The following is a 72,089-nucleotide window of genomic DNA, read 5'->3' as shown; positions in this document are numbered from 1 at the left end:
GAGTCTGTCCACTTCCGCCTTGATAAAGTGTCTGTCTTCCAGACTGTACCATCTACTTTTGGTCGCTATGGGCCTACAGTTCGGAGCAAGATTAGCGAATAAAGAGGGCGGGCTGATTTTTAAGGTTGATAGGCCACAGACTGTGAGTGGCGGCTGGGACCCACCATATGCTAGCGTGACACTTTCGTGGTGGCACTGGAAGTCCAGGCCCAAGATTACATTAACAGAGTTCTGGCATCACGAGGAGTTTAAAATCCTTGTAGTCCGTGCCTTTTACAGTCAGTGTTACCACACAGTAGCCCAAAATGTCCGAAGTGTGGGGCTTAGCAGCCACAGCAATTCTGCTCCGTGTAGGGGTTACCGTTAATGAGTGCCACCGTACCAGGCTAGGGTGGATAAAACTCTCGGTACTCCCACAGTCAATTAAACATTTTGTTAAATTCCCGTTTACCTGTATGTCCATCATGGATTTTGTCAACGGGTGTGGCCTGGATTGATCCACCGTGATCGAAGCCACTGTTGGGCCCTGGGCGGCCGTTGAGTCGGGAAAAGATGGCGGATACCAAGATGGCGGCCCGCACGGCACGCACGAGGCGGTGACGGAGTTGGAAATCGGATTCCCCCTGCAGACTTTGCTAAAATGCCCCTTTTTCTTACATTTGAAGCATGTAGCGTCCTTCGCTGGGCATCGTTGTTTGGGGTGCTTGGCCTGGCCGCAGAAGTAGCATTTCGGGCCTCGAGACATTGCCGCTGTAGTAGGATTCCTGGGTGAACTTCTGTGTGGGGACTCCGGCGGCGTAGAGCTGGTCTGAGACCTGGATGGGGAAGATGGCTGATTCCAAGATGGCGGCCCCCTCGGCGCGCACGAGGCGGTGAGGGCCGCATGGCCGGGAGAATAAGAGTCAGAGTTTTTCTGGGCCACGTCCAGCGATCACGCAGTGGCCACTGCCTTTTTTAAGTCCAGGACCTCCTTCTCCAGCAGTCTCTGCCGGATATAATTCGATTTGAGGCCCGTGATGAAGGAATCGCGGACCAATTCGTCAGAGTACGCGTTGGCCGTCACGGCCTTGCAGTTACAGTCCCGGACCAGGTCCTTTAGGCCCTGTAAGAAATCGTCCATTGATTCCTCTGGTCGCTGCCTGCGTGTAGCCAGCAGATGTCTGGCGTACACTTCGTTTACCGGCCTCTGGTATTGGGCCTTCAGGATAGTGATGGCCTCCGTGTAAGAGGTGGCGTCCCGGATGAACGAATAAATCCGATGACTTACGCGAGTAGTCAGTAGACCCAGTTTATCTACCTCGCTAGCGGATGAGGCCCCCGCGAAGAGTTCGAAGCATTTGAGCCAGTGTCCAAATTGATTTGATGCTTCAGCAGAATGTGGATCCAAGTCCAGACGCTCTGGTTTTAGGAGTCGATCCATCCTAGTATTCTTTAGTGATTAAAATTGATGGGCCTTCAATAACCACAAAACTAAAAGTTATAGACTTAAACAAGTTGGCTTTTAATCACTAAGATCAGAGCTAACATCTCAACACGCCGACTGGTTCACAGGAATGAGTCATACAGATCCTGGGATCTTTATGTAAGAGAAGTCAGGGGCGGAGCCAAGAGCCAAGACCTGGAACCTCCCAGGTTAGTCGGGAAAGAGGAAGTGAAACTATACACAGTGGGGGAGGGTAATATACATGAGTGCAAAACGAATACAGGATCAAGACAAACAGATTTCATTACACAGATCAAATAAAGAAAGGAGGAATATCTTTACACAGGTGAGAATGTGGAACTCGATGTCACATGGAGTGGTTGAAGCAGATAGTATTGATGCATTTAAGGAGAAACTTTATTCATTCACGAGATGTGGGCGTCACTGGCAAGGCCAGCATTTATTGCCCATCCCTAATTGCCCTTGAGAAGGTGGTACTGAGCCGCTGCCTTGAACTGCAGCAGTCAGCAGTTCGGGTGCTGAAGGTACTCCCACAGTGTTGTTAGGTAGGGAGTTCCAGGCTTTTGACCCAGCGACCATGAAGGAACGGCAATATACTTCCAAGTCAGGATGATTTGTGACTTGGAGGGGAACTTGAAGGTGATGGTGTTTCCATGTGCCTGCTGCCCTCAACCTTCTAGGTGGTAGGGGTCGCGGGTTTGGGAGGTGCTGTTGAAGAAGCCTTGGCGAGTTGCTGCAGTGCATCTTGTAGATGATACACACTGCAGCCACGTTGCATCGGTGGTGGAGACAATGAATATTTAAGGTGGTGGATGGGGTGCCAAACAAGCGGGCTGCTTTGTCCTGGATGGTGTCGAGCTTCTTGAGTGTTGTTGGAGCTGCACTCAGCCAGGCAAGTGGAGAGTATTCCATCACACTCCTGACTTGTGCCTTTTAGGTGGTGTAAGGGCTTTGGGGAGTCAGAAGGTGAGTCACTCTCTGCAGAATACCCAGCTTCTGACCTGCTCTTGTAGCCACAGTATTTATGTGGCTGGTTTAGTTAAGTTTCTGGTCAATGGTGACCCCCAGGATGTTGATGGTGGGGAATTTGACACTGGTAATGCCATTGATTGTCATGTGGAAGTGGTTAGGCTCTCTCTTGTTGGAGATAGTCATTACCTGGCACTTGTGTGGTGTGAATGTTACCTGCCACTTACCAGCCCAAGCCTGGATGTTGTCTAGGTCTTGCTGCATGCAGGCACGGACTGCTTAATTATCTGAGGAATTGGAATGGAACTGAACACTGCAATCATCAGCAAACAACCCCACTTCTGACCTTATGATGGAGGGAAGGTCATTGATGAAGCAGCTGAAGATGGTTGGGCCTAGGGGACTGCCCTGAGGAACTCCTGCAGCGTTGTCCTGGGGCTGAGATGATTGGCCTCCAACAGCCACAACCATTTTCTTTTGTGCTAAGTATGACTCCAGCAGGTGGAGAGTATTCCCCCCTGTTCCCCATTGACGTTAATTTTACTAGGGCACCTTGATGCCACACTCTGTTAAATGCTGCCTTGATGTCAAGGCCAGCCACTCTCGCCTCGCCTCTGGAATTCAGCTCTTTTGTCCACATTTGGACTAAGGTTGTAATGAGGTCTGGAGCTGAGTGGTCCTTTCAGAACCTAAACAGAGCATCGATTAGCAGGTTATTGGTGCGTAAGTGCCACTTGGTAGCACTATTGATAATACCTTCTATCACTTTGCTGATGATTGAGAGTAACTGATGGGGCAGTAATTGCCTGGATTGGATTTCTCCTTTTTGTGGACAGGACATACCTGGGCAATTTTCCACTTTGTCAAGTAGATAACAGTGTTGCAGCTGTACTGGAACAGCTTGGCTAGAGGCGCATACATGATGCCTACATGAGGGAGAATGGAATAGCGGGAGCAAGGTGGGAAGAGGTAATTAGAGTGGGAGGAGGCTTGTGTGGAGTATAAACACTGGCATTGACCAGTTGGGCCAATTAGCCTGTTTCATGCTCTAGCTTCTATGGCCCGGATTTTCCGGTGCCGACGGGTGCGTACGCGCCCGTAAGAGCCCTGCAAGTTCTGGGTTCTCATGTGCGAAGCGCATGTGCAAAAACCCGGAACTTGCGATCTGTCAAGAATCTTCTTGACAGATCATAGCCATCCCCGGGAAAAGGACATTTGTGGGCGGACAGTTGGGCTATTTGCCCAACTACTTGCCAGCGAATGTCTGTGAAACTCTTATGCTGGTAAAAGCAGGTGTAAGGCCTGCTTTTACCAGCGCAAGAGTTTAAATGAATATAAAAAAAATTGTTTCAATAATTTAAACATTAAAACACCTGTAAAATAAGTTACGGTTATTCTTAGCCCTGTTAAAACATTTAAAGAAAATTAATTAATTTTAAATATGTAAAAAAATTAATTTATTTGTATGTAAATGTATTTTTTTATGTGATTTCCCCATTCATACTTATGGGGATTCCATACGTATGAAATCCACATAAGCATGAATGGGGATCCCCCTTCTTTCGCTGGTTGGACCAGCCCACGTGATTCCAGGGATGCTTGCGAACTGTCTGCGCCCCTGGGATACGTGGGCCTCTAGGCATGCCTACGCGTAGAGACCCTGGAGCACGAGTCTCCGTGGATCCCGAGGCACTAGGTAGGCACAGATTTTATTTGTGAATCGGAGGCATTTCCCCACGGGAAGCCTCCAACCACAAATTCAGGCCCATAGTAATAGAACAAGGGAAGACAAGTTCAAACTAGTAAATGGTCATTTTAGGGCTGATATGGAGAAATTCTTCTTCACACAAAGGCCCAGATATTCCGATCCCTACAGGTGGGTACGCGCTGTGTACCCACCCGTAGGGACATCGGAAATGCCGGTTTTGGGCATGCACAGCGCATGCGCTGAAAACCGGCATTTCCGATCTGTCAAGAATGGTCTTGACAGATCCTCTGGCTGCCCTGGAGAAGGGCCTCTACGGGCGGATAGTTCCGCTTTTTGGAGACCCTCCACCCATAGAAAACCCTTACAATTCTTATGCCTGGTAAAAGCAGGCGTAAGGCCTGCTCTTACCAGGATAAGAGTTGAAAAAAGTAAAAAATAAATAAAAATTTTTCACTGATTTATCATTTAAAAATACCTTTTTTAAAAAGTAAGTTTGTTTTTAGTCCCGTAAAACACTTTAATTTTTTTTTCAAAAAATTAAATTTTTGTTTAAAATACTTAATTTATTGTAATTGACATAATAAAACTCACTACGCACTTGGTTTGAGCATAAAGCAAGGCTTTAATCAACTTGTTTCAGAACATGGAAGTCTGGTTGTATCCACTAGCTCCTTGTCTTTACAAAATGTCCCTGGCAAGCTGGGGCCAATGCCCGAGTATTTATACTCCTTGGACGGTGCCACCAGCTGGCCGTCCAGTGTTATTTCATAGGTAGTTTCTCGATGATGAGATTTATGACATTCTTCCTGCCTAAAAGATTTGGAAGTCCAACGACTTCCTCTTAACGGATTAAGCGGACCACGAATAGCCGCAGTCTTTTAGATTTTTGTTTTTGGCCAGAAGGCACGTCTCCCCGGACCGTGTCTTGGTCCCTGGGCCGCTTGATCCGTGCCGGTGGATCGACAGGGCCTGTGTTGCTCTGATCAACCCAAGGGAGGCTGGGGAGATCGGGACTCTGGGTGCGGGTCCCCACAGGCGCAGAACTGGCTTCGTCCCGTTGGTTAGCCGGAGATTGACCGGCGTCCTGGCCCGGGGTGGCCATCCCACGGGGAGCGCTCGGCTCCCCGAGCGGATCCGGCGGGGCAGCCGGCAGATCCCTCAATGTCCCAGGTAGGCAGTCATCCTCGGGGAGCGCAGAGTGTCGGCCTCATCCCCACGGGTCCCTCCATCAGTCGTGTCCGCGGAACCGGCCGGACAGGGAGCCAGGTCCCGGAGCGAAACGGTGGACTCCCGGCCATCCGGGTACCGGATGTGGGCGTATGTGGGGTTGACGTCTGTAAGTTCTACCTCGTCGACTAGAGGATCGGTTTTTGATGATCGGTCGAGTCTTCGGAGCAGCACGGGGCCAGGAGCTGCCAACCATGACGGTAGAGACGTCCCATGGGTGGAGCGACGCTGGAAGCTGAAGAATCGCTCGTGAGGTGTGACATTGGTAGGAGTAGAAAGGAGAGACCTGATGGAATGCAACGCGTCAGTTTCCCACTGCTGGTCTGGTAGATTGCGTGACCTCAGTGCAAAACGAACAGCGTTCCAAATGATAGCGTTGTATCTCTCAACCTGTCCATTACCGATGGGATGGTACGGTGTCGTTTTACTTGTGGCGATTCCCCGTTGGGAGAGATAACTTTTGAGTTCGCTTGACATGAAGGAGGGACCCCGATCAGAGTGGATGAAATTGGCCGTACCGCAAAGGGAAAAGACTTGATCAAGGCATTTGATCACTGTGGAAGTAAGCATATTGGGACAGGGGAAAGCAAAGGGAAAGCGTGAATATTCGTCCACCATAGTCAGTAAGTAGGTGTTCCGCATTGAGGAAGGCAATGGCCCTTTAAAGTCAATGCTGAGTCGCTGCATAGGCTGCATAGCGTGTATGAACGAGCCATCCGATGGACGGAAGAATTGTGGTTTTAACTCTGCACAAATTTTACAGGAGGAGCATGTTCTTTTCACATCTTCCGTAGAAAATGGGAGATTTTTAGATCGCACAAAGTGCAACATACGGGTAATGCCAGGATGGCATAAGTCAGTATGAAGATCCGCCAGAGTCGAAGTTGACATAGAAGAGCAGAATGCCCGTGTGAGGGTATCCGGGGCCACATTCTCTTTGCCGGGTCGATAATGTATGGTGTATCCAAAGGCAGCCAATTCCATCCTCCAGAGTTGTATTTTGTTATTCTTGATCTTAGTGCGTTTCTGGTTATCCAGCATAAAGGCCACGAAGCGTTGATCGGTTATAAGTGTGAAATGGAGACGAGCGAGAAAATGACTCCATTTACGTACCGCTTCGATGATGGCCGTAGCCTCCTTCTCGACAGGAGGATAATGGAGCTCGCTACCCTGCAAAGTTCTGGACAGAAATGCAATGGGTCAACCACCTTGATTCAAGGTAGCAGAGGTCGCCACATCCGATGCATCGCACTCGACCACGAAAGGAAGATTTTCATCAATGGAACGAAGCGTGGCTTTTTCCAGTTGTCACTTGAGGAGGTTGAAAGCTAAAATAGCCGTTGCCTCCAATGGAAATGACTTTGCGTGAAGCAGGGGCTGGATCTTGTCGGAGAAGTGGGGTATCCATTTCGCATAATAGGCGAACATGCCGAGTGCCCGACGAAGAGAGCCGAGATTTGTAGGGGGAGGGAGCTCCTGAAGCGGACGAAGTCGCTCCGGATCCGGTTTGATGACACCGTTGCCCACCCAGTAGCCAAGGATGTTGACTGATGGTACTGATTTCACAGATTTGGACTCATTTAAGGTTAAGTTGCGACGACGGAGAACGTCAAAAAATTTCTGGAGATTGGCATCATGCTCCTTCTGGTTATGACCAGCAATGGTGATATTATCTAGATATGGAAAAGTGTCCGTTAAGTTTTCCTGTTTGACTAGACTATCCATTGCCCGTTGAAAGACGGCCACCCCATTGGTGACCCCAAATGGAAGGCGCCAAAACTGGTAAAGCCAACCATTGGCCTCAAAGGCCGTATACTTTTTGTCAGAGTCCTTTGACGGTACTTGATGATATGCGCTCTTTAAATCAAAAGTTGAAAATACCTTGTAGTTGGCAAGGTTATTGACCATGTCATCGATGCGTGGTAGTGGGTAGGCATCCAGGTCGGTATACTGGTTAATAGTTTGCGAGTAATTGATGCAAAGAGGATTTTTAACAATGACTTGAGCCCGCCAGGAAGATGAACATGGCTCAATGATATCGTCAGCTAGAAGGCGAGAGATTTCTGCCTCAATAAAGGCTCGATCATCTCGGCTGAATCGTCGTGATTTAGTGACTATGGGCTTACATCGGGGGGAAAGATTGGCAAACAAGGAGGGCTCGTCGAGCGAAGCCGCCGAAAGCGCACAAAACGGTACTTTGGAAATAGTAAGCTCCGGCTGTGACCCTCCAAACTCGAAAGTGAGTCTTTTGTGTTGTTTCTGGAAATCCTGTCCCAGGTTCTTGAGCACTCCGAGCCGGGTGGAGAAATAAGTGTGGCCATTGAGAATAAGGTCGACAAGACAAAAGCCGGAAGAGTTGGTGGTCAATGTCATCACAGCCATTGCAATTTCCCTGTCCGAGGGATAAATACGCAGTTTTAACTTACTGACAGCCCGCTCACTAATGAAGCTGTCAGAGCTGCATGAGTCGATTAGTGCACTCAAAATGTGTCTATTTATCGAAACCTTCGTGGCTGCATGGGACAAACTTTGGGGAAAAACAGCTGTGATGGGAGGAGGGGCAGTTTTACCCTTGACAGTTGTAACCTTAGTAGTGGTTCTTGGGGGAGGAGCAGTTTTATAGATTGCAGCTGTAACCTTAGTAGTGGCTCTTGGGGGAGGAGCAGTTTTATAGATAGTAGCTGCAAAACTAACAGGAGCTCTCGACCAGTATATTTAGAAAAGCGGCCTTTCTTACTAACAGCGGCTCTTGACTGGCATACCTTAGAAAAGTGACCTTTCTTGCTGCAATGATTGTAGGTCGCGTTACGAGCAGGACAAAATTTCCTGTAATGGAACGCTCCTCCACAGAAGAAACACCTCCTTCCAGATTGCCAAGATGCCGCTAGGGCAGGGTCGTCATCAGTGTAGGTTTCTAGGGTAGGGTTGTCATCAGCCGGGTTGGAGTCGTCATCCATGAGGGCTTCCACCCGAGGCCTATTAAAAGAGTCACTAAAAGAGATAGCAGCAGCCCATGCACATGGTAAAAGATAGGTGTCTTCATTCCTCTTTGCTAAGTCCAGAGAACATGCCTGGTCATAGGCAGCCTGTAACTTGAGGGTTTTATTCTCCAACAGACGCTGACGTATGAAGGGAGACGCAATCCCATTAATAAAGGAATCACGAATTAACTCCTCCTGGTACTGCTCAGCTGTAACAGCTTTAAGATTACAATCCTTGCTGAGCCTGCGAAGTTTCTGAAGGAATTCGTCAAGTGATTCCCCGGGTAGTTGTCGAGTTGTGGCCAGTAGATGCCGAGAAAAAATTTCATTTGGGGACTTGACATATAGCTGCTGTAGTATTTGGATAGCGGCGTCATAGTCTACACAGTCTTCGATATAATCAAACACATGAGGGGATACGTAATTAGCAAGTATTTCTAATTTATCAGGAACACTTTCACCACACACCCTGAGGAAGTTGCTGAAAGTACGATACCAGTGTTTCCATACCTTAGCAGCTGTAAGTGAATTCGGGTCCAGGTCAAGATGGGCGGGGCTGAGTAGTTTCTCCATGATGGATCGATTACTTGTCTGAGTTCCCTTCTACGGTTCGAGTCGTAGCTGGCTGTTCCCAAAATCACCCAAAGCATGGAGTCGCTATCAAGTTGATTAAATTGACGTAATAAAACTCACTACGCACTTGGTTTGAGTATAAAGCAAGGCTTTAATCAACTTGTTTCAGAACATGGAAGTCTAGTTGTATCCACTAGCTCCTTGTCTTTACAAAATGTCCCTGGCAAGCTGGGGCCAACGCCCGAGTATTTATACTCCTTGGACGGCGCCACCAGCTGGCCGTCCAGTGTTATTTCATAGGTAGTTTCTCGATGATGAGATTTATGACGGTAATTTCAAGTCATTTTAAAAATGTGATGTTTTTAAAAATGTATTTAAAGTTTTACTATGTTTTTTCATTGATCTCCATTCATATGTTTGACAGGTCTTCCTGTCAAATGTATGAAGGGAGATTCCCTTCTGTGATTGGCTCCTCATGGCCCACGTGATCCCAGGGACACTGCGAACTACATGCGCCCCTGGGATACGTGGGCCCTGTGCACTTCAAGTTTGGTGAGGCCCAGGAGCGGAAGCGTGTGTGTCCCGGGAGCCCTCAGGTAAGGGCGCAGATTTTTCAGATCGCAGACCTCCGCCCGCGAGAGGCCTGCGATCGGAAAATACGGGCCATAATAGAACAAGGGAAGACAAATTCAAACTAGTAAATGGTCATTTTAGGGCTGATATGGAGAAATTCTTCTTCACACAAAGAGTCATGAACTTGTGGAATAGACAACAAGTCTTGGAATCATTCAGGAAACAGTGAATGGTACAATGGGAGGATGTTAGGATAGGAATAGGAGTAGGCCATTCAGCCCCTCAAGCCTATTCTGCCATTCAATTAGCTCATGGCTGATCTGCATCTGAACTGCATCTGTCGGCCTTGGTTCCCTAATCGTTAATACCCTTGCCCAACAAATACCCTTGCCCAACAAATACCCTTGCCCATCAAAAATCTATCAATCTCAGTTTTGAAATTTTCAATTGACCTAGCCTCAACAGCTGTTGGGAGAAAGGTTTCGAGATTTCCACTACCCTTTGTGTGAAGATAATGCTTTCTGCCTCCACTCCTGAACAGCCTAGCTCTAATTTTAAGGTTATGCCCCCTTGTTCTGGATTCCCCCACCAGAGGAAATAGTTTCTATCTACCCTATCAACTACTTTAATCATCTTAAACACCTCAATTAAATCACCCCATAATTTTCTGTACTCAAGGAAATACAAGCCTTTTTTAAAACCATAATTTAGCCCCGGTATCATTCTAATAAATCTGCGCTGCACCCCCTCCAGGGCCAATATATCCTTCCTGAGGTGTGGTGCCCAGAACTGAACTTAATACTCTAAATGGGGTCTAACCAGAGCTTTATATAACTGTACCATAACTTTCACTTCTTTGTATTCCAGCCCTCTTGAGATAAAGGCCAATATTTCATTAGCCTTTCAAATTATTTTTGTACCTAAGCACTAGCTTTGTGATTTCTGTACATGGACCCCTAAATTTCTCTGCTCCTCCACAGTTCCTAGCTTCTCACCATTTAGAAGATACTCTGATCTATCTTTCGCACCCGTACGACCAGATTTAGGAACAGCTTCTTTCCCAGGGCTGTCACCCTACTGAACTCCACAAATAAACTCTAAAGCCTGCACATCTGCCAATGCACTTTATTATGGTTATATTTATGTTAATATACTACAAGCCAAATGTATGTTGAATGTTTAAATGTCTTAATCCAAATGTACACTCTCGGGAGCCGCAAGCCTACATTTCGTTGTACTGCACTTGTGCACTAACGATGACAATAAAAGTTGATTTGATTTGATTTGATTTGATTAGGGCCAAATTGGATGACCTCACACTCCCCACACTGAACTCCATCTGCCACAGTTTTGCCCACTCACTTAATCTATCAATGTCCCTTTGCAACTTTCTGCTCACATCTCCACTATATACTGTGCCACTTAACTTGGTGTCATCAGCAAACTTGGAAATATGGCTCTCATGTAATCACTTACAAATATGAAAAGCTGAGGCCCCAGCACAGTTCCCTGGGGGCACCACTAGTCACATACTGCCAATTTGAGTACACACCGACTGTCTCTACTCTCTGTCTCCTACCTCCTCAATGCGGATAGGGTTGCCAATCCTCCAGGATTGTCCTGGAGTCTCCAGGAATTAAAGATTAATCTCCTGGACACTGCTGTGAGCAACCCAGGAGAAAATTACAAGGGCCCACAAGAGCTTTAAAAACATTAGTTTTTTTTTTCATTTGCTTTGAACACTTTCCTTTATTAGATAACAAAACTATTGGCGATCAGATGTGGGGGGGGGGGGGAGGTAGTTTAACTGGGCTGGACGGCTGGAGGTTAGAGGTCCTGTGATGAAATCAACAAGAACACATCCAGCCAGAGTTGGTCACCCTACGTCAGGTCTAAACTCATCTATCCAAAGTGATCCTAAGGGCCTTCCTCGGCCGTAACTATTTTAGGATTTGCAAAAAAAGTTTAAAACTTGTGATGCGCCTCAATAACTTCAAGGCTCAAAGTTAACTGGATAAAACAAGGCTTTTATTAGCAAAGAAAGATGCCTGTGTCTCTGCCGGGGGCGCCACCGGGGTTGTTGAAGGAGTAGGTAGTGGGGGTACCGTTGGCTGGTGTTCTTCCGGGGGTGATGAAAGAATAGTGGGTGGAGTGGGTGGGTAATAGTTGTGGTTTTTGTCGTTGTTGCTGTTGTTGTTGTAGTCGTTGTCGTTGTTGCTGTTGTTACCGGCTGGGGCGAGGTCTTTTATGGACACAGTGTCCTCCCATCCGTCGGCGTGCCGGACATACGCATATTGTGGGTTGGCGTGGAGCAGGTGCACTGGCTCCACGAGAGGGTCCGTCTTGTGGCCCCTCACATGCTTCCGCAAAAGTACCGGACCTGGGGTGGAGAGCCATGATGGTATCGATACGCCTGAGGTGGATTTCCGGGGAAACACAAACATTAGCTCATGAGGCGTGGCATTAGTGGCGGTACACAATAGTGACCGTATTGAGTGGAGCACATCTGGGAGGACTTCCTGCCAGCGGGAGATAGGGAGGCCCTTGGTCCTTAGAGTTAGAGTGACTGCCCTCCATACTGTCCCGTTCTCTCGCTCCACCTGACCGTTACCCCGGGGGTTGTAGCTGGTGGTACGGCTCGTGGCAATCCCCTTGGACAGCATGTACTGGCGTAGCTCTTCACTCATGAAGGACGCCCCCCTATCCGTGTGGATATAGCTTGGCATACCGAACAGGCAGAACAGGCTGTTGAGGCATTTAATGACCGTGGCGCTGGTCATGTCTGGGCAGGGGAAGGCGAATGGGAAACGGGAGTATTCGTCCACAATGTTCAGGAAGTAAACATTGCGGTCGACGGATGGGAGGGGGCCTTGAAATCTAAGCTAAGCCGCTCAAAGGGCCGTGTAGCTTTGATTAGGTGGGCTCTATCAGGGCGGTAGAACCGAGGCTTGCACTCAGCGCAAGTGCGGCAGTTCCTGGTCAGAGACCGAACTTCCTCAATCGAGTAGGGTAAGTTGCGGGACTTTATGAAGTGGAACAGCCGTGTGACCCCTGGGTGGCAGAGGTCGTTGTGGAGGGTCTGTAGCCGATCCCCGGTGGCGTTGGCACACATCCCTCGTGAGAGGGCATCGGGGGATTCGTTAAGGGCCCCCGGCCGGTATATGATGTCGTACTCGAAGGTGGAGAGCTCGATCCGCCACCTAAGAATCTTATCATTTTTAATCTTCCCCCTCTGTTTATTATTGAACATAAACGCTACCGACCGCTGGTCGGTAAGTAGGGTGAAGCGTTTGCCGGCTAGGTAGTGCCGCCAATGGCGCACTGCCTCCACGATGGCTTGGGCCTCCTTTTCCACGGAGGAGTGTCTGATCTCGGGCCCCTGGAGGGTCCTCGAGAAGAAAGCTACGGGCCGCCCCGCCTGGTTGAGGGTGGCCGCCAAGGCAAAGTCAGACGCATCACTTTCCACTTGAAAGGGAGTGTTCTCGTCCACTGCCTGTAGCGTGGCCCGCTCAATATCCTTAATGCTTTTGAAGGCAGCATGGGCCTCAGCAGAGAGCGGGAAAGAGGATGCTTTCAAGAGGGGGCGGGCTTTATCGGAGTAGTTAGGGACCCATTGGGCATAATACGAGAATAACCCCAGGCACCTTTTCAGGGCTTTGGGAGTGTTGGGCAGGGGCAGCTCCCGTAGGGGGCACAATCGGTCGGGGTCTGGTCCGATTTCCCCATTCTCCACCACGCTGCCTAGTATGCAGAGGCGCGTGGTGTTGAAAACGCACTTGTCCTTGTTGTAAGTGAGGTTGAGTTTTTGTGCAGTTTTCAGAAGCCTCGCGAGGTTTGAGTAGTGGTCCTGTTGGTTGTGGCCGCAGATGGTGACGTTGTCGAGATAGGGGAAGGTTGCCTGCAAGTGGTGGTCATCGACCATGCGGTCCATCTCCCTCTGAAAGACCGAGACCCCATTCGTCACCCCAAAGGGGACTCTGAGGAACTGGTAGAGGCGTCCGTTTGCCTCGAAGGCGGTGTACGAACGGTCCTCTGGTCTGATAGGGAGCTGGTGGTACGCTGACTTGAGGTCGATAGTGGAGAACACCCGGTATTGGGCAATTTGGTTCACCATCTCGGATATGCGGGGTAGCGGGTAGGCGTCTAGTTGGGTATAGATGTTGACTGTTTGACTATAGTCAATCACCATCCGCTTCTTCTCGCTACCCCTCACCACCACCACTTGGGCGTGCCACGGGCTGTTGCTGCGTTCAATAATGCGCTCCCTCAGGAGCCTGTCTACCTCAGTCGCGATAAACCGCCTGTCCTCACAGTTGTACCTCCTGCTTTTGGTCGCTATTGGCCGGCAGTTAGGGGTAAGGTTCGCGAATAGCGAAGGCGGCTTTACCTTCAGGGTAGCCAGACCGCACACTGAGGGGCGGCTGGGACCCACCGAAATTGAGCGTGATGCTTTGGTGGTGGCACTGAAAATCCAGGCCCAAGATCACGCTCACACATAAATCCTTCATAATTAACAGTTTAAAATTATTATATACAGTGCCTTTAACGGACAATCGTACCGCGCAGTAACCCGCAATAGTCGATATCTGGGTTTTGTCGGCCATAGAGATCGTGCCCCGAGTAGGGACTAAGTTAGAGAGAGTCGTTGTACCAGACCAGGGTGAATGAAGCTCTCCGTGCTCCCGCTGTCAATTAAACATTTAACCTTGCACCCGTTTACCTCGATGTCCACCATTGATTTGGATAGTGGGTGCGGTCTGGACTGGTCCACTGTGATCGACGCCACTGTAGGGCCCTGATCGGGACAAGATGGTGGGCCACACGAGGCCGGGTAAGATGGCGTCCACGATTTCTGCTCGCGAGATGGCGGACCCCACGAGGTCGGACAAGATGGCGTCCAAGATGGCCGTTCCCATGGCACGCACGCGGCAGTGGCGGGTTTGCCTGCGGGGTTCCCTCTGCACACCTTCCCAAAGTGCCCCTTCTTACCGCACTTACAGCAGGTGGTGCCTTTCGCCGGGCACAGGTTCCTGGTGTGCTTCGGCTGCCCGCAGAAGTAGCATTTGGGGCCCCGATGCGTCGCGGCGGTCGTAGGGCTTCTGGGGGGAGAGCAGGGCCCCGATGGTGTTGGGCTACCAGGCGGGGAAGATGTCTTCCAACATGGCAGCGCCCTTGGTGCATACGAGGCGGCGTGGGCCGCGCGGCCTGAAGAGTAGGAGTCAGAGTTCTTCTGAGCCACATCCAGCGATCGCGCTGTGTCCACAGTCTGTGTCAGATCTAGGCCCGTTTTCTCTAGCAGTCTCTGCCGGATGTAATTAGAGCTAAGGCCTGCGATAAAGGCATCCCGAATAAGCTCGTCTGTGTATACCGTGGCTTTCACGTCTTTGCATTTGCAGTCTTTGCCAAGCACTTTTAGGGTGACTAGAAAGTCCTCTAGCGACTCTCCGGGTCGCTGTGTGCAGGTAGCAAGCAGATGCCTGGCGTACACCTCGTTGGTAGGCCGCTGATAGTGGGCCTTTAGAATGTTGCAGGCATCCAGGTAGGTGGCGGCGTCTTGGATGAGTGGAAAAACCCGGTGGCTTACCCGATTCTGCAGGATCCCGAGTTTCACATCTCCGGTGGCTCTAGAGGCTGTGACGGCTTCGGAGTTGGCCATAAAAAATTCCAAGCACTGGAACCAGTGTCCAAACCGTGCCGATGCATCCGAAGCATGCGGGTACAAATCCAAGCGTTCCGGTTTCAAAAGTTGATCCATCGTTGAAAGTTTGCTAATAAAATTGATGCGCCTCAATAACTTCAAGGCTCAAAGTTAACTGGATAAAACAAGGCTTTTATTAGCAAAGAAAGATGCCTGTGTCTTCACCTAGCGTTCTGCTGTAAGTCGGGCCGGGTATGGGCGGAGCCAACACACCCAATGGGGAGAAAGGGGGCGGTGCACTATATACAATACAAGGTAAAAACACAGGAGCAGGCAATACAATATATGTAGTTAAATACAGAGTCTGATGAATGACATATTTCATCACAACTTGAAAAAGAAATCTAGAGGCACAACTCCCGAATCGAATGTTGAACACTCGATGTAAAATGGCAACCCTCTGTGGTGGATGAGAGGAAGGCGATGCCCTGAGCGCTGCTCTGGGCGGAGCTACCCTGGGCGCTGGGCGGAGCGCTCGGCGTTGCTGCCCTGAGCGATGGACAGAGCGCTCGGAGCTGTCCTGAGCGCTGCTCTGGGCGGAGCTACCCTGGGCGCTGGGCGGAGCGCTCGGCTCTGCTCAGGGCGGAGCTCTGGACGCGCGCGCCTTTATGAAAAGTCCCGCGTGACGCCTAAGAGCGCGCACTGGGCTGAGTTTCCAAAGTTGGGACGCACGAGGTTGAAGAGCTCTAGTTCCCAGTTCCTGGGCAAAAGCGAGCGTCTGCTGGTAAAACCTTTTGACTTGTGGTTGGTGTGCGTGCTCTCTTTCCCCCCCCCCCATAATTATTAATTTCCCTCGGGGATATACACAAGGCCTTGTTAGAAGTTGCAATGCAATACTTTATATGCAAATTTGGCGTCTGCCTACTTTTCAGTGAAGCTGCCTTGCACGTTCTGTGTGGCGCGGATTTTAACTGCAAACGGTCACTTGAAAAACTTTCAGTAACGAGCTTGAGCTTGGCGGGTGCGTTCGGGAGACTTTTAAAAAGAACTTTTCCCATTTGGTACAGGCACGTGTCATGTTCACATAGTTCAGTGTTTAAGTTCCTCCCCTCCCTTCCTTTCCCTCTTTGGCAGATCTTTTGCATTGCTTTTCTGTTGTTATTTGAACTGGAAGGTTTCGTGAATGAAAATCAAAGTTTTCCTTTTTTGTTACTCGTTTAGAAAGTATGAACTCTTGAGTGGCAATGCTGCATATTTGCATATGTACAACGAGTTTAGTATGCAATGGATTGCGATTTACTTAAGGATTGCTGAACTAAGACTCGTGGAAATGTAGTGGCTTCCGGATAAATGCCGCTAGGAAACTGCTGGCAACTTGCACCCCATGGTTAATAGTCGGTACTTGTCCTTTACTGAGCAGTTCATTGCGTCACTAAACGGCGCGCTTTTGTTGGACTAGGATAACTGTTATTGTCCTGTATAATTTCGTACCTCTTTCCTAGCAAGCTTTATTTGAAAATTAACTTTAAATATACTTTTTAAGGATATAATTAACGCTGAAAATATTCAGACTATCTCGCCAGTCATGCGCTTTGCTTGGTCTCTTCTTGCAGCCCTCTGCTGGTTTCGAATTAAGGGCTGAGTGGAAATTGCAATTCAGTATTTCTGATCTCCCTTAATCAAGATGAATGTGTTATGTTTCTATTAAAGATACGCAATGCATTCCTGAGATTCTGCATCAATTTTGTGGTGGGATCTGGGAGGTTTACCTGCAATTGGTTCCTAATTCAATTATCCTTAAAGAAAGAACTTGCCGTTCCATAGCTCCTTTCATATCCTCAGGATGTCCCAAAATACTTAAGCTAATTAAGTATTTTTGAAGTGTAGTCAGTGTTGTCATGTAGGCAGCTGGTTTGCACACATCAAGGTCCCACAAACCAGATAATTTGTTTTTGTGATGTTGGTTGAGGGATAAATATTGGTCAAAACACTAGGGATAACTTCCCTGCTCTTCTTTGAAATAGCGCCATGGGGTTTTTTACGTCCACCTGAGAGGTTGGACCTCTCTTTAAAGTCTCATTTGACCTATGGCACCTCTGACTAAAATACTTACACATGTACGTGTGATGTTAGTTTGGTAGACTCACTAGAAAAATGACTTTACTAATGACTGTTAACTAATACATACACGTTCTTGTATACTGTTCAAAATTTAACTTTTTAAACCATCAGTAGGCAAATGTGTGTGGAACTTAATGTTGCCAACTCTGAATGTATTCCTGGAGGTTTGATTGTGTGATGTTTAATCACAGTTTGTAAATGTTAATTGCATTCACCTTACTTGAGTGTCTATGTGCTAGCATTCCTAAGATAATTGTCATCGTGCACAAGAATTTGTTTTGAACTAGATGCACAATTTGGACAGAATGTTATGTAGGCATTTGTTGTACAGTATGTGCCAGGATTGGCATGGCCAAGGATAAAATCTACAGCCAACAATCCCTAAACATCAGCAACTTTACATACAAGTAAATTGCTGTTTCACCTAGGAGTATTTGGGGCCCTGGATGTTGGGAAGGAAGGAGATAAAATGGTGGGTGTTGCATCTCCTGCGCTTGCGTGGGAAGGGGAGGGGGTGTTGGGACCTGGGTGTCGTGGAGGGAATGATCCCTTTACATAGATTAGAGAAAGAAAGAACTTGCATTTATGTAGCGCCTTTCTCGACCTCTAGACATTCCAAAGCACTTTACAACCAATGAAGTACTTTTGAAATGTAGGGGAACACGGCAGCCAGTTTGTGCACAGCAAACTCCAGGTTCAGCAAATTAATCTGTAGGCTGATTGAGAAGAGCTGCACTATTTGTAATGGCAACTCCATGGAGGCAACTTTTCTTTGTACACCAAATTCTTTCCTTTAAATTTTTTATAACTAGCAGAACAGAAAACACACCGTATTGGTGGGCATTTTAAAATGACACTAAATTGGACCCTGGGCCCTTGCACCAACTTCTCTGGTACATTTACTAGACACAGTGACCAATTTGGAGTAGTCTTTTTGGTGCGTACACCAATAGTCTGATCAGATTGCATTTTTTTAAAAAGGCCCTTTCATTCAGAATAATTTCACCTACCAGTTGCAGGCTGCACTTGATCGAAGAGTTGAAATTCTTATTAGGTTATACCTGGAATTTTCTCGTGGCTGGTTATGGTGGCAGGACAGGACCTGCTATGAAGAAATTCAATGTTGCTTATTGGCCAGAAAAAGCAATAATCCTGAGGATTGGGAGCAGTTTAGGATTCAACAAAGGAGGACAAAGGGATTAATTAAGAAAAGGAAAATAGAATATGAGAGTAAGCTTGCAGGGAACATAAAAACTGACTGTAAAAGCTTTTATAGATATGTAAAGAGGAAAAGATTGGTGAAGTCAAGGGTAGGTCCCTTGCAGTCAGAATCGGAATTTATAATGGGGAGCAAAGAAATGGCAGACCAACTAAATACATATTTTGGTTCTGTCTTCACAAAGGAGGACATAAATAACCTCCCAGAAATACTGTGGAACATAGGGTCTGATGAAAGGGTGGAACTGAAAGAAATCAGTATTTGTAGGAAAATTGATGGGACTGAAGGCCGATAAATCCCCAGGGCCTGATAATCTACATCCCAGGGCACTTAAGGAAGTGGCCCTAGAAATAGTAGATGCATTGCTGGTCATCTTCCAGAACTCGATAGACTCTGGAACAGTACCCATGGATTGGAGGGTAGCTAATGTTACCCCACTATTCAAAAAAGGTGGCAGAGAAAAAGCGGGGAATTTGGACTTTCAGAAGGCTTTCGATAAGGTCCCGCATAAGAGGTTAGCATGCAAAATTAAGGCACATGGGATTGGGGGCAAGGTATTGACTTGGGTAGAGAACTGGTTGGCGGACAGAAAGCAAAGAGTTGGAATAAACGGGTCGTTTTCCGAGTGGCAGGCAGTGACTAGTGGGGTACCGCAAGGATCGGTCCTAGGACCCCAGCTGTTCACAATATATATTAATGATCTGGACGAGGGAATTGGATGTAATATCTCCAAATTTGCAGACGACACAAAGCTGGATGGGAGGGTATGCTGTGAGGAGGATGTCATGAAACTCCAGTACGATTTGGACAGGTTGGGTGATTGGGTAGAAACATGGCAAATGCACTATAATGTGGATAAATGTGAGGTTATCCACTTTGGTGGCAAAAATAGGATGGCAGATTATTATTTGAATGGCAATAGATTGGGAGAAGGGGAAGTGCAAAGAGACCTGGGTGTTCTTGTGCACCAGTCGCTGAAGGTAAGCATGCAGGTGCAGCAGGCGGTTAAGAAGGCAAATGGTATGTTGGCCTTCGTAGCAAGAGGGTTCGAGTACAAGAACAAGGATGTCTTGCTGCAGTTGTACAGGGCCTTGGTGAGACCGCACCTTGAGTATTGTGTGCAGTTTTGGTCACCTTACCTGAGGAAGGATGTTCTTGCCATGGAGGGAGTGCAGCGAAGGTTCACTAGACTGATACTTGGGATGGCAGGAATGACGTATGAGGAGAGATTGTGTCAGTTGGGTTTAGAAGATTGAGAGGGGATCTCATCGAAACCTATAAAATTCTGTCAGGTCTGGACAGACTAGATGCAGGAAGGATGTTTCTGATGGCCGGGGAGTCCAGAACCAGGGGTCATAGTCTAAGGATAAGGGGTAAGCCATTTAGGACTGAAATGAGGAGGAATTTCTGCACCCAGAGAGTGGTGAACCTGTGGAATTCTCTGCCACAGAGGGTGGTGGAGGCCAGTTCATTAAATATATTCAAGAAAGAGTTGGATATATTTCTTGAGGCTAAAGGATCAAGGGATATGGGGAGAAGGCAGGGACAGGGTACTGAATTTGGATGATCAGCCATGATCTCATTGAATGGCGGAGCAGGCTCGAAGGGCCGAATGGCCTGCTCCTGCTCCTAGCTTCTATGTTTCTAAATGGTTGGCAGGTAATGGCTAAGAAACTCAACAGAAGTCAGACAGCTGTGACTACGGAGGCTCTGCGTCAGGGAGGCAGGTATGATGGTGGGGGCGGGAAACAGGAAAGATTTTGTGTAAGTAGTAAAAGTACATGGGTGCACAGATGTAAGCCGCGAGTGCTAAGTACCTTTCTCCTGGATTGTTAGCAGCAGTTCCTGGGAGATCAATTTTCAATTCCTGGAGACTCCCGAATGATCTGGGAGGGTTGGCAACTCTAGTGGATCTATGCAGTGGGATGCCTGTAGGCGTCTATGATGATCCATCACGCTCTCAGTTGAGTTCCTGACCTAACAGTTATTGGAAATCACCAATGTGGCGGTTGGACAATGCCATCTTGTCTCATCTGCAATTGTTGGTGGTTGCATTCGGAGCATAATTGGCAATGTCCGAGTACCCAACCTGTTCCTTTAGGCTGTGGATAATTCAGGAGATCTGATTAAGTGGATAAAATAATTTAAACGCACAAAACCTTTACTACAAATACTCAAATATAGCATTCTGGTAAAGTTGGTTGATGTTGAAAGCAATAATCTCACTTTAACATCTCTTTGACAGGACTGAATCATTCACTATTAGGAATCAGAATGGCTGAACACCCATTGTGGGAGCAGATTGGCAGAGGTTTTGTGCAGCACTATTACCAACAGTTTGATGTAGACCGAACACAGCTTGGGACTCTATATGTAAGTTTGTGCAGTTTTGTATTAGGAGTTTATGTTGAGCAGTTGTATTTCTGTTTCTGCTGCGTTTTCTCTCTCACATGGCAGCTGTCTCTCATTCTGCCAGAACATTTCACACCTAATCTAGAGCCGTCTTTTGTCTCCACTAGTCCTATCACCATCTCGTCTGGTTTTGAATACCTCTTAATGTCTCTTCACTTCTTTTGTTCTCTCCCAGCCCTGCCTTTCGATCTATTTCATTTCCTTTCCAGTTTTGAAAAAGGGTTAGACCCAAAACGTTAACACTATTTTCTCTCCACGGATGTTGCCTGGCCTGCTGAGTTTTTCCAGCATTTTCTGTTATTTCGGATTTCCAGCATCTGCAGTATTTTGCTATCGAACAAGCATTGTGGGTTCAGCTTTAGTGGTACTCACAGTACTTGAGCAGTTTGCCATCTGGTGAACAGCATGATAAAGTACTTCTGACAAGGAAACCATGTAATGGGAAAAGGAGACTGCTACTTGCTAATCAAGGCTTGAGATGCATTATGTTACAGAAAGATTTAACTTGTCCACCTCTATAAATTCTAAGGCTAGTTGAGCTCCAAGCAATTGGCTGGGTTTTGTGAAACCTAGAATCGTAGAACTTTTGGTACAGAAGGAGACCATTTGCCCCACTTTCAGTGCTAGCTTACCCACTGCTGGTATCTATACAACCCTTTTCCCAGTACCCTTCAATATTTTTCTTTTTATATAATTTCCCCTTTAAATGTGGTGATTGACTTGGCTTCAATAGTCATTTTAATGCAAAGCATTCATGTCCTTATAAAAAGTAAAAACCTAGATGCTGGAAATCTAAAACAGAAAATGTCACACTCAGGAGTAGGTCTTAGGGATGAGTTGTGCTTGGAGAGGGCATGGGTTATGAGAGGAGGAGCAGTGGAATTCATAGAGGCAATGGCAGACTTGGGAGCAGAGAGGAATCTGCAGTGGGAGTTGTGCAGTATATACATTTAGACTTTTACTGTAAGTTCATAGTTAATAAGGAAGTCTTGTAAGAGTAACATAAAATGCAAGACTTTCAGACTACCTAGGAACTTCACAGTAAATGTACCTCTTGTGTGCTACTCCTTATTTGGCTGTTGCGCCTCCTGCTAGCTCTTCCACTGTTGCATTTGCAGCATTGGATATATGTCAAGTACCTTTGAGTACACCCCTGCTTCAAACTGAGCCTGAGTTCATGTCCTCTAACTTGCAAGCTAGTGGAAGTAATCTTTCACTATTTACAATTCAGTCCACTGATAATTTTGAACCCTTCTATTGAATCCCTCCTACTCTCTGCTTTCTGTTTTTAACCATCTTCTATCGATGCCACTTTAATACACTAAGTACATATAGACAATAAAGGGAATACAAAGACATTGGGAAAGAAGTTTAAAAAAAAAATTAAAATTATGAAAGCAAAAGAACTATGAAATTATATTATTGAGGAATATAAAAATAAAGTATTCTACATCAATAACAAAAATCAGGATGTGGATAGGTCCACTAAGGGATGCACAAAATAAACTCCAGTAAGAACATAAGAATCAGGAGTAGGCCATACAGCCCTTAGAGCCTGCTCCACCATTCAATAAGATCATGGCTGATCTTTGACCTCGCTCCACTTTCCTGCCCGATCCCCATATCCTTTGATTCCCCTAGAGTCCAAAAATCTATATCTCTGCCTTGACCCTTTGGGGTAGAGAATTCCAAAGATTCACAACCCTCTGAGTGAAGAAATTACTCCTCATCTCAGTTTGAAATGGCTGACGCCTTAGCCTCAGACTATGCCCCCTAGTTCTCGGCTCTCCAGCCAGGGAAAACAACCTCTCGGCATCTATCCTGTCAATCCCCCATTGAATCTTACGTTTCAATGAGATCACTTCTTGTTCTTCTAAACTTGAAAGTATAGGCTCAATCTCTCCTCATAGGACAACGCTCAACCCAGGAATCAATCTAGTGAGCCTTCGTTGCACTGCCTCTAAGGAATGTATGTCCTTTCTCATAAGGAGACCAAAGCTGCATAGTGCTCCAGGTGTGGTCTTGCCAAAGCCCTGTACAATAGTAGCAAGACTTCCTTGCAATAAAGGCCAACATACCATTTGCCTTTCTAATTGCTTGCTGTACCTGCATGCTACTTTGTGTTTCCTGTATGAGGACACCTGAATATCTTTGAACACCAACATTTAATAGTTTCTGACCATTTAAAAGCTATTCTGTTTTTCTACCTACCGAAGTGAATAACCTCACATTTCTACCACCTTATTGCCCACTCACTTAACATGTCTATATCACTTTGCAGGCTCTTTGCGTCTTCCTCGCAGCTTACGTTCCCACCTAGCTTTGTATCTGTTACGTCCGTGTATAATCAGACACAGACTGCGGAGAACGGTACAAACGGTGTTTACTCAAAGTGGCTCAGACTGCAACTGAACTGTACAGATTACTACTCAACATTATATACAGGTGTGGTCACTGCCGGTACTACAGTATACATGAGCTGTAAAAAGTAGTTCTCCCCCCCCCCCCCCCCCCCCCCCCCCCTTAAAGGTACATACATTACAATTCCTCCCCTTTTAGATTAACAGTACCATAACACTCATTTAACAATTAAAGATCAAACTAATTACAATTAACACTTTTAACATGCAACATTAGCTGAAAATAGTCTATTTATATATTCAGTCTTTGGGGAGGCTTCCTGGTCCTTTCTGGATAGCGCCTTTCCCGAGTGTCTTGGTGCGGAGGTGATTCTGGCCCCCTGTCGTCGGTTGGTTCATCAGCTTCCGATGCTACTGTTTCTGGGGTAGATGCTACCTGTACGTCGGGTTCATCACCAGATACGTATGGGCGAGGCATGGGATTGACTTGTTCCTGTGACTCTAGGATCTGGTCAGCATGGTGTCTCACGATGCTCTCTCCAACGTCCACTGTGTACATTAGTGGGCCCTGCCGTGTGCATATCGTTCCTGGCTGCCATTTTTCTGTTCGGTAGTCGTGGGCCAAGACTGGTTGCCCTACATTGAAGCTCCTTGTTGGCTTCTCATGGATGTGCTGGAATTGCTTACTCTCAACATCTCTTCGTATGTTTGGTCTGAGCAAATCCAGGCGAGATCTTAACCTTTGGTTAAAGAACATCATGGCTGGGGCCTGGTTGGTGACTGCATGTGTCGCATTCCGGTAGGCGAACAGGAAATTGTCCACCTTGTGCTGCAGCGGAATGTTGTCATTGTACATAGCCTTTATTGCCTTCTTTAAAGGTTTGTACGAACCTCTCAGCCAATCCATTTGTGGCTGGATGATACGGGGCGGATGTGTAATGCCTTACCCCATTCTTTTTTAAGAACCTCCGGAACTCTTCGGACACAAACTGTGGTCCATTGTCGGAGCAAATCTGTTCTGGCAAGCCATTCCTGGCAAAAATGGTCCGTAGGACTGCAATAGTTTTCTTGGTGGTGGTGGTGGTGGTGGAGGACATTTTGATCACCTCAGGCCATTTCGAGTGCGCATCCACGGCTATTAAAAACATTGAGTCCATGAATGAACCAGCAAAATCAATATGCACCCGTTGCCATGGAGATGAGGGCCACTCCCATGGGCGTAGAGGGACCTGTGGTGGTGCATTTTGGACTCTCTGGCATCCTGAGCAGCTCTTGGTCAGGTCCTCAATTTGTTTATCGATTCCTGGCCACCACACAAGCCCTGGCTAGGCTTTTCATTTTTACGCCTCCCAGATGACCCTCATGAAGCTCATTGAGCACTCTATCCCTTAACTTGGGTGGAATTACCACTCGGGATCCACACATCAAGGTCCCCCAGCACACTGACAGCTGTTCTCTCCTTGTCGAGAATGCTGGCAACAGTGAGTCGCCATGTGCTGGCCATCCCTTCACCGTCAAATCATATACCCGAGACAGTGTCGGGTCATTTCGGGTTTCCTTTTCGATACAAGCATTAGTTACCGGTAGGTATTCAACTATAGTCGAATATTTCGACAGGATCCACTGCTGGTGCTTCCTCCGCAGTAGGCAGTGGCAGGTGTGATAGCCCATCAGCATTTCCATGCTGTTTCGTGCCCTTATATTCAATCTCATAGTGGTGCGCCCCTAGAAAAAGTGACCATCTTTGTAGTCGTTGCGCAGTCATCATCGGAACGCCCTTCTTCGGATTAAAAATGGAGACAAGAGGCTGGTGAACAGTCAGCAAGGTGAATTTCTGCCCGTGCAGATTGTGATTGAACTTTTTCACTCCCCACACTAGGCTGAGGGCCTCCCTGTCAATCTGGGCGTAGTTACGCTCGGCTGAGGTTAGTGATCATGACGCAAAGGCTATTGGCCTCTCTGAGCCGTCTGAGAATTTGTGCAACAGCACCGCTCCAATGCCGTAGGGTGACACATCACATGCCAACCGAATTGGTAATGCTGGGTTGTAATGGGCCAATACCTCTTTCGATGTGTGGAGTTTGCACATTCTCCCTGTGTTTGCGTGGGTTTTCTCCGGGTGCTCCGGTTTCCTCCCACAGTCCAAAGATGTGCGGGTTAGGTTGATTGGCTATGATAAATTGACCCTTAGTGTTAGGGGAATTAAATACGTGGGGTTATGGGGCTAGGGTGGGATATGTGTTGGTGTAGGGGTTATGGGGATCGGGTGGGATATGTGTCGGTGCAGGCTCGATGGGCCGAAGTGGCCTCTATCTGCACTGTGGGGATTCTGTGATGTGATTAGTGTTTTACTCTTCTGGAAAGCTTGTCTACATTTGTCATTCTGCTTCCATGGCACCCCAGTTTGCAGTAGGGTGTTCAGTGGGTGTAGTATTGTAGACAAATTTGGCAAGAACTTATGGTAGTAGTTTACCAGCCTGAGGAACGACCTCAGTTGTGACACATTTTCCAGTGCTGGAGCCTTGACTACTGCCTCAATCTTCTCTGGGGACTTATGTAACCCCTCTTTATTGATAACGAGGCCACAATACGAGATCTGTTTTCTAAAGAAAACTCGCATTTGGGGCGGTTAGCTCGGAGCCCATATTCCTGCAATCTAGTGAGCACCTGCTCCAGGTTGGCAAGGTGATCACTGTCATTTTCGCCTGTGACCAGGATGTCGTCCAAATAACACTGGGTCCCTGGGATCCCTTGCAGGACTTGTTCCATTGCCCTCTGCAAATAGCCGGAGCTGATGCTACCCCGAATACCAGCCAGTTGTATTGGTAGAGACCTTTATGGGTGTTGATTGTGAGGTATTTTTTTGATGCTTCTTCTACCTCCATTTGCAGGTACGCCTGGGCCAGATCAATCTTAGTGAAGCGTTTCCCTCCAGATAGCGAGGCGAAAATATCTTCAATCCGTGGAAGTGGATATTGTACGGTGTGAAGCACCGGATTCACTGTTACCTTAAAGTCCCCACAGATGCGAACCTTCCTTGGTTCCCCAGGCGCGCTGCTCAACGACTTTTTCATCACGGACGATGGGTGTAGCCCACTCGCTCCAGCCTACCTTGGACAGTACACCTGAATGTTCCAGACTCTCCAGCTCTGCTTCGACGGCTGGGCGGATCGCATAAGGTACCGGTCTGGCCTTAAAAAAATTTTGGGCTTGCGTTTTCTTCAATTTTAATCGTCGCTGTCATGCCTTTTAATGTTCAGAGTCCTTACTGCAACACTTCTTTCGCGTCAGTTAGGATCTTTGACAGTCGCCCAGGTGTGACGTCGTCATCCTTTTTGTCAGCCACAGTCAGTGCCTGTATGGAATGCCAATCCAGTTGTATTTTCCGGATCCATTCACGTCCCAGTAATGGTGGTCCTCCATCTTGCAATACATACAGGTCTAGTTTTGGTGTTTCCTTACCGTTATATATAACGGTCACCCTTATTTTTCCTTTGGGGTAGACTTTTTGCCCCGTGTACGTCTTCAAAATAATTTTTGTGTCTCAAGGGTATGTGAGAATAACCGCTCGTAGTCCTGTCGGTTTATGACTGTTAGGGCTGATCCTGTGTCCAATTCCATCTTTGCCTGGACTCCTGCTGTCTTGAGAGTGACCCAAATGGTTCGGTGATCCTCTGTTGTGATCACATTATGTAGTTTCAGACAACTCAGTTCCCTGCTTTCGGAGTCGTTATCACTCTTTTGTTCGTCTGAACTATTCTCAGTTATCTTATGTACCTTCTTGTACTTTCCTTTGGTCGGGTTTCTTATTGCTGGTTTTCTTTCCCGACCTGCAGACTCGTGCTATGTGTCCTACTTTTCCACACTGTCTGCACACTGTCTTTTGAACCAGCAATCATTCTGGTCGTGTGTTGTTCTGCCGCAGCGATAGCACTTCTCTGTTCCATATGACATTTCGTTCGTGCCATATTCTTGCGGCCTCTGTTTTATCTCTGCAGCACCCTGTGCTGCTGCTTCATATACCGCAATGCTGAAAGCCTTTTCCAGCGTAAGGTCCTTTTCAGATAAAAGCCGTTTCTGGGTTCCTTCACTTTGAAGCCCACACACAAACTTGTCCATTAAGGTATCTGCCAGTCCCGCTCCAAACTGGCAGTGTTTCGATAGTTTGCGCAGTTCTGTTAAATAATCAGCATTGCTTTCATTCTTATGCTGGTTCCGTTTGTGAAACTTGAATCTTTCTGCTATCAGCAGTGGTGTGGGGTTTAAATGTTCCTTTTAGTATCGTTACTATGTCTTCAAAACTCTTTCCCATTGGCTTCGTTGGGGTTACTAGATTTCACAATAACCCATATGTCTTTGCACCCATTAAATTCAACAATACCGACGCTTTCTTGTCATCTGACACCTCATTTGCCTTGCAGTACACCTCTTCGTTCGACATATGTAGTCCAATCTTTGACTTCATTGTCAAATGCGGTGATACTGCCACTCTTTGGCATTTTGGGTGTGGTTTAAAATGGCGTCTCCCGCGCTTTCCTTCCTCCCCCTGCTGCTGCTGACGGCGCTCCCAGCGGTCCCTGTGGCAAGGGCGGCGCCTTCGGGTTTCTGCGCGTCTCTCTCTCCGACGTTGCTCGGCCCCTGAACACCGGCTGCGCCCTGTGCGCTCTGCTCTCTTCCCCCGTCGACGCCGCTCGGTCGTGCTCTCACCCGCCGCTGTCCGGGAAGGGTCTGCGCACTACCTGTTGCCAGCCCGTTTCTCTGGACCACCTCGACTGGAAAGCCAAGCCTGGCTCTCGACAGCCTCCCCCGCAATTCTCGAGTCTCTGCTGGATGACTGGGCGGTTGCCTGTGGTCGATGCCCGAGTCTCAGGCCTTGACCTCCAATCCACTGATCTCCAGGAACAAATCCCCAGGAGGTGATGCAGAGTTGCAGGTAGGTTCGAACCTGCCTCGTCGCCAATGTTACGTCTGTGTATAATCAGACAGACTGCGGAGAACGGTACAAACGGTGTTTACGCAACGTGGCTCAGACTGCAACTGAACTGTACAGATTACTACTCAACGTTATATACAGGTGTGGTCACTGCCGGTACTACAGTATACATGAGCTGTACAAAGTAGTTCTCCCCCTTAAAGGTACATACATTACAGTATCGTCTGCAAACGTTGATACATTGCACTCGGTCCCTTTCTCTAAGTCATTAATAGAGATTGTAAATAGCTGAGGTCCAAGCACTGATCCTTGCGGCACCTCACGAGTTACAGCCTGCCAACTGGAAAATGACCCGTTTATCCCTACTCTGTTTTCTGTCCTTTAACCAATCTTCTCTGCATGCTAATATATTACCCCCAACCCCATGAGCCCTTATCTTGTGTAGCATCCTTTCTTGTGGCGCCTTATCAAATGCCTTTAGGAAATCCAAATATACGACAGCCACTGGTTCCCCTTTATCTACCCTGCTAGTTACATCCTCAAAAAACTAATAAATTTGTTAAACACTGTTTCCCTTTCATAAAACCATGTTGACTCTGCCGAATCATCTAAGTATCCTGTTACCATTTCCTTTAATAATGGATTATTAAACAACCCGATGACTCCCAGTGATGCAGAGACAGAGTGCCCACAGCGCCTGGTCTGCAGTCAAGACCTCCATAATCGGCACCTGTGAAGCGACGTTCGACCAGGAAACACCAAGACTGGTTCGACGAGAACGACTAGGAGATCCAGGAGCTAATAAGCCGCAAGCGCAAGGCATTCCTGACCTGGAAGCAGCAACAGAACTAGAGAGCAAGAAAGCAGTTCTACAGACGCCAGAAGGCTGAGGTCCAACAAAAAACTCGCGACCTAAAGAACAGATGGTGGGTGGAGAAAGCGCAGGATATCCAGCAGCCGACAACCACGACGTGCGTGGATTCTTTAGCGCAGTCAAGACTATCTATGGCCCAAGAACAGAGAGGTACTCATCAAGGACAGAGGCAGTCAGTGACCGCAGGAAGGAGCACTTCGAAGATCTCCTTAACCGTGACTGTCTTCGACGCAAGTGTCCAACTCGATCCCGCAGCATGCTACCCGTTAGCATCTCCGCACAACCCCAGCCCGGCATGAGGTTGAAAAGGCCATCTGACAACTGAAGAACGACAAGGCCTAAAGCATAGCGGAGAAGCACTACTAGTGTGAATTCATTAACTCATTTCTCTTATCTGGAAGGAGGAGAGCATGCCAGGGGATCTCCGAGATGCCGTAATTGTGACCATCTTCAAGAAAGGTGATGAGTCCGATTGTGGTAATTACAGGAGTTTCCCTGCTGTCTGCTACAAGGAAAGTAATCTCAAGAATCCTCAATCGCTTTCTCCCGTGGCCGAAGAGCTCCTCCCAGAGTCGCAGTGCGGATTCTACCCACTTAAGGGGCACAATGGACATGATCTTCACCGCACGTCAATTACAAGAGACATGCAGGGAACAGCACCAACCTCTGTGTACATGGCCTCCATTGATCTCACTAAGGCCTTTGACACTCAACCGTGAGGGATTATGGAGTGTCCTCAAATTCGGCTGCCCTCAAGTTTGTCTCCATCCTTCGCCTGCTTCATGACGACATGCAAGCCGAGATCCTGACCAACGGTTCCACCACAGACCCGATTCACGTATGAACCGGGCCGAGCAAGGCTGTGTCATCACACCAACGCGCTTCTCGATCTTCCTTGCTGCGATGCTCCATCTCACCTCAGTAAGCTCCCCGCTGGAGTGGAGCTAATTTACAGAACAAACTGGAAACTGTTCAACCTCGGTGGCCTCCAGTCCAGATCCAAGGTCGTCCCATCCTCTGTCGTCAAATTACAGTATGCAGACGACGCTTGCGTCTGCGCTCACTCGGAGGTCGAACTCCAAACCATCGTCAACCCCTTCACCGAAGCGTACGAGAATATGGGCCTTACACTAAACATCCGTAAGACAAAGGTCCTCTACCAACCTGCTCCCGCCACACAGTACTACTCCCCGATTATCAAAATCCACGACAAGACCTTGGACAACGTGGACCACTTTCCATACCTCGGGAGCCTACTGTCAACAAGGGCAGACGTCGACCATGAAGTCCAACACTGCCTTCAGTGTGCCAGTGCAGCCTTCGGTCGCATGAGGAAGAGAGTGTTTGAAGACCAGGACCTCAAACCCGACACTAAGCTCATGGTCTACAGAGCAGCAGTGATACCCGCCCTGCTGTATGCCTCAGAGACATGGACCATGTACAGCAGGCACCTCAAAGCACTGGAGAGGTACCAACGCTGCCTCCGCAAGATCCTACAAATGCATTGGCAGGATAGGCATGCCAACGTCTGTGTTCTTGCTCAGGCCAACATCCAAGCTCTGACCATGCTCAATCAGCTCCGATGGATGGGTCACATTGTCCGCATGCCCGATACGAGACTCCCAAAACAAGCGCTCTATTCGGAGCTCCGGCACGGCAAGAGAGCCCCAGGTGGGCAGAGGAAATGCTTCAAGGACACCCTCAAAGCCTCCTTGGAAAAAGTGCAACATCCCCACCGACACGAGAATCCCTGGCCCAAGACCACACAAAGTGGAGAAGCATCCGGGAAGGCGCCGAACACCGAGTCGCTTCGCCAGGAGCAAGCGGAAGCCAAGCGCAGGCAGCGCACGTCAACCCAAGCACCCCACCCACCCGCCACCCCACCTGTGACAGACTAGGTCCCGCATTGGACCCAGTCACCTGCGAACTCGTTTTTAATGTGGAAGCAAGTCATCCTCGGTTCCGAGGGACTACCTAAGAAGAGTCTGACATCAGTCATCTGGAAAATGCTGGCATCCATTATTCTTCTCGCTTAGGCAATCTCTCGGAACCGAGGATGACTTGCTTCCACATTAAAAACGAGTTCTCAGGTGACTGAGTTCAATGCGGGACCTACAGTCTCGGTCACAGGTGGGGCAGACGGTGGTTGAAGGGGCGAGTGGATGGGGTGCTTGGGTTGACGTGCGCTCCCTGCGCTTGCTCCCGAAGAGACTCGAGGTGTTCGGCACCTTCCCGGATGCTTCTCCACTTTGTGCGGTCTTGGGCCAGGGATTCCCAGGTGTCAGTGGGGATGTTACACTTTTTCCAAGGAGGCTTGGAGGGTGTCCTTGAAGCGTTTCCTCTGCCCACCTGGGGCTCCCTTGCCGTGCTGGAGCTCAGAGTAGAGCGCTTGTTTTGGGAGTCTCGTATCGGGCATGCGGACAATGTGACCCATCCATCGGAGCTGATTGAGCATGGTCAGAGCTTGGATGTTGGCCTGAGCAAGAACACAGACGTTGGCATGCCTATCCTGCCAATGCATTTGTAGGATCTTGCGGAGGCAGCGTTGGTACCTCTCCAGTGCTTTGAGGTGCCTGCTGTACATGGTCCATGTCTCTGAGGCATACAGCAGGGCAGGTATCGCTGCTGCCCTGTAGACCATGAGCTTCGTGCCGGGTTTGAGGTCCTGGTCTTCAAACACACTTCCTCAGGCGACCGAAGGCTGCACTGGCACACTGAAGGTGGTGTTGGACTTCGTCGTCGACGTCTGCCCTTGTTGACAGTAGGCTCCCAAAGTATGGAAAGTGGTCCACGTTGTCCAAGGTCTTGTCGTGGATTTTGATAATCGGGCAGTACTGTGTGACGGGGGCAGGTTGGTAGAGGACCTTTGTCTTACGGATGTTTAGTGCAAGGCCCATGCTCTCGTATGCTTCGGTGAAGGTGTTTACGATGGTTTGGAGTTCGACCTCCGAGTGAGTGCAGACGCCAGCATCGTCTGCATACTGTAATTCGATGACAGAGGCTGGGACGACCTTGGATCTGGGCTGGAGGCGACGGAGGTTGACCAGTTTCCAGTTTGTTCTGTAAATTAGCTCCACTCCAGGGGGGAGCTTACTGAGGGTGAGATGGAGCATTGCAGCAAGGAAGATTGAGAAGAGCGTTGGTGCGATGACGCAGCCTTGCTTGACCCCGGTTCGTATGTGAATTGGGTCTGTGGTGGAACCGTTGGTTAGGATCACGGCTTGCATGTCGTCGTGAAGCAGGCGGAGGATAGTGACAAACTTTTGAGGGCAGCCGAATTTGAGGAGGACACTCCATAATCCCTCACGGTTGACAGTGTCGAAGGCCTTTGAGATCAAAGAAGGCCATGTACAGTGGTTGGTGCTGTTCCCTGCATTTCTCTTGTAATTGACGTGCAGTGAAGATCATGTCCATTGTGCCCCTTAGTGGGCGGAATCCGCATTGCGACTCTGGGAGGAGCTCTTCGGCCACTGGGAGAAGGCGATTGAGGAGGAAACTTGCGATTACTTTCCCTGTGGCAGATAGCAGGGAAACTCCTCTGTAAATTATCGCAATCAGACTTGTCACCTTTCTTGAAGATGGTCACAATTACGGCATCACAATTAGATGTCAGACTAACTGGGCTGTACTCTGTTTTCTCTCTCCATCCCCCTCTCTCTCTCTCTCTCTCTCCATCCCTCCTCTTGAATAGAGGGTTACATTTGTTACCTCCAATCCATTGGGACCGTTCTAGAATCTAGGAAATGTTGGAAGATCACAACCAATGCATCCACTAACTCTGCAGCTGCCTCTTTTAGAACCCTAGGACAACCTCTGGTTGTCCCAAGATGACTCCTGGGCTGGCAGCCCCTTTCTGAGCTGCTCTTCAACTGTATCCGTGGTCATCCTTTGCCCTTTCTTCAATTGCTTAAGATACTCTGCCTCTGTTAGTGAAGGCATTGTAGCCCAAACTAAAGCTACCCCTGCAGAGTCCACTGCCCATTCCCCAGTGTCTTTGTTCTCACTGAGCTCTTTCTACTACCGGAACTCTGCTGAAATTCAACCTCCATCACTGGATTCCTTGTGGACAGGACTTCGTTGACTACACGGATTGACTCAGGCTGTGGCGCTGCTCTGCTGTTCAGTCACTTCAAGTTGTGCTGTGGAATTCTTTTGTCAAATTGGTTTCTGATCTCCTGGACTTCTCTGGACATCGAGACTGCGTTTCTGCACTGGATTACACTAAGACTTACCTGCTTTTGTATTTATCTCTGCTGCAAAAAGATTTTTACCTTTTTTTAAGCTGTGGCTCTGCTGAACTGATCTACTGGTTTTTCAGCTCTGCTGGCTTGTAGTTAGCAGCTGTTGCTCCACTTGCTGTCCAGTGACTCGTTCTACTGGTTTTCAGCTTTGCTGGTCACTGGTTTATGGTTTTATTTCTCCGCTGCTTTGATCTACAGTGACCTCCAACTTGCGTCAATTTAGCCATCATCTTTCTGCATTGCTACCGACTCTCTCATTCCTACAGCAACAACCTCCATCCTCGAACTCTCTACCCTTCAAATAGATTCGAGACTTCACTCACCCGCTTTACACAGCGGTTCGTCGATGCTCCGTACCGGCCCCATCCTGTTTACGTTGGCTTTGTCCTTCCATGGGATCTCTGACTTTGACCCTGGTCTCCCTGCTATTGTCCCCAACCTATTCCCTGCTACCAGGAAATATGTATTCCATTAATTATTACATTTAAACAGTCCTATGTAATCTGAGCTTTACCTTGTCTATTCGCGTGCGCAGTTTGGCTGCTGCTCCAGACCCGAGCCATTCACTTTCCCCTCCTATTTTCTCTCTCTCCCTCCCTGACCGCACTCTCCTGTCGTCCTGCCTCATCTCTCCTCTCTCGGATACTCTGCCCTCCCAAATCCCAACCTCAATCCTTCATTACTCTTCGACTTTCCTACTCTCCTGCCGCCATCCCAGGCTTAACTCCCTCTTGGATAAGCCCACAGCTTCCCTCTCTGCCTCTCTTGGCATCCTCCATAGGGCCCATCAAGGTACTCGTCGCTGCCTCCTTACGAGTAGCAACCCCAACTGTCTCATCCTACTCTCTTGCCGACCTGCACGCCCACTGGGGGCAAATCTTGCCGCCGCCCCCCCCCCCCCCAAGGCGCTGGCAGTGGGGCAGCTATCACCGACCCTCTACGCATCTCCCTCCAGAATGTCCGTTCACTTGCAAACAAGGCCCTTGCCCATCCACGAGCTTATTGTGGATGATTGCATCGACATCATGGCCCTGACAGAAACTTGGTTGAGGGGTGATGACACCTTACCCTTAAATGAAGCCTCCCCGTCTGGCTATACCTTCCACCACTTGCCCCGCTCAAATTGCCATGGTGGCGGTGTGGCTCTCGTCACTAAATTACACCTTGGTCTGTCCCCCTATTCCTCCGGCAGTTTCTCCTCCCTTTGAGCATCTCGCCTTATTCCACCCTCTCGCCTCGTAATTAAAATTCTTGTTCTCTATTGCCCACCCAAGTACCATAATTTTATTAGATATCTTCACTGCTCTCCTCCCGCAGCCTCTGCACCGAACGACTTCTCATCCTCTCTGATTTCAACCTCCATCTCAATTCATCATGTGCTCTCTCTCTCTCCTGAGTTCACTAGCCTCCTATTCTCCCTTTAACCTCTCCCTCCATGTAAACTCCCCAACCCATATTCACGGCCTCGACCTTGCCATCTCTCGTGGCTTCGCTACTCCTATCGTGTCAATCGCAGAAAAGGCCATCTCTGACCACTTCCTCGTATTGCTTTCCACTCCTCCACCCACCCGCCCCCCCCCCCCCCCAACCAACCCTACTTCCTTTTGCGCCCGCCCCTGGAAAAAACACACTTGGGATTTCATAAGTGCACTTATGAAATCCCAACTGTCCAGCCTTTGGCCCTCTGTTCACCGTGACATTTCTGCAGCTACCGATCAACTGCACCCTCACCATCACCTTTGATGCCCTAGTTCCTACTAAAACAATTAGCTCGCTCGCTCACTCACTCACTCACTCACTCACTCACTCACTCACCTCACTCACTCGCGCTCTCTCTCTCTTCCTCCTTTCCCCCCCCCCCCCCCCCCCCCGGTACAGCCCTCCTCTATGCTCCCTTAAGTCCAAGGGATGCAGATGTGAACGGATATGGCGGACAACTGTTTTAGCCATTCACCCCCAGATCTGGCTGGACCACATAAAGCATTATCGGGCCCTGCTCTCGTCTGCCAAAATTGCTCACTATTCCAGAATCATTCTGGAATGCAAAGATAAACCCTGGCTCCTATTTTCTACTGCTAACAGTCTTCTTAAACCCCTGTCTCCTCCACCCACACCTTCGGTGACAAGTGAGGGGAGCTCATGGACTTCTTTGTTTCTAAGATTGAGACCATCTGTTCAGCTGCCTCTGCCACTTCCCTTCGTTCCCCATGCCCACCGGGCCAAACCTCCTCTAAGGTTTCCCCCCCCCCTGCCCTAGCCCTGAACTCGCTTCTTTCTCCAATTTCTCTCTGATCTCCCCTCATGACCTCTCTGCGCTCATCTTGTCCATGCGACACACCTCCTGCTCCCTCGATCCTATTCCCACCAAACTGCTGACCACCCAACTTCCTTTTATGGCTCCCATGTTAGCTGACATTGTTAACTGTTCTCTCTCCTCGGGTACTGTCCCCCTCTCCCTCAAATCTGCCGTCATCGCCTCTATCAAAAAAAAAAAAAAAAAAAAACAACCCTTGACTCCTCTGTCCTTGCAAACTACCGCCCTATCTCCAACCTCTCTTTTCTCTCCATAGTCCTTGAACATGTTGTCGCCTCCCAAATCTGTGCCCATCTTTCCCGCAATTCCATGTTTTAATCCCTCCATCAGGTTTCCACCCTTGTCACAGTACTGAAACGGCTGTCATCAAAGTCACAAATGACAAATGTAAACTATGCCCCCTCGTCCTTCTTGACTTGCCTGCAGCCGTTGACACGGTTGACCACTCCACCCTGCTCCAACGCCCCTCTACTGTCGTCCAGCTGGGTGGGACTGCACTCGCCTGGTTCCATTCTTAGCTATCTAATTGTAGCCAAAGAATCACCTGCAATGGCTTCTCTTCCTGCTCCTGCATTGTTACCTCTGGTGTCCCCCAAGGATCTATCTTTGGCCCCCCTCCTATTTCTCATCTACATGTTGCCCCTTGGTGACATCATCTGAAAACACAGCGTCAGTTTCCACATGTACGCTGACGACACCCAGCTCTACCCCACAGCTCTTCTCTCGACCCCTCCAGTGTCTAAATTGTCGGACTGCTTGTCCGACATAATGTTCTGGATGAGCAGAAATTTCCTCCAATTAAATATTGGGAAGACCAAAGCCATTGTTTTCAGTCCCCACCGCAAACTCCGTTCCCTAGCCACTGACTCCATCCCTCTCCCTAACATGTCTGAGGCTGAACCACACTGTTCGCAACCTTGGTGTCATATTTGACCCTGAAATGAGCTTCCGACCACATCTGCAGCATAACAAAGACCCGTCTATTTCCACCTCCGTAACATCGCCCGTCTCTGCCCTTGCCTCAGCTCATCCGCTGCTGAAACCCTCATCCATGCCTTTGTTACCTCCTAGACTTGACTATTCCGACACACTCCTGGCTGGCCTCCCACATTCTACCCTACGTAAACTTGAGGTCATCCAAAACTCGGCTGCCTGTGTCCTAACTCGCACCATATCCCATTCACCCATTACCCTGGTGTTTGCTGACCTACATTGGCTCCCGGTTAAGCAATGCTTCAATTTCAAAATTCTCCTCGTTTTCAAATCCCTCTATCTCTGTAATCTCCTTCAGCCCCACAACCCCCCCCCTGGAGATATCTGCGCTCCTCTAATTCTGCCCTCTTGAGCATCCCTGATTATAGTCTCTCAACCATTGGTGGCCGTGCCTTCTGTTGCCTAGGCCCCAAGCTCTGGAATTCCCTGCCTAAACCTGTCCGCCTTGCTACACCTCTCTCCTCTTTTAAAACACTCCTTAAAACCTACCTCTTTGACCAAGCTTTTGGTCACCTGCCCTAATTTCTCATGTGGCTTGGTGTCATTTTGGTGTTGTAATACTCCTGTGCAGCGCCGTGGGATGTTTTACTACGTTAAAGGTGCTATATAAATACAAGTTGTTGTAGGATGTAGGCCATCAGGTTCTGGAAATCTGTCTGCTTTTAGTCCCATTATCACAGAAATCACAGAAACCCCACAGTGCAGATAGAGGCCATTTCGGCCCATCGAGCCTGCACCGACACATATTCCACCCGATCCCCGTAACCCCTACACCAACACATATCCCACCCTATCCCCGTAACCCCACGTATTTAATCCCCCTAACACTAAGGGTCAATTTATCATAGCCAATCAACCTAACCCGCACATCTTTGGACTGTGGGAGGAAACCGGAGCACCCGGAGGAAACCCACGCAAACACGGGGAGAATGTGCAAACTCCACACAGACAGTCGCCCGAGGCCGGATTCGAACCCGGGTCCCTGGCGCTGTGAGGCAACAGTGCTAACCACTATGCCACCATTAGTTTCTGAATTATTTTTCTCTTCATTACTTTAAGTTCCTCACTCTTATTAGCCCCTTGGTTGCCCACTTTTTTTGGTATGCTTTGTCTTCTACTGTGAAGACAGATACAAAATATTTGTTTAAAGTCTCTGCCATTTCCTTATTTCCCATTCTAATTTCACCTGTCTCGGCCCCTAAGGGACCAACGCTTACTTTTGCTACTCTCTTCCTTTTTACATACTTGTAGAAGCTCTTGCAATCTGTTTTTATATTTCTTATATAGGGCTTTAAACTGAAGGGGTGGGGGGAGGGTCCTGGTGGAGAGAAATCTAGAATGCTAAAGAGAAAAGACAAGGAAGCAGTGCAGGAAAGTGATTGGGGTAAGGATAACCAGGTTTTGTCAAAGGGACAGAGCGTACAAACGAGTGCACTGACAAATAGGGCCATAGTACAAAAAAAAATGTTAAGATGTTTAAAAATGTTAAAGACAAAACTAAAGGCACTGTATCTGAATGCACGAAGCATTCGCAATAAGAAATAACAGTGCAAATAGATGTAAACAGATACAATATAATTGCGATTATGGAGACGTGACCAAGGCTGGGAGCTGAATATCCAAGGATATTCGATATTTAGGAAGGACAGGCAAAAAGGAAAAGGAGGTGGGGTGGTGTTGTTAAAGGATGAAATCGGAGCAATTGAGAAGATATTGGCTCAGAAAATCAAGATGTAGAATCGGTCTGGGTGGAGCTAAGAAGCACCAAGGGGCAGAATCATTGGTGGGAGTTGTCTAGCCCTCAACAGTATAGTAGTAATGTAGGGGATGGCATAAACAGGAAATTAGAGATGTATGTAACAAGGGTACTACAGTAATCATGGGTGACTTTAATCTACATACAGACTAGCCAAACCAAATTAGCAATAATACTGTGGAGGATGAATTCCTGGAATGTGTACGAGATGGTTTTTTAGACCAGCATGTTGAGCCAACTAGGTAACAGGCTATCCTAGATTGGGTATTGTGTAATGAGAAGGGGTTAATTAATAATGTGTGGGGTCCTTTAGGGAAGAGTGACCATAACATGATGGAATTCTTCATTAAGATGGAAGTGAAGAAGTCCAATCCGAAACTAGGATCCTAAATCTAAACAAAGGAAACTACGAAGGTATGAGTGAGTTGGCTATGATAGATTGGGGAGCTTCATTAAAAGGTGTGACAGTGACTAGGTAATGGCTAACATTTAAGGAACGAATGCATGAATTGCAAGTTATACAATCCTTTCTGGCACAAAAGGAAAAGCGGCCCAACTCTGGCTAACGAAATAAATTAAGGATAGCATTAGATCCAAAGAGGAGTCATAAAGTTGCCAGAAAATGTAGCAAGCCTGAGGATTGGGAGCAAAAAAGGACTAAGATTGATTAACAGGGGAAAAGTAGTGAGAGAAAACTTGCAAGGAACATAAAAGCAGATTGTAAAAGCTTCTACAAGTATGTAAAAAGAAAAAGATTAGTGAAGATAAATGTAGGTCCCTTACAGTCAAATGGGAGAATTTATAATGGGAACAAGGAAATGGCAGAGCAATTAAACAAATACTTGGTTCTGTCTTCATGGAAGAGGACACAAATAACTTCACAGAAATGCTAGGGATCCAAGGGTCTAGGGAGAAGGAGGAGTTAAAGGAAATTAGTATTAGTAAAAAAAAAGTGCTGGAGAAATTAATGGGACTGAAAGCCGATAAATCCCCAGGGCCTGATAATCTGCATCTGAGTACTAAAAGAGGTAGCCATGGAAATAGTGGATGCATTGGTTGTCATCTTCCAAAATTCTATAGATTATGGAACAGTTCCTGCAGATTGGAGGGTGGCAAATGTAACCCCACTATTTAAAAAATGAGGGAGAGAAAACCAGGAACTACAGACCGGTTAGCCTAACATCAGTAGTAGGGAGTCTATTACAGGAAACTTCGCGATATCCGGCACTGACGGGACTGGCGTGATGCTGATTTTTGAAGACTTCTGGACAGACCAGTGCTAATGTTGAAGGATAGAGGTTTTCATCTCCGTATCTGACAACAAACACTTGCTTAGCAACAGCTTGTAAACAGTCAGCCCGTACCTTGGAAGCGTCTCTTTAGCTTAGCAACAGCTTCAGAGAGGCTTTCCAGAGACTGACTTGACTTTTTAAAAAAAAATAAAAAAATTCTAGCTAGTTAGCCAATTATCCATGCTAATATATTACCCTCAACTCCGTGAGCTCTTATGCAGTAACCTTTTATGTGGCACCTTTTATCAAATGCCTTCTGGAAATCCAAATACACCACATCCACTGGCTCACCCTTATACACCCTACTCGTTACATTCTCAAAGAACTCCAGCAAATTTGTTAAACATGATTTCCCTTTCATAAAACCATGCTGACTCTGCTTGACTGCATTATCATTTTCCAAATGCCCTGCTACTGCTTCCTTAATGAAGGACTCCAGCATTTTCCCAACGACAGATGTTAGGCTAACTGGTCTATAGTTTCCTGCTTTCTGTCTCCCTCCTTTCTTAAACAGGGGTGTTACGTTTGTGGTTTTCCAATCTGCTGGGACCTCTCCAGAGTTCAGGGAATGTTGGTAGATTGCAACCAATGCATCCACTATCTCTGCAGCCAATTCTTTTAAGACCCTGGGATGCAAGCCGTCTGGTCCAGGGGACTTGTCGTCTTTTAGTCATTATTTTACCAAGTACTTTTTTCTTGGTGACTGTGATTGTCTTTAGTTCCCCCCTCCCTGTGGCCCCTTGATTATCCATTATTGGGATGTTGTTAGTGTCTTCTACCATGAAGACAGATACGAAATATTTGTTCAGAGTCTCTGCCATTTCCCTGTTCCTCATTATTAATTCCCCATTCTCATCCTCTAAGGGACCAATGTTTACTTTAGCTACTTTTTATATACCTGTAGAAGCTCATACTTGCCAGTTTACTCATAATTCATTTTTTTCAGTCGTCCTTTGGTTTAAAAAAAATTCCCAATCCTCTGGCTTCCAATACTCTTGGCAACATTGTATGCCTTTGTTTACAATTTGATACCATCCTTTATTTCCTTAGTTAACCACGGATAGTGCTCCCTTCTCTTAAAATCATTCTTTCTCACTGGAATATATTTTTGTTGCGTTATGAAATATCTCCTCAAATGTCCACCACTGCATTTCAACTCTCTTACCTTTTTAATTTATTTTTCCAGTTCTGCCCTCATGCCATTGTAATTGCCTTTGTTTAAGATTAGGACACTGGTTTGCGATACAACTTTCTCTCCCTCCAACTGAATTTAAAATTCAACCATGTTATGATCACTCTTTCCTAGAGGATCCTTTACTATGAGATCATTTATTAATTCTGTCTTATTGCACAGTACCAGATCCAAGATAGCCTGCTCCCTGGTTGGTTCCATTGCATACTGTTCTAGGAAACCATCCCGGATACACTATGAACTCCTCCTCAAGGCTACCATGGCCAATTTGATTTGTCCAATCAATATGGAGATTAAAATCAACCATGATTATTACCATACCTTTTTTACAGGCCTCCATTTGTTGATTTATACTCTGTCCAACAGCATTGCTACTGTTCAGGGGCCTGTAGACTACACCACCAGAGACGACTTCCCCTTATTTTTTTATCTCCACCCAAACTGATTCTACATCTTGATCTTCTGAGCCAATAGCACTTCTCACCACTGCACTGATCCCATCCTTTACCAACAAAGCCACCCACCTCGCTTTCCTTTCTGCCTATCCTTCCGAATTGTCAAATAACCTGGAGTATTCAGTTCCCAGCCCTGGTCACCTTGCAACCATGTCTCTGTAATGGCAATCAGATCATACCCATTTGTATCTATTTGTGCCGTCAACTCATCAATCTTGTTATGAATGCTGTGTGTATGATGACCATGTGTGCGGGAAGTGTATCCAGCTGCAGCTACTAGCAGACCGCATTGCAGTGCTGGAGCTGCGAATGGATACATACTGGAGCATTCGCGATGCTGAGGACGTCGTGGATATCACATTTCATCAGTTGCTCACACCGCAGGTAAAGGCTGCACAGGCAGAGCAGTAGGTGCAGTGCAGGGGTCCCCTGTGGCCACCCCCCCCCCCCCCCCCCCAAACAGATATACTGCTGTGGATATTGTTGGGGAGGATGGCTTATCGGGGGAAGGCAGCAGCAACCAACTTCCTGCGACCATGGGTGGTTCTGCTGCACGGGACGGGAGGAAAAAGAGCGGGAGAGCAACAGTGATAGGGGATTCTATTGTAAGGGAAATAGATAGATAGGCGTTTCTGTGGCCGCAAACGAGACTCCAGGATGGTATGTTGCCTCCCTGGTGCAAGGGTCAAGGATGTCTTGGAGCGGCTGCAGGGCATTCTGGAGGGGGGGGGGGGGTGAACAGCCAGTTGTTGTGGTGCATATAGGTACCAACGATATAGCCAGAAACAGGATGAGGTCCTAAAAGCTGAATATAGGGAGTCGGGAGGTAAATTTAAAAAATAGGACCTCAAAAGTAGTAATCTCAAGATTGCTACCAGTGCCACATGCTAGTCAGTAGAAATAGAAGGATATTTCAGATGAATACGTGGCTAGAAGAATGGGAGGGATTCAAATTCTCGGGACATTGGAATCGGTTCCGGGGGAGGTGGGACCAGTACAAACTGGACGGTTTGCACCTGGGCAGAACCGGGACCGATGTCCTAGGGGGAGTGTTTGCTAGTGCTGTTGGGGAGGGTTTAAATTAAAATGGCAGGGGGTTGGGAACCTGTGCAGGGAGACAAGGAAAGGAAAGCAGAAGACAGGAAGGAGAAAAGCAAAAGTGGAAGGCAGAGAAATCAAGGGTGTAAATCAAACGGCCACAGTAAATAATTCTAAAAGGACTAAGGCCTAGAAATTGGGTTGGGGCGTCAAAGTGGCGCAAAAGTCGCCTGAGCGCAGGATTTAGCGCAGCGTTCGAGGCTTCAGCGATCATCATATATTCAGCTCCCAGTCCTGACTGTCTTGCAGTCATGTTTCAGTAATGGCTACCATGTCATACCCTCCAATTTGAATTCGCGCCTGCAGTTCATTCAATCTATTCCTTATATTCCATGCGTTTGTATAAAGAATGCTTATTTGGACCATACACCCTAGCCTGTCCTTCAGAATATTTTACTCATGTTTCTTTCTCTCCTGGTTTAATCATTTACATCTTTTAGTTTTTCCCTTTTACTTGTAGTGCCAAAAGCACAATTTCTGACTTGCTCTACTCTTCCCTTTCGTTTGTTTTTGAACTATTATTTCAACTATTTCTACCTGAGCCCTGCCCCCACCCCTTTTACTAGTTTAAAGTCCTTGTGACCGCCCTATTTATTCCACTAGGACCCTGGTCCCAGACTGGTTCAGGTGGAGCCCGTCCCAACAGTACAGTTCCTTCCTGTCCCAATATTGGTGCCAGTGCCCCATGAAATGGAACCCCTCTTTCCCACACCACTCCTTTAGCCACGTGTTCACTTCCCTAATCAGCTTATCCCTATGCCAATTTGCATGTGGCTCAGGTAATAATCTAGAGATTATAACCCTTGAGGTCCAGTTCTTTAATTTAGCTCCTAGTTCCTGGTACTCCCCAGACAGAACCTCTTGCCTACTCTTCCCTATATTGTTGGTTCCATCATGGACCACAATGACTGGATCCTCCCCTCCATCTCCAATATCCTTTCAAGCTGGTTTGAGATGTCCCCCACTCTGGCACCAGGTAGGCAACATACCATGTGGGACTCTCGATCTTGCTTACAAAGGATGCTATCTGTCCCCCTAATTATAGAATCCCCTACAACTACCACATTACTCCTCCTTTCCTCCTCCTCCCCCTCCCTTTGGCCAGCCTCCAGCTCCAAAGTGCCATGGCCCGCATTCTGGCTGTCCCTCGCGATAGTCTTTATCCTTGTTGGGAAGGTCGTGCTTGACCAAACATAATAGAATTTTTTGACAAAGTAACAGTAGACAAGGGTAATGCAGTAGACATATCCTATTTGGATTTTCAAAAGGTGTTTGATAAGGTACCACATAGTGAACTCATGACTTGAGGTCAGAGCATGTGGAGTCAGGACAGGCAGCAGAATGGATAGCAAGCTGGCTAGAAAACAGAGTAGGGGTTAAAGGTGGCTGCTCCAGACTGGCAAAAGGTGGGAAATAGTATTCCACAAGGATCGGTGCTGGGACCACTGTTCACAATTTACATTAATGATTTGGACTGGAATTGGCAGTACAATTTTTAAAAATTTGCAGACTACACCAAATTGGGAGATGTAGTTACTACAAAGAATGTGACAAAATGCAGGAAGACAGTAATAAACTTGCAGCATGGGTGTGTAATTGGCAAATTAATTTCAGTATAGGCAAGTGTGAGGTGGTACATTTTGGTAGGAAGAATAAGGAGGCCACATACTGCTTGGATAATTTTGTCTAAATGGGGTAGAGGAGAAAAGGGATCTAGAGGTAAGGATACACAAATCACAAAGTAGTGAGGCAGGTTAATAAGGCCATTTTATATAAAAAAAAAAAAAAAAGCAAACCCAAGCACTGTGGTTCACTTCTAGGGGGATAGAATTGAAAAGTGGAGAAGTTATATTAAACTAGTGTAGAACCTTGGTTAGACCACTTGTACTGTGCACAGTTTTGGTCTCCGTTGGAAAAGATTCATGAGGATGATACCACAACTGAGGGGATATACTTACCAGGAAAGGCTGAACCGGGGAGACTAAGGGGTGGCCTGATGGAGGTCTTTAAGATAATGAAAGGGTTTGATAGGGTAGATGTAAATAAGATGTTTCCACTTGAGGGTGTCCAAAACTAGAGGTCATAAATCTAACAATTTGCATGTGTATATAGCCCCTTTACTGTAGGCCCAAGGTGCCTCACAGCATTATCAAACAAAATTTGACACTGAGCCACATGAGCTATTAGGACAGATGACCAAAAGAAGTGGGGTTTTAAGGAGGATTGTGCAGTAGAAAGGTTTCGGGGGGAGGGGGGTGAATTCCAGAGCTTGGGGCCTAGGCAGCTGAAAGCACGGCAGCCAGTGGTGGCGCGATTAAAATGGGGGATGTACAAGGAGCCAGAATTGGAGGAGTGCAGAGATCTCTGAGGGTTGTATGGCTGGAGGAGATTAGAGATAGGGCGGGGCCATGGAGGGATTTGAAAACAAGGATGAGAATTTTAAAACTACGGCGTTGCCAGACCGGGAGCCAGTGTAAGTCAGCAAGCACGGGTGACGAGTTAGGATATAGACAGAGTTTTGGCTGATCTTTTTGAGCTTTGTTACCAGGAGGACATTGGGATAGTCAAGTCTAGAGGTAACCAAGGCAGAGCTTAAGGGTTTCAGCAGCAGGTGAGTTGAGGCAGGGTGGAGTTGGGTGATGTTTCTCTCTGTGCAGCTTTTTAAGGTAGAGCTGGTTACCGGCTCTGAATGGGAGGAAAAAAACAAGTACCATTACAAAAACTTGAGGTGCATGAAGATTTCCTGTCAGAAGGTTGTAAACATCGTTCTTCATAAAATGTAACTCATTTTAAAACTCTCTTTTTCACTTCCAGAGTGACTGTTCCTGCTTAACATGGGAAGGACAACCTTTCCGGGGAAAAGCTGCAATAATGGAGAAAATAGCTGTATGTAATTCATAGTCATTGTGTGCATCTCTTGTATTAACACACATTATGATTACCACTGTGGTATTTAGACACATGCTGGAAAATGTCTTGGCTTAAACACTTTGCTCATGTTGTAATTAACCTCCGGATAATGCAGGTGCATTTTCCCTGCTTTGTTGTAATGTTGTAGATGCCCTGCGAGCTTAGGGTATTATGATGATCATATATTATGACTTTTAAAATATGTTTGAGAGCATGTGATTCCAGTAGCCACACTTTCCACTAGCAGTTGGTTGCATTTGAGCTGTTGCTTGTAACTTTGTAAATACTTGGGATGGAACCGTCTTCAAGCCAAATCTCAAATGAACTTGCCGTCATCTAGATCTATTATAGTAAATTCCTATTTGTGCTTCAAATCATCAGGACTATTAGTCCATCTTAACAGAAGTCCCCTTCCAGAGGCTCGAGTGCATAATCTAAGTTGACATGTCGGTGCAGTACTGGGGGAGTGCTGCTCTGTTGAAGGTGCCATCTTTTGGGTGAGACGTTAAACCGAGGCCCTGTCTGCCCTTATCAGGTGGATGTAAAAGATCCCATGGCACTATTTTGAAGAACAGGGGAGATCTCCAGGCCAATATTTATCACTATAAATAAAATAATCTGGTCGTGTCTGCTCAGATTTTGCTTCGCTATGACATGAAATGTAAGGATTCCTCTGAAAAGTCTGGCCTTTGCCATCTGGAATTTAAAATGTGACGTTTTTGTTTCCCGGGAATGGATTCATGTCATTGCTGTTCAGGAAATCAATGGAAAGATTGCTGCCTATGGTTTTGTGGTCGCAGTGTCTACTGTCTGGTAGTTGAAATCTGTGTATTCGGCTAACATTGGGTCAAAAATACTCCTTAATGGATCTAGACCTTGGATGAATCGTGACAAGTCATGTTCCACGGAAGCTGCAAGGTACTGAATTCTGGAGGATCTTTGACTGTAGGTGCATCACTGGATAGCCATACAGTGAGATTTCCTAACTCTTTGAATGATTGGAATATTTCTAGCCTGGAGCTTAAAAGATGATTCAAACCCCTTTTAACATTTGTCTCTGCTGCTTTTCTGAGATTCACCAATTTCATGGCCTTGGCATGAATTTAAGAATGGTGCAGCAATTGAGTAGCTTGCTATATCTTTGGGGAAACTTTGGACTGCTGGCCAGCCAAGAGTGGCACCCCTTTGTGTTCTTGGGTAGATGGTAGCTACACAATAAGTGATGACTGCTAAATCAGAGTGGCTGTGCGGTATGGTCATGTCAAAACCTTTGTTGGTCAGCAATATCTTTCTTGTGGCTTAAGTCTCAGACTTCGTCTCTGTGGCCACACCATAGAGTTTATCTCATCAGCAGTCTAAAAGATTTTCTTGCCTCTGTCCAAAGCCCTAAATGGGTTGAAGCTGGAGACCTAATTATTTAACCACTGCACAAGGATAACTGAAGGGAAGATGCTTGGCCTAACCAGTGTGTTGATTAAGATCTATTTGAAGCTTCGGGGCAGTTCAGTAGATGATGGCGCTAATATGAGTTCAGGGGGTTGTGTTCATTCCCAAGAGTGCAATTACATGAATTATGCTCACTAGTTTATCTATTTGTTAACTTCCTTCATCAATCATGATTAAAAGGGTTCCTCTTTTGAAAAGACATAATATATAATCATGCTAACACCCTAGGCTAGCAGGGCATCTACAACATAGAAAAGAGTATTATACTAGTTTGTCAACTCAAAGGGCCGTAGTAGAGCCCCGCCTGCCTGCATTGAAGTTGGACAAGGCGATGGAGTGTGCTATGTAGATGGAAAGGAGGGAGTGGACTCCACTTTGTTACCTGGCAAATGTTAAGACCAAAGAAAGAAAAAAAACTTGCAGTCATGAAAGGCTTTCTATAAATGCAAGACATCCCAAAGTGGTTCACTGCCCACTAAGTACTTTTTGTTGTAATGTAGCAAAACAAGGCAGCCAGTTTCTCCCACAAACAGCAATGAGGGAAATGACCAGACTACCTGTTTTGGTTGAGGATTGAACATTTGCCAGGACACACAACTTCCCTGCTTCTCTTTTTGAACAGTGCCACGGGATCTTTTATGTCCACCTGAGAGCAGATGGGACATCGGTTTAATGTCTCACTGAAAGATGGCACCTCCAACGGTGTAGCACTTCCTCGGTACTGCACTGATATACCAGCCTAGATTATGTACTCAAGTCGCTGGAGTGGGGTTTGAACCTTTTTGACAGAGGTGTGAGCGCTACCACTGAGTGAAGGCGGGCATGGATGCTGTGCTGAATTCCTAAAAGCATTCTCTGGGGTTGAGATAATGACCTTTGAGAACTGGCAACTTGATTTTGGAGCTGCCCTTCTGAGAGGAGGTAATAGGATTCTGTTTGTGGCGTATGTACAGTTGTGATTTTAGCCCACTAAAAAGGTATCCTATTGAGCAGAAAAAATCTAAGTTCAGATTTTTGCAACATATATATCCAGTGCATTGGAGTCAGATGGTGTAATTAAAAAAAAGGAATGGGCTGGAGTTTGTTCCTGAATATGGGGCAGATTTTGCTATGACTTTGTGGAATGGCATCAGGCTGGGAAATCCAACATGCATGCTTATTTTTCTCTCTAGGTTTTGTGGTTATAGTTTCTAAGGTCTCTTGTGTAGGGCCCTTGCGTATATCATTTAATTGTAGTGTAATTAGTGGTATTGATTTGATTTAATTTAATTTGAATTAATTTAAAGGGTAATTCGTGGCAGGACAGCTCGGCCCCATAGCATGCTCCTCCTGCGCGATGTGGGAAATCAGGGACACTTCCTGTGTCCCTGATGACCATGTGTGCAGGAGGTGTATCCAGTTGCAGCTACTGATAGACCGCATTGCGGTGCTGGAGCTGCGAATGGATACATACTGGAGCATTCGCGATGCTGAGGACATCGTGGATAGCACGTTTAGAGAGTTGATCACACCGCAGGTTAAGGCTGCACAGGCAGGCAGGGAATGGGTGACCACCAGGCAGAGTAGTAGGCGCAGGCAGGTAGTGCAGGGGTCCCCTGTGGCCATCCCCCCCCCCCCTCTCAAACAGATATACCGCTTTGAATATTGTTGAGGGAGGTGGCTTATCGGGAGAAGGCAGCAGCAGTACAAACTGGACGGTTTGCACCCGGGCAGGACCGGGACCGATGTCCTAGGGGGAGTGTTTGCTATTGCTGTTGGGGAAGATTTAAACTAAAATGGCAGGGGGTTGGGAACCTGTGCAAGGAGACAGAAGAAAGGGAAGCAAGGATAGAAACAAAAGACAGGAAGGTGAAAGGCAGAGAAATGAAGGGTGTAAATCAACAGGGCTACAGTAAATAAAAATTATAAAAGGACTAAGTGTTAAAAGAACAAGTCTGAAGGCTTTGTGTCCTAATGCGAGGAGCATTCGTAATAAGGTGGATGAATTAGCTGCGTGGATATGATGTAATTGTAATTACAGAGACATGGCTCCAGGTTGACCAAGGCTGGGAATTCAACATCCAGGGGTATTCCATATTCAGGAAAGACAGGCAAAAAGGAAAAGGAGGTGGGGTAGCATTGCTGGTGAAAGAGGAGATTAACACAATAGTAAGGAAGGATATTAGCTCTGATGATGTGGAATCTGTATGGGTAGAGCTGAGCAATACCATGGGGCAGAAAACGTTAGTGGGAGTTGTATACAGATCCCCAAACAGTAATGCTGAGGTTAGGGATGGCATTAAATGGGAAATTCGAGACGCGTGTGATACATAGATACATAGAAGATAGGAGCAGGAGTAGGCCATTTGGCCCCTCGAGCCAGCTCCGCCATTCAACGAGATCATGGCTGATCATCCAAATTCAGTACCCTGTACCTGCTTTCTTCCCATATCCCTTGATCCCTTTAGCCTTAAGAAATATATCCAACTCCTTCTTGAATATATTTAATGAATTGGCCTCCACTGCCTTCTGTAGTAGAAAATTCCACAGGTTCACCACTCTGGGTGAAGAAATTCCTCCTCATCTCTGTCCTAAAATGGCTTACCCCTTATCCTTAGACTGTGACCCCTCCTTCTGGACTCCCCGACCATCGGGAACATCCTTCCTGCATCTAGTCTGTCTAGTCTTGTTCGAATTTTATAAGTTTCAAGTAATAAGGGCACAGCAGTTATCATGGGTGACTTTAATCTACATATAGATTGGGCTAACCAAATTAGTAACAATACTGTGGAGGAGGAATTCCTGGAGTGTATACGGGATGGTTTCCTGGACCAATATGTTGAGGAACCAACTAGAGATCAGGCCATCTTAGACTGGGTATTATGTAATGAGAGAGGATTAATTAGCAATCTTGATGTGCGAGGCCCCTTGGGGAGGAGCGATCATAATATGATAGAATTCTTCATTTAAGATGGAGAGTGAAGTAGTTGATGCAGAGACTAGGGTCCTGAATTTAAATAAAGGAAACTATGACGGTATGAGGCACGAGTTGGCTAGGATGAATTGGGGAACGTTACTTAAAGGGTTTGACGGTGGATAGGCAATGGCAAACATTTAAAGATCGCATGGATTAACTACAGAATTTGTTCACCCCTGTTTGGCATAAAAATAAAACAAAAAGGTGACTCTACCGTGGCTAACAAGGGAAATTAGGGATAGCATAAGATCCAAGGAGAGGACATATAAATTGGCCAGAAAAAGCAGCAAACCTGAAGATTGGGAGCAGTTTAGGATTCAGCAAAGGAGGACAAAGGGATTAATTAAGAGGGGGGGAAATAGAATAAGAGTAAGCTTGCAGCGAACATAAAAGCTTCTATAGATATGTGAAGAGAAAAAGATTGGTGAAGTCACGCGTAAGTCCCTTGCAGTCAGAATCCGGGGAATTTATAATGGGGAACAAAGAAATGGCAGACCAATTAAATACATACTTTGGTTCTGCCTTCGCAAAGGAGGACACAAATAACCTTCCAGAGATGTTGGGGAACATAGGCTCTAATAAGAGGCAGGAATTGAATGAAATCAGTATTTGTAGGGAAATGGTGTTAGGGAAATTGACTGCATTGAAGGCCAATAAATCCCCAGGGCCTGATGATCTACATCCTAGGGCACTTAAGGAAGTGGCCCTAGAAATAGTAGATGCATTGCTGGTCATCTTCCCAAATTCTATAGACTCTGGAATAGTTCCCATGGATTGTAGGGTAGCCAATGTAACCCCACTATTTTATTAAAAAATTAAAAATTAAAAAAAAGGTGGCAGAGAGAAAACGGGGAATTATAGACCGGTAAGCCTGACATCGGTAGTGTGGAAAATGCTAGTCCATTATAAAAGATGTAATAGCAGAGCACTTGGGAAAACAGTGACGGGATTGGACAAAGTCAACATGGATTTACAAAAGGTAAATCATGCTTGACTAATCTACTGGAATGTTTTGAGGATGTAACTGGTAGAATAGATAAGGGAGAACCAGTGGATGTAGTGTATTTGGACTTTCAGAAGGCTTTCGATAAGGTCCCGCATAAGAGATTGGCATGCAAAGTTAAAGCACATGGGATTGGGGGTAAGGTGCTGACTTGGATAGAGAACTGGTTGGCAGACAGGAAGCAAAGAGTTGGAATAACTGGTCTTTTTCCGAGTGGCAGGCAGTGACTAGTGGGGTACCGCAGGGACCGGTGCTAGGACCCCAGCTATTCACTATATATAAATGATCTAGACGAGGGAACTAGATGTAATATCTCAAGTTTGCAGACAACACAAAGCTGGTTGGGTGGGTGCTGTGAGGAGGATGCAGAGAAACTCCAGTATGATTTGGACAGGTTGGGTGATTGGGCAAATGCAGTATAATGTGGATAAATGTGAGGTTATCCACTTTGGCAAAAACAGGAAGACAGATTTATTATCTGAACAGCAATAGATTGGGAAAAGGGGAAGTGCAACGAGACCTGGGTGTCCTTGTGCACCAGTCGCTGAAGGTAAGCATGCAGGTGCAGCAGGCGGTTAAGAAGGCAAATGGTATGTTGGCCTTCATAGCGAGAGGATTCGAGGAGCAAGGATGTCTTGCTGCAGTTGTACAGGGCCTTGGTGAGACCACACCTGGAGTACTGTGTGCAGTTTTGGTCACCTTATCTGAGGGAGGATGTTCTTGCCATGGAGGGAGTGCAGCGAAGATTCACCAGACTGATGCTTGGGATGGCAGGAATGATGTATGAAGAGAGATTGGGTCGATTGGGCTTAAATTTGCTAGAGTTTAGAAGAATAAGAGGGGATCTCATTGAAACTTATAAAATTCTAACAGGACTAGATGCAGGAAGGATGTTCCTGATGGCGGAGGAGTCCAGAACCAGGGGTCACAGTCTAAGGATAAGGGGTAAGCCATTTAGGACTGATGAGGAATTTCTTCACCCAGAGAGTGGTGAACCTGTGGAATTCTCTACCACAGAAGGCAGTTGAGGCCAACTTATCTAACTCCTTCTTGAATATATTTAATATATTTCCTAAGGCTAAAGGGATATGGGGAGAAAGCAGGGACAGGGTACTGAATTTGGATGATCAGCCATGATCTCATTAAATGGCGGAACAGGCTCGAGGGGCCAAATGGCCTACTCCTCCTATCTTCTATGTTTTGGCTGAGTACTTTATATAGTCCTCCATGAAGGAGGTGGTAGCAATGGGAATACATGACTGCGTCTTGGTTTTTATCAAGAATGTGTATTCCAGCTCCAGGGCATATGTAAAGAATTGTTATCGATCCTGCTGATCTGTCTTGTCGCCCACCCTATTCAAAGTCTTTTTTCAATGATGTGTTGGGTGATACTGATAAGTAACAGTCTCAATGTATGTTTGACACATTTCTGAAAGAATTGGGGTATTTCTTCTAGCTAAATCTTGTGGTGTTGGACTCGACCTGGGATCTATTGCGTGCCATTTGCCATGTTGAGCAAAGCTTAACCTTTGGTGATTCCATGAGTTGGTGCTCCCAGGGGCGGTGGGCCTATGATTTCCTGAACGTGCACTTCCTGCAACGCCATTCCTCTCTGGGCGTGCCAGATCGCAGGATGACCAGTGTTGTACACATTAAAGCATATTGGCTAAAGTGCACTTGTTGATGCCAATAACCTAGATAAGCCTAAATGTGACTGGAATACATCAACTACTTTTTAGTGGGGATATATATTTGAGAATTTCAAACTGGCTACTTTTTTCTTCAAGTTTTGGAAACTTGCCATATCACAATTTCTGTTTTGGCTCTCCTGTTGGTAATGGGTTTGGTCATTGATAATTTAGACTGAATCTGAAGCATAAAGTAACCACTTATTTGCCACTTCTCTCCTTTTTAAACTCTAGAGCCTTCCATTCCAGAAGATTCAGCATAGTATAACTGCAGAGGACCATCAACCAGCACCAGACAGCTGTGTTCTTAGTATGGTGGTAGGACAGCTAAAGGTGAGTGGGGGAAATTGCTCGAAGTGTGGGTCTCTTTCAGTGGGGAATTACCTCTTTACAGTGGTGTGGCTCGGGTCAGTAACTTGACAGAAGTGTGGGCACAATCTTGTGTTCAACAGCAAAAATGAGTGTTTGCTCATTCTTCCAATTTTAATCAGCTAAAACACCACACTTTTTTGTATTGTCCTTTAATGCGCAAGTCCATTTATTGTCAAAAATGAATGAAATTGAATTGTTAAGGGACATAGAAACAGGAGTAGGCCATTCAGCCCCGCAGGCCTGTTCGTCATTCAGTTAGATTATGGCTGACCTGTAACTTAAATCCATTTACCCCTTGGTTCTGTAACCCTTAATACCCTTGCCTAACAGAAATATATCCATCTCAGTTTTGAAATTTTCAATTGACCTAGCCACAACAACTTTTTGGGGGAGAGTTTTCCAGATTTCAACTAGCCTTTCTGTGAAGTCCTTCCTGACATCACCACTGAACAGCCTAGTTCTAATTAAGGTTATGCCCCCTTGTTTTGGACTCCCCCCCCCCCCCCCCCCCCCCCCCCCCCCCCAAAAACTCAGGTGAAAATAGGGTAGATAGAAGCAACTATTAAATCCCTTAAATGCCTCAATTAAATCGCCCCTTAATCTTCTGTACTGAAGGAAATACAAGCCTAGTCTATGCAACCTGGTATCATTCTGGTAATCTGCACTGCACCTCCTCCAAGGCCAATAAATCCTTGTTGCTTTTAAGGCATTGTTGAAGTTTTGAAAAAAGCGATGTGGCAGATTCCCACTGCAGGTAGGAATTGGTTCACCAGCTGAGTTAGAGTTAATTCAATGACTGAATAGCTGAACTCTGGCTGAGTATCTGTTCAACGTGGCTTTTGCAGAAATTCTTAAATTAACTGATTCAGCGCTGCCTTTGGTGCGAGAGAGCTGATCGGGAGCACAGACTCCACCGGAGGCTAAGCAACATCCCACTAACTACCATTGAGCTTCTAAGCTGTTTATTGCACTGCTCTTGCTGGCACTTTAATCAGCTGAGCAGCAGTCAAATGAATGGTAAAATGTTGAAAGGCCCTGATGCACTGCTCAACTGTGTAATATCATTATCTCTTGTAGGAAATACAAAATGTCAAAGCTCAGTTACAAGTACAAAGCTGACTAGAAATGACTCAGAAATTTAAAAATATTCTAACAATTAACTTGACCAGAAGATGAATGCAAATTTTTAAACTTGAATTGTAATTTATCCTTTTTGTTTCTGAATTTAAAACTAAGGTACACACAAGTAGATACCTAGTTCTAATTCCATGAATCTTCAGTCATTGAATCAGACTGTACACATTTGTTAGTGTACCTTTAATTTCCTATAATTTCACTGGAGCTGGATTAATTTCCTTAGCTGTTTTTGATTCAATAAATGGCTGTTAAACCACAAGCAACATGAATTAAGTATTGTACATGTATCTTGACTGGTCTGTCTTCCGCCAGTAAGGCTAAATACAACCTAAAGAGCAAACCCGCCCAGCTAAAAAATTAAGTAATCAAATCCCACTCGAGACTTGAGCATAAAATCCAGGCTGACACTCCAGTGCAGTACTGAGGGAGTTGCTACTCTTTTGGAGGTGCCATCTTTTGGATGAGTTATTAAACCGAAACCCTGTCTCGGGTGGACATAAAAAATCCCATGGCATTATTTTGAAGAGCAGTGGAGTTATCCCTGGTGTCCTGGCTAACCATTATCCCTCAACCAACACTACCAAAAAAAAATCTGGTCATTATTACATTGCTGTTTGTGGGAGCTTGCTGTGTGCAAATTGGCTGCCGTGTTTCCTACATTACAAGTGACTGCACTTTAAAAAGTACTTAATTGGCTGTAAAGCGCTTTGGGATTTCTGAGGTTGTGCAAGGTGCTATATAAATGCTAGTCTTTATTGGCTGCAGTCAGTGATGAGATTTGTGCACCCATTTTTAAAAGTGGAAAAAATCCTCAACTTTTTTCCCTGACAATCCAGTTTATTGCACTTTTTAATACAACCTGATCCTGAGAATTCACTTGAATTAGCCACTTTGAATTAAGAGGAGTAGATAGTAATCTGGTTATAAAGAATGTTTTAATAATTCAACATGTATTATCCTGGGTAGGTTCTTCATTTTAATCTGATTCTTGTAATGGATGTATGAAACATGTATTTTCCCAAAATAGCTTGTTTAAAGATTTCCTCCCGATATCCATGTTTCTGCTAAATATTTTAAGTTCTTTCCAGAACACTCTTAAATAAAAGTTTCTCTTAGCAATTGGAGAGGGGAGAGAGCATCTAGAATACCTGATTTGCACTGATTTTTTTGGTTTAACACTCAGTTTATGGTGAGAGAAACTTGCACATGTTGCTTTTGATGGTGTCCTAGGTTTGAATCCAGTCCAGGTCACTTGTTGACCTTTGCCTACTGATAAAAAAAAATCAGTGAATGATAGATTAACAAGTTGTCAACTGCTTTCCTAAAATGGAAAGCTTTGCATTGACTGTGTAGAGTATTTTCATTTCCATACTGCTCAGGAAATTTAAATTAACACTTTTTACACACTGCTGTATCATTTGCTGCAGTCTGTCTATTCTGTACAGCTGCCATAAAAGAAAGAAAAAACTTGTATATTTATATATTGTGGGCCGTATTTTCCGATCGGAGGCTTCCCACGTCTGGAAGCCTCCAATCTGGAAAAAATCTACGCACTTACCTGAGGGCTCCCGAGGTGCGTATAGTTCCGATGCTGGGCCTTGAACGCCAAGTGTGCAGGGCCCACGTATCCCAGAGGCGCAGGCAGTTCGCAAGCATCCCTGGGATCACGTGGGCCACGGGGAGCCAATCAAAAGGGAATCTCCCTTCATACACTTGACAGAGACCTGTCAAATGTATGAATGGAGATCACCCCAAAACACTTTACATTTTTTTTAAATGTTTATCACTTTTTTAAATTACAGTAGTTGAAATTACAATAAATTTAATATTTTAACCAAAAATGTAATTTTTTTAACTTTTTTTTACAGGGCTAAAAATAAACTTTAAAAAGTTAAGTGTTTTTTAAATGATAAATGACTTTTTTTTAATTCTCCCAACTCTCATCCTGGTAAAAGCAGGCCTTGCGCCTGCTTTTACCAGGCGTAAGAATTATAACTATTTTCTGCAGGCAGAGGGGCTCCAGAAAGCGGAACTATCCGCCAGCAGAGACACTTTTTTTTCTAGGGCAGGCGTCGGATCTGTCGAGCATTCTTGACAGATCAGAAATGCCGGTTTTTAGCGCATGTGCTGTGCATACCTGAAACCGGCATTTCCAATGTCCCTATGGGTGGGTACACAGCGCATACCCACCCGTAGGGATTGGAATATCCGGGCTAGTGCATTTCACAACCTCCAGGGGTCCAAAAGTGCTTCACAATCTTGTGATAGTTGAAGGAGAGCTATTGGACAGATACTGGGGAGAACTCCCTTGCTCTTATAGAAACATAGAAGATAGGAGTAGGCCATTCGGCCCCTCGAGCCTGTTCCGCCATTCAATGAGATCATGGCTGATCATCCAAATTCAGTACCCTGTCCCTGCTTTCTCCCCATATCCCTTGATCCCTTTAACCGTAAGAAATTTATCAACTCCTTGAATATATTTAATGAATTGGCCTCAGCTGCCCTGTGTGGCAGAGAATTCCACAGGTTCACCACTCTCGGTGAAGAAATTCCTCCTCATCTCAGTTCTAAATGGCTTGCCCTTATCCTTAGACTGTGACCCCTGGTTCTGGACTCCCTGCCATCGGGAACATCCTGCATCTAGTCTGTCTAGTCCTGTTAGAATTTTATAAGTTTCACTGAGATCCCCTCTCATTCTTCTAAACTCTAGCGAATCTAAGCCTAATCGACCCAATCTTTCTCCATATGTCATTCCTGCCATCCCAGGTATCAGTCTGGTGAATCTTCACTGCACTCTCTCCATGGCAAGAACATCCTTCCTCAGATGAGGTGACCAAAACTGCACACAATACTCAAGGTGTGGTCTCACCAAGGCCCTGTACAACTGCAGCAAGACATCCTTGCTCCTGTACTCGAATCCTCTCGCTATGAAGGCCAACATACCATTTGCCGCCTTAACCGCCTGCTGCACCTGCATGTTTACCTTCAGCGACTGGTGCACAAGGACACCCAGGTCTCGTTGCACTTCCCCTTTTCCCAATCTATTGCTGTTCAGATAATATGTCTTCCTGTTTTTGCCACCAAAGTGGATAACCTCGCATTTATCCACATTGGGCAGATGCATAACATGCAGTATAATCACCCAACCTGTCCAAATCGTACTAGTTTCTCTGCATCCTCCTCACAGCACACACGCCCACCCACCTTTGTGTCATCTGCAAACTTGGAGATAGTACATCTAGTTCCCTCCTCTAGATCATTAATTAATATATATATTGTGAATAACTGGGGTCCTAGCACCGATCCCTGCGGTACCCCACTAGTCATTGCCTGCCACTCGGAAAAAGATCTGTTTATTCCAACTCTTTGCTTCCTGTCTGCTAACCAGTTCTCTCTCCAAGTCAGTACCTTACTCCCAATCCCATGTGCTTTAACTTTGCACTCTAATCTCTTATGCAGGACCTTATCGAAAGCCTTCTGCAAGTCCAAATACACCACCTCCACTGGTTCTTCCTTATCTATTCTACGAGTTACATCCTCAAAAAATTCCAGTAGATTAGTCGAGCATGATTTACCTTTTGCAAATCCATGTTGACTTTGTCCGATCCTGTCACTGCTTTCCAAGTGCTCTGCTATTACATCTTTTATAATGGACTCTAGCATTTTCCCCACTTCCGATGTCAGGCTTAGCGGTCTGTAATTCCCTGTTTTCTCTCTACCACTTTTTTTAAATAGTGGGGTTACATTAGCTACCCTCCAATCCATGGGAACTGTTCCAGAGTCTATCGAATTTTGGAAGATGACCAGCAATGCATCTACTATTTCTAGGGCCACTTCCTTAAGTACCCTAGGATGTAGATTATCAGGCCCTGGGGATTTATTGGCCTTCAATGCCGTCAATTTCTCTAATGCCATTTCCCTACAAATACTAATTTCATTCAGTTCCTCCCTTTCATTAGACCCTATGTTCCCCGACATCTCTGGGAGGTTATTTGTGTCCTCCTTTGTGAAGACCGAACCAAAGTATGTATTTAATTGGTCTGCCATTTCTTTGTTCCCCATTATAAATTACCCTGATTCTGACTGCAAGGGACCTCTGCTTGACCTCACCAATCTTTTTCTCTTCACATATCTACAGAAGCTTTTACAGTCAGTTTTTATGTTCCCTGCAAGCTTACACTCGTACTCTCTTTTCCCCCCTCTTAATTAATCCCTTTGTCCTCCTTTGCTGAATCCTAAACTGCTCCCAATCCTCAGGTGTGTTGCTTTTTCTGGCCAATTTACATTTCCTCTCCTTGGATTTTATGCTATCCCTAATTTCCCTCGTTAGCCACGGTTGTGCCACCTTTTTTGTTTTTATGCCAGACAAGGATGAATAAATTCTGTAGTTCATCCATGCGATCTTTAAATGTTTGCCATTGCCTATCCACCATCAACCCTTTAAGTAACGTTCCCCAATCCATCCTAGCCAACTCACGCCTCTTACCATCGTAGTTTCCTTTATTTAAATTCAAGACCTAGTCTGAGTCAACTACGTCACTCGCCATTTTAATGAAGAATTCTATCATATTATGATCGCTCTTCCCCAAGGGGTCTCGCCCAACAAGATTGCTAATTAATCCTTATTACATAATACCCAGTCTAAGATGGCCTGATCTCTAGTTGGTTCCTCGACATATTGGTCCAGGGAACCATCCCGTACACACACTCTAGGAATTCCTCCTCCACAATATTGTTACTAATTTGGTTAGCCCAGTCTACATGTAGATTAAAGTCACCCATGATAACTGCTGTGCCCTTATTGCACACGTCTCTAATTTCCTATTTAATGCCATTCCCAACCTCGGCATTACTGTTTGGGGGTCTGTATACAACTCCCACTAACGTTTTCTGCCCCATGGTATTTCTCGGCTCTACCCATACAGGTTCCACATCAGAGCTAATATCCTTCCTTACTATTGTGTTAATCTCCTCATTAACCAGCAATGCTACCCCACCTCCTTTTCCTTTTTGCCTGTCCTTCCTGAATATTGAATACCCCTGGATGTTGAATTCCCAGCCTTGGTCACCCTGGAGCCATGTCTCCGTAATCCCAATTATATCATATCCGTTTACATCTATTTGCGCAGCTAATTCATCCATCTAATTACGAATGCTCCTCGCATTAAGCCACAAAGCCTTCAGTCTTGTTTTTTTTAACACTTAGTCCTTTTAGAATTATTATTTACTGTGGCCATGTTTGACTTACACCCTTGATTTCTCTGACTTCCACTTTTGCTTTTCTCCTTCCTGTCTTTTGCTTCTATCCTTGCTTCCCTTTCCTCTGTCTCCCTGCACAGGATCCCAACCCCCTGCCATTTTAGTTTAAATCCTCCCCAACAGCAGTAGCAAACACTTTTTTTTCCCCCCCCCCTCTCGGACGTCGGTCCCATTCCTGCCCAGGTGCAAACCGTCCAGTTTGTACTGGTCCCACCTCCCCCAGAACCGGTTCCAATGTCCCAAGAATTTGAATCCCTCCCCCTTGCACCATTCCTCTAGCCGTGTATTCATCTGAAATGTCCTTCTTCTATTTCTACTCTGACTAGCATGTGGCATTGTTAGCAACCCTGAGATTACTACCTTTTTGAGATCCTATTTTTTAATTTACCTCCTAACTCCCTATATTCAACTTTTAGGACCTCATCCTGTTTTTTACCTATATGCACTATGACAACTGGCTGTTCACCCTTCCCCTCCAGAATGCCCTGCAGCCGCTCTGAGACATCCTTGACCCTTGCACCAGGGAGGCAACATACCATTCTGGCGTCTCATTTGCGGCCGCAGAAACGCCTATCTGTTCCCCTTACAATAGAATTCCCAATCACTGTAGCTCTTTTTTTCCTCTCATCCTGTGCAGCAGAACCACCCATGGTGCCAGGAAGTTGGCTGCTGCTGCCTTCTCTGATAAGCCATCTCCCCCAACAATATCCAAAGCGGTATATCTGTTTGAGAGGGGGCTGGCCACAGGGGACCCCTGCACTACCTGCCTGCGCCTACTACTCTGCTTGGCAGTCACCCATTCCCTTCCTGCCTGTGCAGCTTTTACCTGCGGTGTGACCAACTCATTAAACGTGCTATCCATGACGTCCTCAGCATCGCGAATGCTCCAGTATGTATCCATTCGCAGCTCCAGCGCCGCAATGTGGTCTGCCAGTAGCTGCAGCTGGATACACTTCCCGCGCACGTGGTCGTCGGGGACACAGGAAGTGTCCCTGATTTCCCACATAGTGCAGGAGGAGCATGCCACGGGGCCGAGCTGTGACTTACCCTTTGGATTTAATTTAATTAAAATTAATTAATCAATACCACTAATTACACTACAATTAAATGATATACTCAAGGGCTCTTGTTTACTAGCACTCCCCGCTACACAACAGAGACCTTAGAAACCATAACCAGAAAATTAAGACCTTCTAAACTTTATAAACTATTAACCTTAACTGTCATACTATATAATAAAGTACTCACCCAATCAGCTGCTTCCTCTTGCCCGCATGCCATGGGATCTTTTGCATCCACTAGAGAGGGCAAACGGGGCCTCGGTTTAACGTCTCATCCTAAAGATGGCATTCCACAACAGTGCAGCACTCGCTCAGTGCTGCACTGGAGTATCAGCTTAGATTTTGTGCTCAAGTCTCTGGAGTGGGACTTGAACCTACGATCTTCTGACTTGGTGGCGAGCGTGCTACCTCTGAGCCATGGCTGGCGACTAATCCTATGCATCATTCTCCTGTTTTTAAGTGAATGTGTTTTTTAAATAGTAAGTACTGTACAGACCTAAAGTTAAATTTTATTTGTTCCAGTATGTAACCTTGACAGTGATTCAAATTTTTTTGTCTCTCCCATAGGTGGATGATGATCCAGTGATGGGTTTTCATCAGTTATTCCTTCTGAAAAATGATAATGACAAGTGGATCTGCACAAATGACATGTTCAGATTGGCTCTACATAACTTTTGCTAGGGCTGCTTTATAACCCTGGTTGTACTTTAATCAGCCACTTGTTTTTAGTCTGAAATTGTAGAAGCGGTGTATTCACAAGGGCAATGTTGTGGTATGGGACCAACGTAATGAACTGAATTGCTTAATGAAAATGATTGCAGTATTTGACGATTAGATTTTCAATCAATTCAACATGCAAAATCACAGTTTTTACTCAACCAGTGACTGAAAACGCCAACTTTTTGAAGTTATCTGTAAATGGTTTCCTTAAGTGTGTCTTTTTTTGTCCTTGAAATATTTGAGCATCAGTTGAAAACTTTTGACAGGACCTTTTTTATTCATGAAGGGCATTTTACAAAAAGGTTACTGATCAATTCTGAAGCTGCTTCATACAGTACAAGCTTGCCAGGCTCTTTGAACTTTTTTTTTTTTCCTGATTTGGTATTGTAAAATGTTCACAAGGTGTACTTTTTTCAGAATGTGATTTGGAATAAAAGCAACATTTAGTAAATGCTTCAACTGGGATCTATAAATATTTAAGCAAGCCACTCAGTTGGAAGTAAGGAGGACACCTCAAGCTATAATCAGTGTAGCTTTGGCAGGCCCTGTGTTTGTTGCTTATAATTATCCTTTGACTACAGTAACTAATGACGGGTCAAGCCTATTCTTAAGGACACCATAAGAGTAGAAAATAACAGGAAAAGTTTCAGTGAATCAGGAATTAGTGACTTCAGGGGAGCACTGACTGTAGCAGAGACTGATGGATAGAGAGAGGTTGCAGGCTAAAGGTGAGTGTTATCAGATGCTCACTAGTATGAATAGGGAATGATGGAAGAGTAGATTGGGCTTGGGGAATCCTTGAGTTAATGGAAAGAGTACATGAGGCATCAACTACAATTGAAGTACCAATGTGAAAACAAATGGCTGTAGTTTGAAGGACAAAAGGATCACCTTTCTTGGGTATGGAGTAAACTTCCAAGAAAAAAAAGTAGAGGTTGAAGAGATGGCATAGAACTGGTAAGTTGGAGAGCACAGTTCTTGAGGGCAATGGCAGTGATACCAACAGGAGCAGAGAACAAATGTCTGTTGGGTATAAAACTTGATGTTACTCATGGGTGAACAGAATGAAACAATAGAGAAAAGTGAGCTTTGCAAAGCAGCTTTCTCTGAGTGCTTGGTGTTAGGCAGCCCACTCTGGAGTGCTTCATTTTGGGGGGTGAGGAGGAGATGGGTGAACTACTATCTGCAGGTCTGTGCCAAAGAGCACACTAAAAACTGGCTTTTTTACTGAAAACGTCACACAAAAAACCTTAAGTAAGGAAAGGTCACTTTTTTTTATGCAGACTGGAAATTGGGGTTTCATGAAAAAAAAACTACACTATTTAAACTGGGTGCAATTGGTCATGATCAATTTAAATATTGGGCCAGACTCTTAAGGTAAGTAAATCTTACTGCTTTAGTGTGTCCTTGTGGATGTCTAGCACTTAAGCTATTCTAACTCTGATGAAGCATTACCTACAAATAACTGGAGGAAAAACATTAGAGGCTGGATATTGACCAGCTTAATGTACTCCCCATCATTCAGCACATTGGTTCACTCTGCTAGGATTAGAATTGTCACATTTTTCCCAGTCCAAAACCAGATTTGGGGATGGTGATTTATGGGGTTCAAGTGTTTTTATTGGTTGCTTTGCCCATAATGTACTACAGTATCATGGTCAAACTGCCTGCTGAACACAACTAGTAGTATTAGGTCCAAAACAAGGTGTGGGCAGTCCTGCTCGTGCATACATATGCAGTGCTTGGTTGATGCAAGATTAAATGCTGTGCTGTCCAGTTTTTGGTCACAAAACTTGCTAGCTGACCCTATAACCTGGATAGGTGACCACCTTGCCCAGCACAAAATTGAAGATTGAAATATATTTTGGAGGCTTGTTCCAGCTTTTTTTCCTCAACTTTTTCCAAATGAGAATAGCTTGCAGACAGTTTCTGTATTCCTTATGAATTGAAACCAACATCTTTTACTGGCTCGCATACTGAGTTAGCGTAGCCCTCTACTAACAATTGAGCTTGATCCTGGTAACCTGCTTACTGGAGAATATGTTTGGTGCCCACTACATCTGTCAATTCAGCCAATAGAAAATTTCACACTTTATACAGGCTAAAATACTGTTCCAATTTATTTACAAATAAATGATTCACATGAACACACATAGAAACCAGCTACTGTATGCCACAATCAGAAATTTACACAGGGCCATAGCTCTTCCAGTTCCGATCAGGAAGCTTGTGGAAAGACGGTCTCTGGTACACAAGCACTAATTATGGAATTCTATCCACAGTGGAATGATACGAGAAAGTGAAGAGAACAAGGTTCCTGAGTTCTAAGAATGCTTTTCTTGTGAAGCTTAAACCATCTCTTTTTGAAATAGTTAGGCTCCAAAATGGTAGCATGGTAATAGTCTCCCACACATTGGTAAACAATAGCCACTATTTTCTACCAGACTCTTCACCGGTGTCCACAACCAGAAAAATAGCCTCCATTAACATTTTAAACATAGAGCCCTGCTACCAGAGAATTATCAGCTAATTCAAGGACAACGACCCTGTCTGGAGATTAACTGTAGGGATAATGGTGCTAAATTCAGATATGTTGTGCCCATTTTGGTGCCCTTGGAGCTCCAAAATGGTGCCCACGGCGCACGCACACTTTGGTGAATTGCAGCAGACACCATATTGGTGAGGGCGTTGGTGCGTGCGCAGTGAACATCTGCCAGTAGTATGCAGAGCAGGCAGATCATGGCACACTGATTTGATGCCAGCACTGCCATTTTGGAGTTCAATGCTCCAGCTAACACCCTCTCTTAACCTCATTCACCTGAACACTCATTCAGCAGCAGCAAGGATCCCCACCAGTGCTATTTAAAGGGATTATCAACTACTTACAGGTTAGTTAATTTCTTCTGGCTGTTACTATGATTCTACAAGTGTTTGGTGATTTCTATAATTATTTCAAGTTGCAAAAGTCTCCAGGCAGTAGTGTGGTAGGGACTGAAGGACTTTTTCCTGACTTCCAATGATTCTGCACAAACCACTTGCTGCTAGACATGGGTAGTAGGAATTCCTCTTGGAATATAGCATAACTTGGAAAATGAACAGCAGCCACACACAGGGAGGAGGCCTTATCTGCCATGGGTGTTCAGGGAGCAATTCTACCTGAACCTCAGCGAGGAACAATACGAGACGTCCGTGCTTCAGTAATGACGTCCTCACTGAAATCTGCCACCTGCTGCAGCCATAACTGCATCCTCACAGCAGGGCAAGGACCCCGTTGGCGGTGGCTGTGAAGGTGAGCGTGGCAATGAACTTTTATGGGTCCGGCTCCTTCCAGGCTGGAGCTTCTTGCAATTTGCTGTCCATAGTTGCGTAAGGGAGGTCACAGGCTCTATTCAAAGAGAGCTGACTACATTTCATTCTCTTGCCGTAGCGCAGCAGGTGGAACGAGCACGTGGCTTAATTTCGATTACAGGCCTCCTTATGGTGCAGCATGCCATTGACTGTATGCACATTGCTTTGTGGGCAACGCATGTCAATTCTGCCATCTATTGGAACTGAAAGGGATTCCACTCCCTCAGTGTCCAGCCTGTGTAACCATAGACAGCGAATCATGCAGGTCGATGCCCAGTATCCTGGCAGCAGTCATAATGCCTTCATTCTGTGGCAGTCCACTGTGCCATCTGCATTTGAACCATCAAGGCAAACCAAAGGGTGGTTATTGTGTGACAAGGATGGGCAGCATGCATACAATGAAAGCCATGCTGTCACACGAAATGTGATAGAGCAGACCATTAGCATGTTGAAACAACACTTCTGCTGCTGGAGGAGCCCTATAGTACTTGGCAGAGCGGGTGTCAAGATTTGTGGTCTGTATGCTGCACAACCTCGCCATCATGTGGACACAGCCCTTGCCATCAGCTATATGGTGAGCAGCAGAGGAAGAGAGGAGGCAACCTAGGCAGCCCCTTTCTGGCTGAGCTGTCTGAAGAACTCATTCGAGTGTGATCTCTGTAATCACAACCTCAATTTCCCATTCACCAACAGTCCCACACCTTACCTTCCCTCTGTCACTGACCATCACAGCATCCGCTTGGCCATAATGCAAAAGTAAAAGCTTCCACAAAATAAACATTCCAAACCAAATTCATAAATCAAAGCATACCATATTGCATACAAATGTAAACTAATCACCCTTGCATTCCCTTAGTGCCTGTCCTAGTGCTCCTACGCAGTGTTGCCCCAGTGGCTACAGCATAGCTGGTTGAAGGCTGCTGACTTTCAGTGGAGGAGCGTACAGATGGCTTTGGAGGACAACCTTGAGCAGCTGCACCATCTCTGCATAGGCGGCAGCAGTCTGGGCTGGCTAGCTGACAGGTAAAAGCAAGAGGAGTGGCAGTGCTGGGAGGACAAATGCTGTCTCCTGAGAGGGGACAGAAGGTTTGTGCTCCATGGATTCATTGCCACTCCCCCGGGGCGGCACCTCAGCAATCCTAGTAATCTGTTGGAGGACAGATTGCTGGACTGCTGTAACACCCTGCAAGCTCCTTTAGAACACTAATCCAGAGCCATGATGGCAGCAGTCTGACCTTGCTTGAGTACAGAGCTTGGAGACAGCTGGGTGAATTGCAATCAGAGTGGAAGAATTTGGTGATAGTAGGAATTCGATGCAGAGGAAGAAGGCAGTTTCTCACGTCCAACTCAAAAGGAGGAGTGGAGTCACAGAACCCAGAAGACTTTAAGTTAAGTATCTAGATAAATATTTAGGTTCTTTATGTTTAGTATCTCAGTGGTTCTTGTTAAACTTAAGTAAATAATTTTGACTTTTTTCTCTAAGTTAGGGCAGTGGGTTAAACTAAGAAGTTTAGTTGGTAGTCTAATAAATAGACTACTAACTAATGAATGCACATCCTATACCATGTGGGAAATTCAGCATGCTTCTCATATCCTGGACAACCACATGTGCAGGAAGTGTCGTCAGCTAGAGCTCTGGGTTTCAGCGCTTGAGCAGCAGCTGGCATCACTGCACTGCATCCGCGAGGCTGAGAGCTACGTGGATAGCATATGTCAGGAGGTGGTCACCCCGCAGCTTAACGAGTTTGCAGGCAGAGAGGGAATGGGTCAGACACGAGGAGGGCCAGGCAGGTAGTGCAGGAGTCCCCTGAGTGCGCCTCGCTCTCTAACCGGTATTCACTGGTGAGGGTGATGGTTCCTCTGGGGAGTACAGGCCACGGCACCATGGGTGGCTCAGTAGTGGAGGAGGAAGGTTAGGAAAGCAATAGTGATGGGAATTCAATAGTTAATGGAACAGACGGGCGTTTCTGCGGCCACAGATGTGACTCCAGGATGCTTTTTTGCCTCCCTGGTGCCAGGGTCAAAGATGTCACTGAGCTGCTGCAGGACATTCTGTTGGGGGTGGGAGGGAAGGGTGAACAGCCAGAGGTCGTGGTCCATATCAGTATCAATTACATAGGTAGAAAGAGGGATGAGGTCCTGCAGGCAGATTTTAAGGAGCTTGGGAAGAGATTAATAAGCAGGACCTCAAAGGTAATAATCTCCAGATTACTCCTGGTGCTACGCGCTAGTGAGTACAGAAATAGGAGGATAGAACAGATGAATGTGTGGCTGGAGAGATGGTGCAGGAGGGAGGGCTTTAGATTCCTGAGGCATTGGGACTGATTCTAGGGGAGGTTGAACCTCTACAAGCCAGATGGGTTGCACCTCAAAAGGGCCGGGACGAATATCCTCGCGGGGAGGTTTGCTAGTGCTGTTGGGGAGGGTTTAAACTAGCTTGGCAGGGGAATTGGAACCTGAGTGTAGAATCAGAAGGGAGAAAAGTAAAGTTGGAAATGGAAGGCAGAAAATTAGTGAGTTTGGAAGGCAGAGGAAACAAAGGCTAGAAAATAGACAACAAAGGTGTTTGGCAGCACTTAATGGTGTATACTTCAATACAAGGAGTCTAGTGAATAAGGCAGATGAGCTGAGGGCACAGATAGATGTGGAACTATGATATCATAGCTATTACTGAAACATGGCAGGAATGGCAGCTCAACATTCCTGGTTACAGGGTTTTCAGGTGAGATAGAGAGGGGGATAAAAAAGGAGGGGGGTCACAATGTTGGTTAAAGACACAATTACAGCTGTGAGGAGGGATGATCTGTTAGGAGGATCATCAAATGAGGCCATAAGGGTTGAACTGAAGAACAAAAAAGAGGCAATCACACTGCTGGCTGTGTACTATAGACCCCCAAATAGTCAGAGGGAGATTGAAGAGCAAATATGTAGGCAAATTTCTGAGAAATGCAAAAACAATAGGGCAGTAATAGTAGGGGATTTCAACTACCCTAATATTAACTAGGATAGAATCCGTGTAAAAGTATAGAGGGTGCAGAATTCTCAAAATGCATTCAGGAGAACTTTTTTAGCCAGTATGTAGCAAGCCCAACAAGAGAGGAGGCAGTTCTGGACTTGGTTTTAGGGAATGAAGCTGGGCAGGTGGAGGGGCATCAGTGGGAGAACATTTTGATGGTAATGATCATAATTCAGTTAGATTTAGCATAGTTATGGAAAAGGACAAAGACAGACCAGGAGTAAAAATTCTCAGTTGGGGAAAGGCCAATTTTACTAAGCTGAGATGTGATTTAGCAAAAGTGGACTGGAAACAGCTACTTGAAGGTAAATCAGTGTCGGAGCAGTGGGAGGTATTCAAGGAGAAGATAGTGAGGGTTCAGAGCAAATATGTTCCCACAAAGAAAAAGGATGGGACTCCCAAATCTAGAGCCCCCTGGATGTCAAGGGGTATACAGGGAAGGCTAAGGCAAACAGGGGAAGCTTATGTCAAATACCAAGAGCTAAATACTGCAGGAAGCCTAGAGGAGTATAGAAAGTGCAGGAAATTAGGAAATCAAAGAGAGGGCATGAAAAAATATTGGCAAGTAAAATCAAGGAAAACCCAAAGATGTTTTATAAATACATAAAGAGAAAGAGGATAACAAAAGACAGAGTAGGGCCTATTAGAGACCAAAAATTATTAGTAAAAAAACAGTACTAGCAAAATGAATGGGACTAAAAGTCGATAAATCCCAAGGACCAGATGACCTACATCCTAGGGTTTTGAAAGAGGTGGCCTTTGCGATAGTGAACGCATTGGTTGTCATCTTCCAAAATTCTATAGATTCTGGAACGGTTCCTGTAAGATTGGAGGATAGCAAATGTAACCCCGCTATTTAAGAAAGGAGGGAGAGAGAAAATGAGGAACAACAGACCTGTTAGCCTCACATCAGTAGTTGGAAAAATGCTGGAATCTATTATAAAGGATGCAATAACTGGGCACTTGGAAACTAATAGTAAGATTGGGCAGAGTCAACAGGGATTTATGAAAGGGAAATCCTGTTTAACAAACCTTTTGGAGTTCTTTTGAGGATGTAACTAATGGAGTAGACAAAGGGGAACCGGTAGATGTGTATTTGGATTTTCAGAAGGCCTTCGATAAGGTCCCACACAAGAGGTTGGTGAACAAAATTAGGGCACATGGAATTGGGGGTAATATACTAGCATGGATTGAGAATTGGTTAACAGACAGAAAACAAAGAGTAGGGATAAACGGGTCTTTCAGGATGGCAGGCTGTGACTAGTGGGGTACCGCAAGGATCGGTGCTTGGGCCCCAGCTATTCACAATCTATATCCATGATTTAGATGAGGGGACTAAATGTAACATTTCCAAATTTGCTGATGATACAAGGCTAGGTGGCAGTGTCAGTTGCGAAGAGGATGTGAAGAGGCTTCAAGGGGATCTTGACGGGCTCAGTGAGTGGGCAAGAACATGGCAGATGGAATATAATGTGGATAAATGTGAAGTTATCCACTTTGGTAGAAAAAACAAAGGCAGAGTATTTCCTAAATGGTGAAAGATTGGGGAATGCAGGTGCAGCAAGCCATTAGGAAGGTAAATGGTATGCTGGCCTTCATTACAAGAGGATTTGAGTACAGGAGTAAAGAAGTCTTACTCCAATTATATAGGGCCTTGGTGAGACCACACCTGGAGTACTGTGTACAATTTTGGTCTTACCTAAGGAAGGATATACTTGCCATAGAGGGAGTGCAACGAAGGTTCATGAGATTGATTCCTGGGATGGCAGGACTCGTATGAGAAGAGATTGAGTAAACTAGGCCTGTATTCTGTTGAATTCAGAAGACTGAGGGGATCTCATTGAAGCATACAAAATTATTACAGGGCTTGATGGGGTGGATGCTGGGAGAATGTTTCCCTTGGCTGGGGAGTCTAGAACTAGGGGCCACAGCCTTAGGATAAAGGGTAGGCCATTCAGGACTGAGATGAGAAGAAATTTCTTCACACACAGGGTGTTGAATCTTTGGAATTCTCTACCCCAGAGGGCTGTGGAAGCTCAGTCATTGGGTATATTCAAAACAGAAGTCGATAGATTTCTGACTAGTAAGGGCATCAAGGGATATGGCGATAGGGCCAGTGAATGGAATTGAGGCAGATCAGCCATGATCTCATTGAATGGCGGAGCAGGCTCGAATGGCCTACTCCTGCTCCTATTTCTTATGTTAAAAAGGTAACCTGTGTGTTGAGGCGGATGACGTGGGTATGGTTCTTAATGAATACTTTGTTTTGTGAAGACAAAAAAGAGGGACGATGCAAACATTGTAGTTAAGGAGGAGTGGGAAATATTAGATGAGATAAACACAGTGAGAGAGGAAATATTAAGGGATTTAGCATCTTTGAAAGTAGATAAATCGCCAGGCCCGGATGAAATGTATCCCAGGCTATTAAGAGAAGCAAGGGAGGAAGTAGCGAGGCTCTGACCATCATTTTCCAATCCTCTCTGGCTACAGTTGTGGTGCCGGAGAACTGGAGGATTGCTAACGTTGTACCATTGTTTAAAAAGGGAGAAAGGGACAGACCGAGTAATTATAGGCCAATTAGTTTAATCTCGGCGGTGGACAAATAATTGGAAAAAATTCTGAGGGACAGTATTAATCGTCATTTAGAAAGGCACGGATTAATCAAGGACAGTCAGTCAGCATGGATTTGTTAAGGGAAGGTCGTGTCTGACTAACTTGACTGAATTTTTGAGGAGGTAACGAGTGTTTGAGGGTAGTGTGTTTGATGTAGTCTACATGGATTTTAGCAAGGCTTTTGACAAGGTCCCACAGGGCAGACTGGTCATAAAAGTAAAAGCCCATGGGATCCAAGGGAAAGTGGCAAGTTGGATCCAAAATTGGCTCAGTGTCAGGAAGCAAATGGGTAATGGTTGACGGGTGTTTTTGTGACTGGAAGGTGGTTTTCAGTGGGGTTCCACAGGGCTCAGTACTAGGTCCCTTACTTTTTATGGTATATATCAATGATTTAACCTTCAATGTAGGGGGCATGATTAAGAAGTTTGCAGATGATACAAAAATTGGTCGACAGTGAGGAAGAAAGCTGTAGACTGCAGGAAGATATCACTGGACTGGCCAGGTGGGCAGAAAAATGGCAAATGGAATTCAATCATAGAATGGTTACAGCACAGAAGGAGGCCATTTGGCCTGTCGAGTCCATGCCAGCTCTCTACAAGAGCACTTCAGCTAGTCCCACTCTCCCGCCCTTTCCCTATAGCCCTGCAAATTATTTTCCTTCAGGTATTTATCCAATTCCCTTTTGAAAGCCACAACTGAATCTGCCGCCACCACCCTTTCAGGCAGTGCATTCCAGATCCTAAACACTCGCTGCATAAAAAAGTTTTTCCTCATGTCGCCTTTGGTTCTTCTGCCAATCACCTTAAATCTGATCCTCTGGTTCTCGATCCTTCTGCCAGTGGGAACAGTTTCTCTCTATCTAATCTGTCTAGACCCCTCATGATTTTGAACACCTCTATCAAATCTCCTCTCAACCTTCTCTGCTCTAAGGAGAACAACTCCAGCTTCTCCAATCTTTCCACGTAACTGAAGTCCCTCATCCCTGGAACCATTCTTATAAATCTTTTCTTCACCCTCTCTAAGGCCTTTACATCCTTCCTAAAGTGCGGTGCCCAGAATTGGACACAATACTCCAGCTGAGGCCGGACCAGTGTTTTATAAAGGTTCATCATAACTTCCTTGCTTTTGTACTCTATGCCTCTATTTATGAAGCCCAGGATCCCGTATGCTTTTTTAACTGCTTTCTCAACCTGCCCTGCCACCTTCAATGATTTGTGCACAGGTCTCTCCGTTCATGCATCCTCTTTAGAATTGTACCCTTTAGTTTATCCGGAGAAGTTTGAGGTAATGCATTTGGGGAAGGCTAGCAAGGCAAGGGAATACACAATAAATGATAGGATACTGAGAAGTGTAGAGGAGCAGAGGGACCTTGAAGTGCATGTCCACAGATCCCTGAAGGTAGCAGGACAGGTAGATAAGGTGGTTAAGAAGGCATGCAGGATACTTTCCTTTATTAGCCGAGGTTTAGAATATAAGAGCAGGGAGGTTATGCTTGAACTGTATAAAACGTTAGCTAGGCCATGGCTAGAGTACTGCATACAGTTCTGGTCACCACATTACAGGAAAATGTGATTGCACTAGAGAGGGTACAGAGGGGATTTACAAAGATGTTACTAGGACAGGAGAATTTTAGCTGTGAGGAAAGATTGGCATGGCTGGGGTTATTTTCTTTGGAACAGAGGAGGCTGAGGGCAGACTTAATTGAGGTGTATACAATTATGAGGGGCCTAGATAGAGTGGATAGGAAGGACCTATTTCCCTTAGCAGAGAGGTCAATAACCAGGGGCCATAGATTTAAAGTAACTGGTCGAAGGATTAGAGGGGAGTTGAGGAGAACTTTTTTCACCAGAGGATGGTGGGGGTCTGGAACTCACTGCCTGAAAGGGTGGTAGAGACAGAAACCCTCATCGCATTTAAAAAGTACTTAGATAGGCACTTGAAGAGCCATAACCTACAGGGCTACGGACCAAAAGCTGGGAAGTGGAATTAGGCTGGATAGCTCTTTTTGACTGGCACAGATACGATGGGCCGAATGGCCTCCTACTGTGCCCTAAATTTCTATGATAGCAGTCTGAGCTTCCACTGCAACACTCAACGTTGGCTGGCTGCTGCTTGAGTTGCAATGGAAGCTGAGACATCGACCATCAAACGCCACATCATGGTTGGGTCCACAAATGTACTAATGGA

At 46.0% G+C, this 72,089-nt stretch overlaps 1 protein-coding gene across 3 annotated transcripts; it reads left to right on the top strand.

Annotated features, from left to right (window-relative positions):
- The first annotated feature begins 15,781 nt into the window (after positions 1 to 15,781).
- On the top strand, positions 15,782 to 61,376 carry LOC147117685 (nuclear transport factor 2-like). 3 transcript variants are annotated; one of them, XM_085988875.1, is made up of 5 exons: positions 15,782 to 15,897; positions 20,699 to 20,826; positions 45,188 to 45,259; positions 52,611 to 52,709; positions 60,773 to 61,376. In XM_085988875.1, exons 2-5 carry the CDS (start codon positions 20,728 to 20,730, stop codon positions 60,884 to 60,886), a joined length of 384 nt encoding a protein of 127 aa, XP_085845001.1. In that variant the 5' UTR covers positions 15,782 to 15,897; positions 20,699 to 20,727; the 3' UTR covers positions 60,887 to 61,376. The 3 variants fall into 3 exon arrangements, with proteins under 3 accessions (XP_085845001.1, XP_085845002.1, XP_085845003.1); XM_085988876.1 differs by having other exon boundaries at positions 15,808 to 15,917; XM_085988877.1 differs by lacking the exon at positions 15,782 to 15,897 and adding an exon at positions 16,081 to 16,180.
- Positions 61,377 to 72,089: the final 10,713 nt, after the last annotated feature.

This window comes from Somniosus microcephalus, chromosome 5 (assembly GCF_052327205.1).
Source record: "Somniosus microcephalus isolate GS21.2 chromosome 5, FLI_Smic_1.0, whole genome shotgun sequence".
Taxonomy (NCBI): domain Eukaryota; kingdom Metazoa; phylum Chordata; class Chondrichthyes; order Squaliformes; family Somniosidae; genus Somniosus; species Somniosus microcephalus.
This window is presented reverse-complemented; position numbering and strand designations above follow the sequence as displayed.

Bases quoted from the DNA above. Each gene is read 5' to 3' on its own strand.
- LOC147117685 (XM_085988875.1), top strand. From the start codon at position 20,728: ATGGCTGAACACCCATTGTGGGAGCAGATTGGCAGAGGTTTTGTGCAG. The intron at 45,260-52,610 runs GTATGTAATTCA...TTTAAACTCTAG, and splicing joins CAATAATGGAGAAAATAGCT to AGCCTTCCATTCCAGAAGAT. The intron at 52,710-60,772 runs GTGAGTGGGGGA...TCTCTCCCATAG, and splicing joins TGGTGGTAGGACAGCTAAAG to GTGGATGATGATCCAGTGAT.